The sequence below is a fragment of the Podarcis cretensis genome, assembly GCF_951804945.1.
Source record: "Podarcis cretensis genome assembly, chromosome: 2".
NCBI lineage: Eukaryota > Metazoa > Chordata > Lepidosauria > Squamata > Lacertidae > Podarcis > Podarcis cretensis.
Window position 1 is genome coordinate 66,188,003 of NC_137171.1, and position 71,017 is coordinate 66,259,019.

The 71,017-nt window shown below is 42.4% G+C and overlaps 3 protein-coding genes and 1 long non-coding RNA gene across 8 annotated transcripts; 2 read left to right on the forward strand and 2 right to left on the reverse strand.

Annotated features, from left to right (window-relative positions):
• The first annotated feature begins 1,260 nt into the window (after nt 1-1,260).
• On the forward strand, nt 1,261-11,410 carry CNOT8 (CCR4-NOT transcription complex subunit 8). 4 transcript variants are annotated; one of them, XM_079968323.1, is made up of 8 exons: nt 1,262-1,447; nt 4,298-4,494; nt 5,152-5,334; nt 6,516-6,709; nt 7,722-7,883; nt 8,601-8,745; nt 10,008-10,118; nt 10,297-11,410. In XM_079968323.1, the coding sequence occupies exons 3-8, from the start codon at nt 5,218-5,220 to the stop codon at nt 10,444-10,446; spliced, it is 879 nt and encodes a 292-aa protein (XP_079824449.1). In that variant the 5' UTR covers nt 1,262-1,447; nt 4,298-4,494; nt 5,152-5,217; the 3' UTR covers nt 10,447-11,410. The 4 variants fall into 4 exon arrangements, with proteins under 4 accessions (XP_079824451.1, XP_079824449.1, XP_079824450.1 ...); XM_079968324.1 differs by lacking the exon at nt 1,262-1,447 and adding an exon at nt 1,540-1,681; XM_079968325.1 differs by lacking the exon at nt 4,298-4,494 and having other exon boundaries at nt 1,261-1,447.
• On the reverse strand, nt 8,674-10,049 carry LOC307211609. The gene is made up of 2 exons (XR_013836529.1): nt 9,936-10,049; nt 8,674-9,826 (listed from the first exon to the last, which is right to left on the reverse strand). It is a non-coding gene; the product is annotated as an uncharacterized lncRNA (long non-coding RNA).
• Nucleotides 11,411-12,178: 768 nt separating the features above from the next.
• On the reverse strand, nt 12,179-40,702 carry GEMIN5 (gem nuclear organelle associated protein 5; the record flags this gene model as incomplete). 2 transcript variants are annotated; one of them, XM_079968179.1, is made up of 28 exons in its annotated part: nt 12,179-12,587; nt 13,300-13,396; nt 14,330-14,843; nt 15,895-16,057; nt 17,089-17,346; nt 18,236-18,446; nt 20,293-20,412; nt 21,177-21,324; nt 21,599-21,736; nt 22,133-22,228; nt 22,688-22,816; nt 23,097-23,204; nt 24,933-25,160; nt 25,489-25,660; nt 26,345-26,484; nt 27,617-27,798; nt 28,103-28,176; nt 32,083-32,219; nt 33,270-33,352; nt 33,979-34,064; nt 34,405-34,617; nt 35,594-35,756; nt 36,017-36,149; nt 36,788-36,901; nt 37,061-37,212; nt 39,120-39,301; nt 39,471-39,625; nt 40,390-40,702. In XM_079968179.1, the coding sequence occupies 28 exons, from the start codon at nt 40,685-40,687 to the stop codon at nt 12,384-12,386; spliced, it is 4,698 nt and encodes a 1,565-aa protein (XP_079824305.1). In that variant the 3' UTR covers nt 12,179-12,383. The 2 variants fall into 2 exon arrangements, with proteins under 2 accessions (XP_079824305.1, XP_079824306.1); XM_079968180.1 differs by having other exon boundaries at nt 36,788-36,898; nt 40,390-40,687.
• A 33-nt stretch (nt 40,703-40,735) lies between these two features.
• MRPL22 (mitochondrial ribosomal protein L22) lies at nt 40,736-52,494 on the forward strand. Its single transcript, XM_079968313.1, has 7 exons — nt 40,736-40,819; nt 40,955-41,000; nt 44,958-45,093; nt 48,153-48,218; nt 49,215-49,292; nt 50,003-50,072; nt 52,218-52,494. The coding sequence occupies exons 1-7, from the start codon at nt 40,795-40,797 to the stop codon at nt 52,427-52,429; spliced, it is 633 nt and encodes a 210-aa protein (XP_079824439.1). The 5' UTR covers nt 40,736-40,794; the 3' UTR covers nt 52,430-52,494.
• The last annotated feature ends 18,523 nt before the right edge of the window (nt 52,495-71,017 follow it).

The window sequence follows — 71,017 nt, forward strand, 5'->3', positions numbered from 1 at the left end:
GTGATAGGAATTTTGAGGTCTAGATATATGGTAATGTTCATAACTGCACGTACATAGATCAAGCACAGGAAGACTGACCTGAAGCCATTTTTGATTCCTAAACTGAGCAAATGTTTCTCTGCATGGTCAAAGTGGAAAAACCTCCCCATTGTCTTTTCCTTCACAAATCCTGTCTTAGGGGTATGTTGATGTGTTTGAATAGGGTGTGAGCCTGTGACACGCCCAGGAACTAAGATTTATCACTATTTATCACTACAAAAGAATGGCCAGGCTCCTCAGGCAATCCAATCAAGTAACCTGCCAGACAGGAAAACAAACAAGGATAAGAGAAAAACAATATTGAAATTTCTGTTTTAAGACCACCTTTTCTGTGATGTATCTGAGGGGTGGTCTTAGGTTACACCCCTTCTGTGATGTATGTATCATGTTTCTGGGGGTGGTCTTGGTCTACAGGATGGGAATTTCAAAAGTCTTTATAAGCCATTGCACAGCATTTTTGTGGGTCCTCCTCCTTTCGTGCGCGTGAGGGGAGCACCCTGTTGCAACAGATCAATAAAGATCAAGCTTACTAGCTGCTTTGCTTCTCAATATTCTCTGGTTGGCCTCTGTTATTTTCTCCTACCAATAGGGAACCTATGTAAGGACTCTATATGGGTTCTTGGATACCCCATAAGGGAAAAGGGCATATTTTTATTTACAACACTTGGAAGCAAAGTCCTTACGCTTTCAAAATGCCTTGTGGTTAAAAACTGTAATGCAATTACTTGGGAATGACTCCCAGTGACCTGAAATGGATTTACTTCAAAGTCCAGAACCAGGTCTCAAGTGCGCTTAACATTACTGTCATGGCGTATTAGCATACATTCTCACTCGGGAATAAATCTTATGGGAATGAATCCCACGGGGTTCAAGGAGGCTTATTATTATTCCCAAACCAGGCTGCTTTTCGGATTGCTGCCTCAATTGCTGAAGCAGAGCTTGCCAGAATCAAAACAAAACAGCTCGATCGCTTTCATAGCCGCCTCTCCTCCTTTCTGGGCGGCCTCTGCCGCCGTTGAATCCTGCTCCATAACGCATAAAACGAAAAACTCAGCCATCCCTTTCGACAGGACACGCGTTGCTCATTGGGTTTACCCAACGCCTCCCAGGCGCAGTTGGAACACAGCGGGGAGGAGGAGCCGCTGCAGGCAGTGTTCACGTGCAAAAGGGCGCTCTCTTTCCTCTTTCCGGCGTCTCTTACGGAAAGCCGGATGCTTCCTGCCCCAGAAAGGCTCGCTTAGAGCGCATGCGTGTAGGGAGCAAAACAGAGCGATAGAGAGAAAAAGACGCCCAGCTCAGCAAACCATCGAGCGATGGAAAATCGGTAGCCTAGAAGGGACCCCACCAGAGGAAGACCAAGGCGGCGGAAAGGAGCAACGGCCCGGCGCTCGCTTTCCCCGCGCTCCTGGTGAGGCGTTGAGCTCGCATTTAGGCCTTAGGCCAGGCGGGGGGAGGGTGGGGGCCGAGAGGGCGGGGAGGGGGAGGGGGAGGGAGGAGCCTCTGGAGGGTCTCGGGCGGGAAAGCTCCTTTGTTTGCTGACCGGATTTCCTGGTTGTGGGTGGTGTTTTTTTTAAACCCTCGGTTCTCGCTTGCGTAGCTCCCAAGGTGGGGAAGGCAGAGCAGGGGCTCCAGCACCTCAGAGGTTTGTGGCGCCGTCGTTTCCTCCTCCTCCTTCCGCGCAAGGCACGTAGAAGCGAGGGCCTAAACTTCCGCGCGGAGAGGTTTTTCTTGCATCGCAGGGGGCGGGCGAAGAAACACACACGCGCGCAAGTTGTCCTGCAAAGGCTTCTTTCGTGAGAAAGAATATTCCCTCTCTGTTGGAAGGGATCAGGGACGAGAGAGGCTTCTGCTGCGAAGTCACATAGTCCAGGTCGGTCTAGACAAAAGACTCTCTAGCGTGTAAGAATATTGTGCTCTTTATTAAGCCGATTTGTTTCTTCGTCCATGTTTCCTTACCTTTCTAACCCCGGCCTCCTTCCCTGTTACGGAGATCGAAGGAGGCCTCGCATTTAAGCAGAAAATTGGTATTTTTTTGCTCCAGTCTGTATTCCCGCTCGGGGGGGTGGGACAGTAGCAGAAAAGTACTGGTGAACGAATGGAGGAGGGTGTTGGATGCGGGTGATGCTTGGAGGGGTGGAAGCTTCCAGGGCAAGGAGAGAACCAAAGAGGGAGAGCAGAGGCTGCAAGAAAATACAGATATTTCTTAACTTCTGGGGTGGAGCATAGGAAGCTAATTCTAGCAAAGAAATGTTTGGGTGGATTGCCTTGTTAAAGGGGTTTGAGGGATGATTCAGAGCATAATTTGGAAATCCTGCTTTTTTGGATTTGTATAACTCACTGAAAGCAGAATGTGAAGTAGATTGATCAGTAAACAGTATTACCTGCTGTTTGGGTGAGGCGGAACAGTCTGATTAAAATGATGTACTGTACAGTATTGTATTGCCTATTTTAGATGTAACACTGGAGTGTTGTGGTGAAGCGTAATTAACAAATATACTAATATACTTGGAACTAGTGGACATAGTTTAAGAATTTTGTGATTGTTACATGAGGTTTTCTTTAAAGACTGTTGGGTTAAAAATGATTATACATAATGAAAGTTCTTAATATCTAAGATATAACTTGGTTTCATAGAATATTTTGGAAACAGCACAGTTTGAAGCATCTGTAAGATTGTTCTTCTCAAACTTGTGAGGCAAAAACAATCCTGTTGATTTTTATGCATTTTTAGTACTGTTACTGCTACTCTGCAAAGCAAATATAAATAAGGAAATGCAAGAAGAATGTTCAGAATAATGGCATGGTTTTTAGGGCAGATAATTTTACTGAAGGTTACTTGGGTTTAGAAAAAGATGCTGGCAGATTCATATAAAATAGTGAAAAGAATGTTCACTTGGTTGTGTTTAGGGACACTCAGAGCAGCAGGCTTAAAACAAAATCCTTGTTTCACAACAAGCAATTCTGAGAAGCCTAAAGTTTTCATAGTCAAAAGGTTAGACAAAGTAGTGTGAAATAAAGCACCATAAGAGAGGAAGCCAAGTTACTACTAGACCTTGAGACTGGAAGTACCGTATTTTTCATCCCATAGGACGCTCCTTCCCATAGGACGCACCTAGTTTTTTGGGGGGGAAATAAAGGGAAAAAAATTCTGTTTATTTCCCCCCCAAAACCAGGTCGGGGAACAGCGGGATGGCGGTGCTCGCCTCCCCACTGTCCCCCGAGCTTGTGGGGCTGGCCGATATCTGCCTGAAGCGTGGGGCGCTCTGCTTCAGCGTGCCCTGCGCTCCGTGCAGCAGGCTGCTATCCGCAGTGTGGGGAGCCCTGCGGGAACTCCCGAGGGCTCCCCAGGCTTGCAGATAGCTTCCTGAAGCCTGGAGAGCGAGAGGGGTCGGTGCGCACTGACCCCTCTTGCTCTCCAAGCTTCAGTGAAAGCCTATATTCGCCCCATAGGACGCACACAGATTTCCCCTTCATTTTTGGAGGGGAAAAAGTGCGTCCTATAGGGCGAAAAATACGGTAAATATTGTCACCAATCTTGTGGTAGTGAATTCCATAGTTTGACATTCTGTTACTGTATTACAAGAGAGGGAAAAATGTGTTTTTATTTCTGATTTCTCTATACCGTGTTTAGTTTTTATAAACCTGTATTATGTTTCATCTTTCTTTTTCTAAATGGAAATATTTTTTTCCTGGTTAGTTATTACCAGTTCAGCCTCCATTGGTATATATATGAAATTGATATTTTTTGCACCAAAGTTCATCATACTACTTTTAACATCTTCATTTGCCTCCTTCTTCTTTGGTGATCACTTGTAGCTGAGTAGGATTGTCTTCCATGAATATGGTCTTAACAGTGAGTCCATAAGTGACTGTGGAGGCCAATTCTTATGTTGTTGTTTCACTCCATTCAGAAAGATCCTTTTGAAATGCTTTGTGATCTGTTTTGGTGTTCACTACTGTAAAAGAAATTGGTGCCACCCACAAACTTGGCCACATTAAATAACCCTGTTCTGTGAACCCAGCATAAATATTCTTCTCCCAAGTTCTTTGCCTTTTGCCTTTGCATGGGAAGAAATGAGTGATTTTCAATGGACTTTTTCAGGAGGCAGAAGCAGTAATGCATGCCTTGTGCATTTTGAATTTCTTTTTTTAAAACACCAGTCTTTTAGGAATGTGCATATCTTAACAGTCTTTTTGTACATTCTCTGGTCAAGATGCATATTTATTTACTAATTTTATATCCTATCCTTCGTTCCAGAGGAACCTGGGCAGCAAACAACAAGAGGCAAAACAGCAAAAATATCTTCAAAAATATCTTAACAACAGTTCTGATATGCACAAAATCAGACTGGAAAAGATCTCAACTTAAAAAGGCTGTTGAAAGAAGGTCTTCAGTAGTCACTGAAAAGACTACTGAAGACTTGTTTAATATTCAAGAGGAGGAAATTCCAAAGGGTAAGTGCCACAACACTTAAGGCCCAATTCCTGCATTGTGTGGAATGGATCTATTTAAATTGTAATATCCAAGATGCATTGGAAAATGTGTATGCTGTGGCAGAATTATGTACAATGCCTGCTCAAAAAGAACATCCTGTGGCCAATATATGGACCTTGAAGGAATATGTCCTGTTTCTGTCTCTAGTTGCTGCAGTCTACAAGGATCCAGGGCACAAGCCTTATGCATAGTCTCTGGGGTGTTGCTGGAGAAAGTGGATCTGTCTTCCAGTCAGTATAAGAATTACACAAACGCCTGTTTCGAAACAGCAAAACACAAATGTAGAAAATGCAATAGTTTTAGTGTTTCTACCCTTAAGGAAGATACAAAATACTGTAATAAACCACTGATAACCATGCTCACCAGACAGTGGCTACAGCTTTGCTATTGTTTCCCCTCAGAATCTGATCTGGGGGTTGGGGGGAGCCCCTAGAGCTGATTTTGAGGGTATGCAGGGAGAGAAAGGGGAAGTCTTGAGTGGAACTCTGCCATCTGTGACTTATTTCTAAGTAACCATGTATAGGATTGGACTCCCTGTCCCTGAAGTTTTTCTCTGTTTTTCTCTGAAATGAATAGCTTGCTGGAATAAGCACTTGTCATTTTTCCTACATATTTAGGGTGGTTTATCTTGACATCTTGGCGCTCCCACCCTGCTCTTGTGATTGTGGTGCAAATCCCTCAGGATGCCAGCGGCACTTGCAGAAAACAGTCAGGTGATCTGCGAAGTATGGGCAAATAATCTAGAAGAGGAAATGAGAAAAATTCGGGAAATAGTTCTTAGTTACAGCTACATCGCAATGGTAAATATGTCTTCCAGTATTCAGCTTTCTAAATATAGGATTTATATGTAGACAAATGAGTTATTATAGCTTAAATTAGTGTGTTCAGCTAATTGGTAGATGTGATATAACACCTGATGAAATTTAGGAGGATTTTCAGTGTCCTTAATGCAGATTGAGATATCAGATGAGCAAATGCCTAGCTTCATTGGTTTGGGCTGTAGGGGATGAAGCTATAAGCAAGTACAAAGTTCCTTTTGCAATGAGGTTAAACCTAAGAGAAGCTCCTTCCCAGCCAACTCATATGACAGCCTAGATTGATAAAAGACATGGTATGTGAAGATGCCTTTAGCGTGCACCATAGCCTAGTTATTAAAAGATTGTAGAGTTTATGTAGATTAAATAGTCTCTAGTTCACTGAGTGACCACAACCTAAGATAACGGGTTCTTCTGTTCCAGAATCTGAAAATATGTAGTGTTCATTCATGTGCAAAAGAGCCATGTCCCTTGCTCTTTAGCTTATGCAAATCCTATGTGAAACTGAAAAATTGTATTTCAGTCAGGAACAGTTCACATGTTCCGGAACATGGCTTAGAGTTGTGGGAGCAGGACTCTAATCAGTCTGAGGTTTGCTTTTTTACTTTTATTAAGCTAATTAGACTACTACAGTTTAAACTACTACAGTAGGTGAAGAAAACCTTTTGTTGTTGTTGTTGCATTCCTGTTGTCCTTCATTCCCTTGTCCCTCCCAGTCACCTTTTATCTCTACTCCTTCTGTTGAATTCAGGGGCAATGGCACATGAAGGATTCACTTTGCAGATAGTGCACAGATAGTGCCTGCAACAGGCTGGAAAAACAGCTGCCAAGGGCATCTGAATCACCATGTGCCTCTGTATCCAGGGGGAGGAGTGGCTATGCAGTTGTAGTGCTGCAGGCATTCTCTCACTTTATCTCCCATTTTAGAATGGCTGGGGGGCCCCAGATGTTTCACCAAAGAAGGGAAAGGGCCACAAAAAGAGAAACTGCAGTTGGCTATAGGCATTATTTTATGCATGCTTAATTAACTTTTTGTGACGCTGATGCCAGGAAGCCGGCAACTGCAGAATTCAGGAGATAGTCTGTGGTGTTTATTGCATTGGTGTGTGTTATATCTGTGAATAGAACTTACAAGGTTTGGGTTGGACTTCTCTTTGTTTTTCTAGGACACAGAGTTTCCTGGGGTGGTTGTTCGACCAATAGGTGAATTTCGCAGCTCTATAGACTATCAGTATCAGTTGCTCCGATGCAATGTTGATCTGCTGAAAATCATCCAGCTAGGCCTGACCTTCACAAATGAGAAAGGCGAATACCCTGCTGGGATCAACACATGGCAGTTTAATTTCAAGTTCAATCTTACGTAAGTCTTCAAAGTTGGGAGATGTGTGAATCAGTTTTTCTCTGAAAGGTTGTTCCCACATAGGAGGAAGAGCTGCTTGCCAGCTAGAAAAAATCCCATCTCAATATGAAGGGGTTATGTTTCAAATCAATGTGCCGGCACAGAATGATGGGTTTTTTGTCAAAATGTTATTAAAAATCACTTTTAAACCTAGGACTATTGCCAAATTGTTCGGGCTTTAAGTCTTTAGCAGGCCCTTCACCCTAATCAGGAAAAAGTATTTCTTGTAAGTATCATTATAACTTTTTAATTTACGAATTGCCTTTTACATGCTTCTCATGGTAGTTTGCAAATATGCCATACAAGCAGCACAAAAAACAATTCAAGGCAAATGTTTATTATTTTTAAACCTAAAGGAGATACTTTTTTATCCAGCTGGAAAATATTGTCAAAACATAAATGTCTTCCATTTTTTTTTTTACCCCCAGTATATGGCAGGAAGCTGGCATTTTTTATGGTAAATGTAGACATAGTGGCCCTGCATTTACTCAAATGTTCTGGGGCCTTTGTACTTACACACTCCCAATCTCCTATTTCTTTGTGGACTTTCCTCTCTCATTCCCCAGTGAGGAGTTTATTCTAGAGAGTCTGGAAGTGTGCTCTCACTTTGCACAGGGATAGCAGCTGTTCCTCATACAAGCCTGCCTGGGTTATGACTTTCTTGCTCCAAGACGCTTTTGGGAATTGACTTCTTTTAATAAAAGGGCTACTGTCGTGCTGTTTCTGTTGTAATTATTTCTATGTTTTACACTGATTTTATATATGTATATAGTTTTAATTCTATCAATATTTAATTGCTTTTAGATGATTGTTTTTCCCCTGTGTTTTTAGTGGTTCATGTTTTTATTTGTAATCTGTCTTGAGCCTCATTGGGAGAAAAGGAGGGTTATAAATAAATATTATAAAAGTTCCACTGATTCATTTAGGTACAGTGAAGACCTGATATAGAACATTTATTTGCCCTTTTCACTAGGGAAGATATGTATTCTCAAGATTCAATCGACCTTCTTGCAAGCTCTGGATTGCAGTTTCAGAAGCATGAAGAGGAAGGGATTGATACCTTGCATTTTGCTGAACTACTTATGACCTCTGGTGTAGTGCTCTGTGACAATGTCAAGTGGCTTTCATTTCACAGGTTTGTCAAATAGCATTTCACTTCTAACATTTAGCCACTTTTATGTTATGTTGTGAAAAATTTATGCTTGATTGTAGAGTTTTGCATATCCCATAAAGCTTACGTTGGGGGCCTTTGACAGAGAAGCTGGGAGCAAGTGCTTTCCACTCTCCCCTTCTGCTTAAGTCCCCTTAACTTGAACGGGTTATTGAGTGAGGTAATTATGAGAGATGGGAAAGGTGATGAAATTCTTTGTGCTAAAGTAAGACTCCACAGTGTAGGATTCTGCATCACTGTTCTGTGCCCTTTGTAAATAAATATAAGCTTATTAGTCGGCCCCCTGCAGAACAAAGCCTGCATTGTAGGGGGTTGACTAGATGACCCTCAGAGTCCTTCCAATCCTACAATTCTGTGAAGCATTGTCTTGTTTTTAGTTTTCAGAACTACCAGCACTCAAGTGCTTGCTGGTTGATTAAATTAATTACATGATTCACTATGAATTCCAAAAAGACCCTATTTGGGAAATGTTCTTTCCCTGCCAGAAATCTGCAGTAGTTGAGCGTTGAGCATGTACTGTTAATTAATGTTGATAATAATGATAACCTTGGCTTCAAGGTACCTTCTAGTAACTGTTTCTAGGATATCTCCTAGTAACAGCATTTTAGTAGTACCAGCCAGGTTTGAAAATAATGCATTTAAACCACTGGTTGATCTGTCTTTGCACAATTCCTTCCTCAGTGGCTATGACTTCGGTTATATGGTAAAACTTCTGACAGATTCAAGACTTCCAGAAGAAGAACATGAGTTCTTTCATATCTTGAACCTTTTCTTTCCATCTATATATGACGTTAAGTACCTCATGAAGAGCTGCAAAAACCTAAAGGTACAGTACTTGATTTTACTGTAATTGCAAAATTCGAGATACATTGGTTGCTGCTTTGTATAGATGTAAACAAAGTGAGCTGAAATATGGATTATTTGGTAGGTTTATGGCTTTAAAAATAATAAATAGTATAACAGTAGTAGAATTGGTTTGAATTGCAACTCTCTTACTGCTGGGCTGGGTACATGACCAGCATCTTCACAGTGTTCCATCACTTCCTTCCTATTAACCAGACTACCAAATCTCCCTGATAGCAGAGCAGATGAGCTTTGCCAAGATGAGGGGTGTGTGTGGGAATCTTCCTTGCATTGAGAGGGAGTGTGGGCTGGTGACTGCAATGGAGGGTTGAATAGAGCTGAAGAAGGGACAGAAAGAGAGACAGGGGGGTTGAGGACAGCTGAAAGCAGATAAAACCAAGCTGCCTTTATGCTTTCTTAGAGATGGGTATAGGGTGTGGAAAACAATGATGGAGAAAAAGAGCTGACACTGACTCAGCCTCAGCCACTGTTAATATGACCCACAGAAAAATGGTTCCCTGCTACTGGCCTACTATTTGATGACCAGTGTCGCATGCTCCTTGCAATAAACAACCATTGTGTGAGTGGCAACCTACTGTACCATGGTGTCATTCAATACAAATGGCAGAAGTGTGCACTCGATCCTTGCTCTGTGTGAGTAATCGTGCACATATGCCTCATTCACCAAGCTGTTTTCACACCAGTGTTATAGGGAGTCTTCCTGTGATCTGATGTGGTACTCTGAAAGAAGTTTGCGACTGGTCTCTGGCGACCTAGAATTTTTTTGTTTTACATTTTGTGAACTGCACTTTTATTACTGTTCACTTAAATTTATGACTCATGGGTTGATCAAATTGAGTTTGGAGGCAAATGTCCAAATGCCAATCCTGAGGCGTGTACTAAGATATGCCGATAGCAAAATTGAACTTGTTTGATAGCTCTGTGTTTGTATTGTAGTTTCTAAAGCTTGCTGGTATAGTAACTATAAATTCTTGTCCAAGGTTAACCTTATTAATAAATACAAGTCTAACCCTTGGCCTTCGATTTGAAATTCTTGTAAAATGCTGTGAGGTCTTTAAGCAGAGGCTTGACAACCATATGTCAGGAGTGCTCTGATGGTCTTTCCTGCTTGGCAGGGGGTTGGACTCGATGGCCCTTGTGGTCTCTTCCAACTCTATGATTCTGTAATTGTCATAGGCAGAGAAGAAGTGAGGTGGATTAGGTCTTATTTCTTCTCTCTTGCAGGGAGGCCTTCAGGAAGTTGCTGACCAGCTGGATTTACAGCGGATTGGACGGCAGCACCAAGCTGGATCAGACTCACTACTCACTGGGATGGCATTCTTCAGAATGAAAGAGGTAGGCGTGTCTTGTCTCCAACCAAATAGTGAGAGTGTGCAGTAGCTTGCCAGCAAATTCTAACCACCTTGGTATCTCCAGCTTTCCTTTGACTAGACAGAGTTTCCCTTTCCATGGTTTCTGCAGTTGGTTAGTCATATGAAACAACTTGTGACGTGTATTTTTTTCTGTTTTGCAGTTGTTCTTTGAGGACACAATTGATGATGCAAAGTACTGTGGGAGACTCTATGGCCTTGGTACGGGAGTGGCTCAGAAACAGAGTGAAGATGTAGAAGCAGCTCAAGAGAAAATGAGTATTCTGGCTATTATCAACAATTTGCAGCAGTGACAACAGAATGCTGTTCAACAGAACATGGGTCCATGGGGGCAAGCTTCCTCCTTTAAAGTGTTACATCTCAAACACATGGCAGAAGAACTAGCGTTTTTACAGAGGGCAAAAGGCATCTTTGCTATGAATCTTGGCTGATTCTAATCAGCAGTTTCATAATGGCTGGTAGAGTGTCATGCTCATAAGTAAAAACAGATACAAACTACAGTGTATATACCTCTGTTTTCTTTTAAAACTTGCTGAATTTGCAAGGCGCAGGTCATTTCAGAACTTTCAGCAGTGCTGCAGTTCTCTCATGCACTTGCAGATTTAGCTTTTGAAAGCTTATTTTAAACCTTTTTTGCTCTCTGTGAGGGTGATGTGTTCCTAAGCCCTCTGCTAGCTTTTATCTTTTGTGTAAGTAATTCTGTGAAAGTGATCCATTCAGCCCTGGTGGTGGAGACATAATGCATGAGATGCTTACATCTTAGTAGCAGCCGTAAGGGTTGTGCTGGCTTGTATTATAGCTAGCTTCTCCTTTTAGATTGCCGGGCCATGTGTCATATAGCAGTATGCTTCATCTTAACTACCATAGAATCAAAACTGCCTGCATGATTGAGACTACAATAACAATGTGGACCGAAAATTAATTCCAAGTTACCCTTCTACCAAGTTGTTGAATAAATGGATAAAATCACACGTACCTATCAATGAAGGCTAGTTCAGCTTTTAGATGTCCCTTTTATAGTACTTTAAAGAGCAACCCAAAATTGTTAAATGGTTACAGACTAAAAGTGCATTTAATAGCAATTTTCTTGAAAACCAAAATCTGTTTGAGGGAGAGACAAAATCCTGATAGTGTGGTATTTTTAACAAGCTTAATAACTCCCCATTATGTAAAAGTATTCACTGGTTGCAGTTAAATGCTCATGTATATATGATTGGTTCTTAATTTTGTAAAATAAAGAATTTTCTTAAGGCATGAGACTTTTTGACTTTTTCCACACTTCTTTTGAAATTGTGTTTTAAAAAGGTCTCCTAGATCAAAAGCTACAAAGCAAAGCTGGAAGCATGCCTTAATCTGCCAACTGATTTCTGTGAGATAAGTTACCCCCCCCCCCTTCAGTAGTTTTAGCCAATGAGTGCTATCAAGCGAGTTTTTTGGATCTTTGGGGGTCTTAAAAGGCTGCTGTTTTCCACCCCACCCTCAGCTAGTGGCTTCTGTCTCCTTAGATCTCCTAAGACTTGTGGCAAATATAATGTACAGTGGTACCTGAATGCCACAAACCCAGAAGTGTTCCAGTTTGCAAACATTTTTTTGGAAGCCAAACCTCCATTTCGGCTGTCGGCATTGTTTCCGGGGCCAATCCGGGGCCTTGGTTTGTGAATGTTTTGGAAGTCGAAGAGACTTTCATAACGGATTGAGTTTGAGAACCAAGGTACCACTGTACTTACAGAAAATGGTATACTGAGGGGAGGTCAAGAATATCTTGCCTTACCTTATACGCAAGATTAATTGATATGCATACAACAATTAGCACCATCCATGCATGTTTTTTTTTCTTTATTCCCCATCCTACTTTTGGTGTAAGATATCTTCACAAGGTTGCAATGATGAGCGGTCAACTGTGCTTTGTATAATCTATACTAGCATTTTTTAAAGGTGCCCTTGCAGGTCCCTTCGTGCAGTGGGCAGCATCCATCCTCAAATCTTTGCAAAATTTGCTTATGAAAGCAGTGATGAAAAAATAAATTTCATTTTTAGAACATATACTATTTATTGGTCAATTGTCGTGCACAGAAAGTTCATAGAAACTATGTACGTTAGAGAATGTACATTAGAGAATCCTTCCACAGAGTATTGCCTCAAAATAGAAAATAAGTTGACAGCACTAGAAAAAAAAATGGATACTTCTGGTAGGTTGGGTTTTCTTTCTGCACATTATTTCAAAAAGCTCTCACGGACTGGCATGACTATGTAGAAGTATCTTGTTCATCCATTCTAGAATGAGACATATTTCGTCCTTACAAATGTGAGTTCCTTTGTATTTTCTAAGTAGTTCTAATGACTTCTCCTGTAATTCTGGAACTACTTCATGGTGCTGGACACTCATGTGAAGCACAACAAGACAGCACTCAAGTACGTCGGGGAAGGGAGAAACCTGGAAAAAAAATAATTGTATTTTTACACACTGGAAACTCCTATGTATAACTCCAAGCTGAGGTGATATATCTTACCACATTTCCCAGCAGCATTATACGATCAATATAATGACATTGCCAGATTTAGTGCTATTCCAAAGACCACAATATTTTAAAGCTACACTGTGCTGCTGCAGTAAGCAGCTTTTCAGCTGCATGGGTATCTTCAGTGATGACTGCTGCATATTTCAGGTGAACATAACTCGCTTGCTCATAGGTTATCACACATGTATATTCTGGGGTCACATATTTTAGAATTCATTCACTTTTCCAACTTGAAGCTGTACAAGTCAGCTGTTTTGCCAACCAGTCATTGACATCATTGAAAGGGTAGCTTGAAACGAGTGCTATGCAGATTTTTAAACCAACTGATCTTGTAAAAAACAGGATTTTGCCCTCCAGCTGTTGCTGGACTACAACTCCCATTCTCCCTGGCGAAATTGAATCTTAACATCTGTAGGGCCACAGGTTAGCCACCTACTGCTGCAACAAAACAAGCATCTTCAAACATATCTTCAAGGAGACCCAAATCTCTTGATTTCCTTCTGTGAAGTTATAACAATAATAATTTATTATTTATACCCTGCCCATCTGGCTGAGTTTCCCACAAGCTTGTGCTGTTAAGTAATGCAGGGAAACAAGGATTTTGCTCCATGTTAAAGTCAGACTTACCTTTATACTATCTGGGAACTCTGCCAGTTTCTGTTTTGCTTCTGTTAGTTGTTTTGTCAAATCTAGCAGAGAAACTGGTTCATTCACTTGTTCCTTACTGTAAAGAAGTTTTAAGAGATCACAATTTCAAAAATACAAAAAAGTTAAATATTCCCAACCTGCCACTCACTTTAACTTAGAAATTAAAGTGTGATTATAAGGCTTGATTAGGGGACGCAGGTGGCGCTGTGGGTTAAAGCCTCAGCGCCTAGGACTTGCCGATCGAAAGGTCGGCGGTTCGAATCCCTGCGGCGGGGTGCGCTCCCACTGCTCGGTCCCAGCGCCTGCCAACCTAGCAGTTCGAAAGCACCTCCGGGTGCAAGTAGATAAATAGGGACCGCTTACCAGCGGGAAGGTAAACGGCGTTTCCGTGTGCGGCTCTGGCTCTGGCCAGAGCAGCGATGTCACGCTGGCCACGTGACGCGGAAGTGTCTCCGGACAGCGCTGGCCCCTGGCCTCTTAAGTGAGATGGGCGCACAACCCCAGAGTCTGTCAAGACTGGCCCGTACGGGCAGGGGTACCTTTACCTTTACCTTATAAGGCTTGATAACTTTGTGTCATTAAACATTATGAAACTGACTTCCGTATAATAAATACCACTATAGAAGGAATGCAGCAACTTGTCTGAAGCAAAAAAATCAGATCAGTTTTTTGTGAAGTGTGTCAAAGGTTTCTCTCAGGGATAGTGTATCAAATATTCACAGCCAAGGTCTCCCTGAAAAGCTCACACTGAGTGGAGAGACTATTAACACCTTTTCCATGTGTCATATCCAACTAAATCAATCCAAACATGGAACAACTTCTGCAAGTACAACAGAGCTTCTCTCATCTGGTAATCCCAACCACACCGTCAGAAGGTCTGAGGGTTTGCTTGGTTTTTTTTTTTTTTTACAACTATCACACAACAGAAATTTATGAATTGGGGCCTAGTTCAATGGGATTCCACAGCCAGCTTTGAGCACTACCATCATCACTAAAATGCACCACTTACTTGTGACTCTGGCTTGCTGGGGATTCAGCTAAATCCTGGCTGTTGGTGGCACTTTGGTGGAGGTTGTTTTTCTGATGTTGGTTGATCATGTCTGCCAAAGTCTGCTGAATTCTAGAGATCTCTCTCTTTGTACTTTGGATTGCAGCATATTCTTCTGAAAGGAGCACTCTACAGCCCCTCAGTTTTGCTTGTCTTTCCACTAAAAGGCTTGAGCTGGCTACTGAATCAGTCTCTGAGTGTGTGCAATTGTTATGTCCTCTTGAAAGCGGATCTTCAACTTCAGTTTCTTCAGGCAAAGAGACTCTTTCGATGTTACTCTGGCCAGGAGTGGACAGCTCAAAAGTGCAAGCCTCAGAGGTCAGCCCTGGTTGTTCCACGACACGCAAATCCACACGTTCCGGGTTCCACCAGAGATCGTATAGCTGCCCATAAGCTACAAATGCCTCCAGGCTTTTGCAGGCTGCCATACTTTGCAAATCTGTGCTGTCCAGCTTCTCTCTTAGATGAGCGCAACCTGTCAAAACGTAATATATGCACAGTTGGAAAGGAACATGGGTTCATTTACCATACCTTCTAGGCTGGCACAGTGAGGAAGGCATTCATGTGATGGGCTGCTTGCCCTGATTCACTCAGGAGGGACTACATGACAGGTGATTTAATGTAGAACTTCCTCCCCCTAGATACCCTCCAGTGTTTCATCTGTGACAAAGCTACAACTCAGTGGTATCCAAAAGAAGTAAAACACAGAAGACATCCCCGTCACTAAGCAGAAATACAAGAAGTGTCATTGGAAGTGGCCTTGTAGATGCCTCACTCTGCCAGCCTAATCAGGGTCAGATACAGAGTGGAATGTTAGTTATTTTTTAAAACAATGCCTTGGTTTACACAACAGAACTTCTCTAGAACACTGCGCTGATTATCCATAATCTGCATACTGTATAGAACAAGGAGGACGTAAGCAGTCTTCTCCCTTTCAACAGTTCAGTACAACTGCTTTGTTAATCTATTAATTATATTTCTCTGCTAAACTTACGGATTGTGGTGTACCAGGGCAAAAAGTCATGGGTTGTATCCAACTAAATCATTACGTGAGCATGATGAAAATTTCCTTCCCTCTCCTCCTTCATGTGCCCTCACAGGGGAAGTTCCGATGCCCCAACAGTAGATGTTCTGTGTATGCAATGATTGAGATGGATACAAACTCATAGTTCTAGCTTCTGATGCAACACAGCTATCCCTTTCCTGGTTTGCTTATCAACGTGCATCAAAGCTGGAGGAACATGGTTGCATGCAGAGTACGGTTTCTTAACCCAAGAACCGTGGCATCCCATTACATGCAAATGCAGCCTCTGCTCAATATTGCTTAAGTGACAAATTGAACTATGCCCTTTTAATGAATAAAAGGGAAGCCAGAGGTGCCAATGATGGGATCCAAGAAAGCAAAATTCTTATAGGAAGGTTACCAGAATACCATCCTTGGATAGGAACTTTGTAAGTTAGGGGGCTCGAAGTCTTGATCTGTTCCAATGGATTTACTGACGTAAATGTGGGATGAGTTTTTATACCTGTAGGGAGGAGGAGGTTGCAGATTTCTTGCATAAGTCTGAAGTTTCCAGCATCGTAGCTACGGGTCACAGCTGCAAGAGTGGCTTTCACTGTCTCCTCCCAGGAAGCAGTCTGATGGCTCAGAATTGCCAGTGTGAGATCGTGGGAAATATGGAACAAAACCTAGAGAGAGGGGGGTGGGGTGGGAGGGACCGCGAAAACACAAAAGGTTTCTGAAGATCCGACATGCAGAACCTCTGGCCTATGGGCCAAATCAGGCCCATCAGAGGTCTTAATCTGGTTTCCGCAAGTTGGTTCCTTCCCCTGAGTGATACGCATCTGCCCCAGACCCAGTGTCATGTGATGTCAGGTGTGGAACAGGCTCCAAAGGGACAACAAGGAGCCTTAAAATATGCCCCCAGTTGCTCCTTAGCAGTGAAGTTTGCATTTGGTGGCAACCTGGGAGCTCCAGAGTGTGAACTTTGACACTTTGGTTGACCGTGGGTCAGTCAATGTGGACCAAAAAAGGGTAACCACCCCTGCTGTAGAAAGTGGCTTGATGCTTTTAGCTGTGGTGATCACAGGGGCTTTTTTTAAAAGCACCGTTTTTACCAAAAAAAATATGGCTTTGAAGCAGGAAATGAAGCTCTCTCTGTCTAGCTGTCTCTCCACCCCATGAACTATCACGCAAGCCTGTCCACAGGAGACAGTATTTGAAGGCTTGCACCATTAACTTACGGGGCTGGCAACCAAAGAACCAGCCTAATATTCAGCAACATCCATGCCTGCCTACTCAGAAGCAAGTCCCACTTAATTCAACAGGATACTGAATGTCCAGTGGGACATCTAGTCCTTGGGAGATGAGAGTCTCTTCACTTGGCTCACTCCTTCAAGACGCCCCTGCCTAGCAAACAACGCCAAATGATGGAAAACACGCAAGTCAAGAAAACTGATGCAAGCTCTCTCTCAAAGCACACAATGCATACATAATGAAGCATAAAGTCGCCCTACCAGTACTTTTCCTAAATACAGAAGGAACAAAATGGATTGATTGAAATGGGGATTTACAGCACTAACTTCTTGACCCATTTTGGAAAAGCATGGCTAAGAACTATGATTAATCCTGCACTGTACTCATGGCAGTGAGATCACCTTTCCTCACCCTTCTCTCCAATTCAGAGAGACCATACAGGCAGAGCCCACATGCAAATTACCTGCCTGGGATGACTATGGCTAGTAGCGGGAGGATACTCAATAGTTCTCAGCTGTTCAAGCAGGTTCTTGGACTGCTCAGCAGTATCGACACCAAATATGCTCTGCCACACATCGGCCACCATTTCTGTGAAAGAGCAGCCTTGCTTCACTGTCCAGCTGTGGTAGCAAGGTAGGGATGGGCTTCGGTTTTCCACCAGATTCTTTTCAGCAAGGCACTTTTGGAGCAATTCGTTGACGCTGAACACCAGCCTTTGTCCCTGTAGATTAAAACCATAGTCAGGAGGAACAAGGCACCCAGGGACCGATTCATTTAAACAGAAAAGGAAAAGCAATCCAGAACGTTTCTCGTAAAACTTGATGCAATGTATTCAATGGGGTTATATGGCTGAAAGGTAGACGTCACATCACAAATACAAATGTCTCTTGGGAGAGTTAGGAATATTTTATCGGAAGCTTAAATAATGAAGGTATTTCCTATTAGCAGAATTTTCCTATGGCAGGAACTGAAATTCTGATTTTACAACAATAAGGAAAAAATAAGACCACTGTATTGAATGAAGAGTACTTCTTAGTAAGTATGTATTTGGACTGTAGCTTAAGGATTTCTGTTTGGCTCTAGTTGTATATATACACGTACAACAACTAAGCAGACCTGCATGAAGTGTCTAAAACTAATAAACACTTCAGAGGCAAGTGCTAATAGCTGTGAAAACAGCGTTTCTACTTGAAACAAGAAGTAGATTACCATGTTGAATGGTATAACTTGTCACATTTGAGATACTTCATCTCATAAGTTGTGTTATTGATAACTTTTCCATGAAAAAGCAGGCTTTAACTCTATTTGTAGTCATGGATTCTGTTTTCAAGCAATTAAGATGGTAGACTTTAATAATTGAATTACAAAGAGATATACTATTTAAACCAATTATTTTAAATGACACAATATACATTAAAAAGAGCACTTTTAAAATTCAGATTTTTTGAAAAAGAAATCACTTTTTCACATTTACCCTGAGTAGGAATGATCATTTGGGCTTGCAAAGCTAACCAGTATCTCCCTCTGAACAAAAATGCACAGGACTGAACAGGTGATACAACTCCAGAGTCATCCATGGTGCAACAGTAAAAGGAGTAACACACACTGACCAACAAACTCTCATGCTGCTGGAGGACATCTTGTGCCCCAACCCAATTCTTGGAAGACAGAAGTTCTTGGGCGCATTTGAAGGAGAACATCGTTGACAGATCTTTCTCTCCAGCTATCAGAGCCAGCTCAGCAGCAGCTTTAAGGGAGGTGGTATCGGCCTTTTTAGCCAGCACTTTGGCTGCATCATAGGGAGAGGCAGCTCCCAGGTAACTGAAAGGGAACCATCAACAAAAGAAACTCTTATTTCACCAGCAGACACTTCGTTTCAAGACAACTTAACCACCCAAGTCAAAAGTTAAGTCTAATCTAGTGCAAAGAATTGATGTTTTCGAATTATGGTGCTGGAGGAGACTCTTGAGAGTCCCATGGATTGCAAGAAGATCAAACCTCTCCATTCTTAAGGAAATCAGCCCTGAGAGCTCACTGGAAGAACAGATTGTGAAGCTGAGGCTCCAATACTTTGGCCACCTCATGAGAAGAGAAGACTCCTTGGAAAAGACCCTGATGTTGGGAAAGATTGAGGGCAAAAGGAGAAGGGGACGACAGACGACGAGATGGTTGGACAGTGTTCTCGAAGCTACAAACATGAGTTTGACCACACTGCGGGAGGCAGTGGAAGACAGGAGGGCCTGGCGTGCTCTGGTTCATGGGGTCACGAAGAGTCGGACATGACTAAACAACAAGTGCAAAAGTGCTGTGGTTCAACTGCTGACTGGAGTAGAATATCAATGCCATGTTAAAACACTGCTGAAAGAATTGGACTCGCTACCAAGCTAAGTTCAGCATGCTGGTTCTGGTTGCAAAGTGCTACAGCAGCTTTAGAATGCCTAAATGAATGTCTCTCCCTTTAGACACCCAACCAATCTCTGTACGCGGCAGTGAACTGGACCCAGTGTGGCAGCACCCACCCTCTGCAACACCCAGCAGGTGCCCTCTCTTATTATCTTTACAGCACTTGATGAAGACCTTCCTCTTCCAGAAAGGTTTATAACTGGAGATTCTTATCCCAGTCTACATCTGTACCAAATCTGAAATTGTTTTTATTTTTAAAACATATGGGAAGCAATTCACAAATGAAAAAAAATCATTTTCACTTTCTTGAAGTACCTGATTTTATATCAAGGCTGGTTCAGGGAGTACTGGGTGACTCAAAATGAGATCACTAAAATGATTGCTTACGCTTGTCCAATTCTGATGGTCAAAATCAGATTTAAGATACATATGTAAATCAAGCTGGTTGAACAAACAAACAATGTCTGGCACCACCAGTGCAACACCCTGCTAAGACCCAAGTTCGTTTATGGCATGAAAGGGGCAAATCTTTATCTCCCTTGACCTTGATGGGCCAACTATTGACAGGTGAGCAGGACTACACACCTATCAAAAGTTGGCCCACCCAGGGTGGGGGGAGATATTCCTCAAGCCCATCACTGATACATGGGGAATTCATTCCTGTTTTATGCAGCATTTCCTGGTGGGAACTGGCTTGCATGACACAACTGAGCAGGACTGATGTCCCTGCACAAAAGAAGCAATCAGAATAGAGGTATGTGTTTTAGTGCTCTTTGTTGAAACTTTGGGGCAATCCACACACTCCTAGAGGGAACGAAGCAGGATTCAACTCCTTATGCATCAGATCCATCCTGCTGTCTGCAGCTGGCATTTCTACCTTGCATATGATGTCAGGTGCAGGTGGCTGGAATTTTGGAAAAATGACCTTGTGGGCCCAGTACGTCAGGCAACCTGCAGGTTCCTCACCCCTGCCTAAGAAGCAGGTGAAGGGAAGCGATTCAATATTCACCATGGCCATTACTGCACATCACACTGAGGATGGCAAAGATCAGGTTGAAGTGAACAGCATTGAGCTGGCTGTCACATTCCAAAATCTGTGGATCACAGTTCTACAGTACTCTGCACCAATTAAATGATTGTGCCCTCCAACATCTCATGTTGGAAGGAAGGCTCTCCAAAACAACCAAATTATTTAGGAGATCCTGGCTCTTAGGTTCAAAACAGCTCTCATTTAAAGTAAGAAAAGTGTTGCTTGCACCAATACCATTTGGCTGCCATGGAATAATGGCCGTCCTTCTCCAGCACTGCTGCCCAGCTGGTGTACAAATCCTTCAGAACAGGATCTTCAGGACGCAACCTAGCCTTGGCAACTGCAGTGGCTTCCCTGGAGGAAATGAGAAAACCATTTAGATACACCACACTAATGCACAGGAAAAACGAGCACGCTTCTGTTTACTTCAAAAGGAAGTTGATCCTAACAATGATCATGAACTGATTCTACTTCATTCAGATGCCAAGGCATTCACTAAACCAGCAACAGTCTAACTTGAATGACTTGTAGCACTGTTGCATTATCTGTGAACTTTACAAGCTCACATACACATGCACAGCAGTAGAGAAATCACACGATTGCTCAAAAGTTGGCAAGTCTTTCATGTATGTGTGAATTACTGTCACTGGAAGGATTTTATCTGCGTAGTAACAGGCATATATGACCTATCTATGACCATTCATCTGCAATGGTTCATGTACAAGCGAGTACTCACTTGATCTTTTGGGGCTTGAACACATGTGTGAATTGGGCCAGGTTCTTTACCAGGTGGGATAGAATACAGTGTTATTTAAAATGAGAAAAGTAACTACATCAGCTCCTTACGCAGCTCTAACACAACCGTTTATTACACCCTTGCGCTAAACTTGATATCCATCTTTGCCCACTGCCACTTAAAAGGCTGCCAGCTATGGATTTATCTGGCAATACATTTTCCTTCGTTACATATCCAGAAATGCAACTGAAGGAATGGATCTGAGTGTTCACTATTCCCAGGACTTTTAATAACTAGGATTTAATGTATTTTAGTTTTTAAGCGGCCGGGGGGGGGGGGGGTTCTACATTGTAACCCATCAAAACAACAGGAGTATAGTAACCTGAAAAGGTTGTGTGATTTCAGCAGCTCCACAGCCTCATACACTTTATGAATGGAGAGGAGATGGGACGCGGCTTTAACGTACTGCTCTTGAAAAGAGAGCTGCTTTGCGAAGGCTTCTACAGTCCATGCCCAGGTCTGATAGCCAGCTGAAACAGTGACAGCAAAATTATAATACAACAATGAAGTGAACACATACAAGAAAGGACTTCCTACAAGAACGGAAAAACATTCTTGTCTTGTAGTGTAAAGATAACGCAGGATTCTTAACTGTGGGGGAGGAAACCACTTTAGAATTATTCTGTTCTTCGGAGTCCAGCTACTAAGCCCTCAGAGTAGCCTGGTTTTGCTGTGTCTGGATTAAGCCTGCTTGGTAGCAAAGTAGCAGGTGCTTCTTTCGGGGTGAGGGATATCAAAACATACCCATTGGCGAAATGGCCACCAGCTGGTCTGTCAGCTCTCCCCTTTCTGCAGCGGACTGAAGAGCACTTTTCAGATCTCCTTTCCACAGCATGAGCTGCTGAAATAATTCCGGGTGTCCATTCTCCAAGTGGCTTTTTCCTGTGGGAAACAAAACGTGTTCCCTGGTTAGCACCACAGAAGGAGAACGGAAAAATGCGTAAAGCAAAACAACGATAAAATATTCAAGTCACCACTGGAACACAATGTCTATACCAGCTTTCTACTATGAGCTCTTCAGTTTAATGGTGAAATTTTGAGACAATGCTGCCACCTCAGCCCCTTAAACACCCACCCTACCCACACCATCCTTATTTTCTGTAGTTGGAATGAATATTAGGCAATTTGTCATACAAGCGTACAAGAGAATGTAGAGGAGCAACTTATTTCAAGGTTAAAGCTTGATGGATTCACTAGGTACTAAACAGCCACACAAATATCACCCCCCCCCCAAAAAAAAGAAGGTGGGAAAACCTGAGTTAGGATTCAAGGACTAACCTTCTGCTTCTATCATTCTGTACAGGGCAGGTCTGTCTGTGAATAGCCCCAAATGGATAGGATCCTTTGAACAAGAGGATATATCTTCATTCTGAGCTATAAGAAAGAAAACAAAATCACCTTCTGTTTCACATATACGTTTATGTTCCTCATGACAGGGTAAAATATTTTGAGCAGTTTTACAGTTCTCGATTACTTATAAAGCACTATTAATATACAAAGAACTCAGTGAAGTTTGCGGCCCGGCCTAAAACCATAATTACTTTAAGAACTTGCCCCCCCCCCCCCCCCGCCCAAGAACAGATTCCAGATGACCACTCAGATTGAGGCTCTCCCATACACACATTCTTCTTATGTTCAGTTTGATGTCTTTTTGTTCGCAAGTAGATTTTCTGCTTAATCTCTGGAATGGCAATTTACTGTTTCATATGTATTCATCTATTAAAGACACCCTGGCCTACTTTGCATATTTTCAACCCATGTTATTTAACAGTACACAAATTTCAGCTGAGCACAGTCAAGCGTAGTCATCATTACTGAATTTGCTGCCCATACCTTTGGAGTGCAAGAAAGCTGCTAGTCTCATACAGTCCTGGTGCAGGTCTTCTTTTGACCTATGGTCCATAGATGTGCTGAGAGGTAGGATGGAGCGAGGCTTTTTCCTCTTCATAGAAGAATCTGATCCTGAGAAGAGAGTTGCCATAATATCGTTCTAGGCTACAAGTGGGAATCTCTAGCCACAGGCTTGTATCATTATTTAAGAGCTAAAGTAGCCTTCCCCAACCTAGTGCTCGCCAGGTATTTTGGACTCCTATAAGCCCCAAGCAGCATGGCTGACGGTCAGGTGCGCTAAACCACAATTAGTAATACAAGCAAATGTATTTCCTTTTTAAAGCAAAGAAGGCTTAACATGTCCCCACCCTATGTAGCCTCCCTAGATTTCTCCTACAGGATGCATACCTACCTGGTTTAAACTGATCCTTCCTCACAAGCGGGGTCTTGTGGATCACAGGTGGTTTTGGAATATCGGTCACACAGGCAAGCGGTGAACACACTGGAGAATCCTTATGAACTACAGTGAATAACAAAACTACATTTGCATAATGTCTAGCATAAAAATGGCCAACTTTATACATGCTATAGAAACAGAAACTTGAAAAAATAAATAAAAGCTGGGCAAAATAGAACTGATGTTCACATGCTTCTTATTTCCTATGAAATATTTCATGGCCTCTGGCTTTCAACGCTGGTTGAAAAACAGGTAAAGTGTAGGGGGCCACTAGGGGCGCATTGGAAGATGGCCGACAATACCATCTCTCCGGCTCACACGAGGTAATTAAGAGGCTAATATGGGAGTAATTAGCCTCCCAGGTTTTCCCAGGGGTATTGGGAAAACCCTGCCTCGTCTGCGGTTGCCTATAAATCACCCCCGAGTTCGAAAGAAGGAAGGGGTGAGGGCACTAGACGGAAAGCCCTTGTGTGAGTTTTTTTTGCTCTCCCGGACGCTACTTCTGATCGTGACCTGGTTGCAGGAGCTCTAGATAAACAATTAGGAAGAGCAAATGCACATGTTTCGAGTGAAGAAAGGGAGTATTGATTGCTAACTGAATTGACCTCTGTAAAGCTGAGCGACGGGTTGGACTGAACAGGAAAATATATCAAAGAAGACTACATCAAAGATGTCGGTATGTTGGAACGTGGTGGAAAGGAGGGGGGGAAACTTTTCTTTTTTTCTCTATGTGATTGCCTAACAACCCCCCCTAAGAAGAACCGTTGCAATTACCGATAACAAGTGAGATCGAATAATGACCTGTGTGGAAATGAATTATTAACCAAAGGCTTTGCTTTGTGGAAGATCTGGAAAGGAAATGGAAGGCTTTTGGGATGACACAGTTCTAAAAGAGAACTGCCATGACAAGACAGGCTCTGTTGCAGGATTGACGGTCAAGAGGGGGAGGAAGCCACGGTTTTGTTATCATATTTGACTCTGCGTTTGATCTGGCAGAACCCCCTGAAAAGATTGATGTCGGAGCAACAGGTCTGAGAAAGCTAATGAGCAGATGCTGAGACTGTATTTTATGGAAATGTCGAAATGGCGTCTGCTGTCTGAATATGACTTTTGGATTAATGTGAAAATCCACACAGGACTATAACAACGTTCGTTTCAACTTGCTTGTGGAGACTTTGAGGTTATAAAGAAAGGAAAAAAATACGATAATAACAAGAAAATTGAAAGATGATTTGTAAAGGTAAATAACAAAGAGATGAATGGACAGAACTGTGAACATCAAAGCAGCAGAAAATAAGAGATGATTGGACCCTTTCTGAGCTCGAAGCATGGGTACCCCCAACAAAAATTTAAAATTCGGTTTTGTAATTTGGAACTAATGTGATTTGATTGGTTTGTTAATAAAAATCATTTTTTTTAAAAAGAAAAACAGGTAAAGTGTAAGAGAGCTGAGAAGTGTAGGCCAACTTCCAGTTCAGTTTAGTTTACCTCAAAGATAACACAGTCTGATTTCAGAGCTACATAAACTAAGAGCCCAGAGATCTTACTTGTGCCAGATGTCAAGGGTTCATCCTACTTTGTTTTCGGTATTCAAATTTCAAATAAAATGAATAAAGATGACAGCCATTCTCATAACCACTTAAAAGTTAATCTCCGCTCTTTGAACCAGTATGAAAATGATTATATCCACAGTTCCATTTGCAGACCAGAGAGGGACCTTCTGCTCTTTAAACAAGATCTGGGGAATCTTTGGACAGATGGTGTAAGAAAACATACAAACAAAGTAGATACCTTCCATGGAAATCCTCTCAACTGTATCCTGCTCCTGTTGCTCCTTTTCTCCCTCTTGGTCTGACAGGCCATTCTCCTCTAAGAAAGACTCTTTCGCGTTCTCACCACCATTCACCCAGTCACTTACATCCGGTATTGAAGGCACCTTCCCCAAGGGCTTCTTCTTCTTCTTGGCTTTTGGTTTGAGCTGAGTGTTTCTCTTTTTCTCCAATTCAATGTTCTTCTTACCTACAAAATAACAGAAATGTCCTGAAAATAAAAGCTGTGTGCGTTCAAAATGCGCATGGGAGAATAGCCACACACCCTCACCCAAGGAGGGTGAACCAGACGAATTGCACTGATGAGTTGTGCTCACCATCATTCTTTGGCGCTCTGTCTATGCTGCCAGGTGAGCTCTCATCTTCATCACACTTCATGAGGCCTCAATTCCTGCTGACTTAGGAACACTCCCTAGGGCTACGTTTGAGAAACACTGAACTAAATGAAGCAAATGCATCTACTTCCCCTCACCTCCTTCCTAGTCCCCCTGGTGTCAACACATCAGCAATCTACTGACCTTGGGGAGGGCGGCTGTGCTCTTGCTTTGTAGCTACCCATTTATGAACACAGAAGTCATCTGCTCCAGTATAAATGGAGTCCGCTTCCACAGGTGACCACTGCACACAAAGCAGCCGGCCCCGGTGTCCCCTGTAGTTGTGCAAAGGCTCTTCCTTCAGAACATTCCAAACCTGTAAACATAACCTCACATTAAGAAAAGAAGTCAAAACATTTCCTGTTTTCAGTAAGAAGGCTAATGCAACTGGGTCATCTCAAAGGAGGAGCATCTGAGTCTCCAGACCCCTCCACTTTGGAGTACAGCAGGCAGCACTTCCAACAGAGTCTGTGCAAAGAATGCCTACTATCTGTATAGGCATTCTCTTCACCCACATCCCATTTTTCTTAATTTGCCATTTTTTGCTCATGGCATATTTGTACAAGATCAGTTTCCTCTCTCTCTGTGTGTACACACACCCAATGTACACTTCCTGAATTCTATATACACACACACCAAAGTACACTTAGGAAGAAACTTATGTTGTTTTTTCTTATTACTTATGTTTTGCAAGAAAGGCAAAATACAAGAATGCACCCGCCTATAAAAGTGCTGATTTCACCTACAAAATATCCTAAAGCAGGACCCTTTCATGGCAGCTGCCTCCAGTTATTTACACAAGTGCCTCCTTAACACCTAACAAAGCACACACATATTGCGTACTCTGTACAAAATGTAGCAAAAGAAGCCACTATTCAAGATACAACTCTGCCTGATTAAAAAGAAGAGCAAAATAGGCATCCCTAAATCCCTTATCTATTTAATTAGCGGCGGCAGAGGGAAGAACTGTACAAAAATCACAACCCTTTCACAATCATACCTGGGCAGTGCCATCATAGCAAGCAGATACGAGCCGCCCGTCATGATGTGGGCTCCAAGACAAGCTAGTAATCTTAGCTGTGTGCCCCGCCAAAGTACGGAAAGGTTCAGTTATTGTCACAGGTCTCTCTGGAGAGTTTTCTAAAGACAAAATACATGGTGTTGGAAGCAGCTGGACAAATGTTCCTAAACGCATGTCAGAGAATAAAAATTGTTTCTAAAGGTGCCAATGTTATTTGGTCAGAGACCCTCGGCAGCACAAGCACAAGGGAACAGTAGCCCATGTCCACACTCTAGAAATCTTCTGTCACAATGGCTAATGCCATACACACCAATGTGCTGTTAAGTAATCTGTTCCCAAGGATAGTTTTCTTGCACAGTTCTCTCAAGACAGCAACAATATTAATGCTTGAATTTCTGAAGAGTTTGACTTCAGTGGATTTAACACAACAATACTGGGGGGGAAATGCAACCATCACAACGTAAGGGAAGCAAAGCGTACTGTCAAAGCCAGGCATAGGCAAACTCGGCCCTCCAGATGTTTTGGGACTACAACTTCCAGCATCCCTAGCTAACAGGACCAGTGGTCAGGGATGATGGGAGTTGTAGTCTCAAAACCTCTGGAGGGCCAAGTTTGCCTATTCCTGGTCAAAGCTAATGGTGACTCAATAACAATATACTCCTTGCATCCTATTTGCTCAGCAAATTTGAATCTACCAAGATTAATGGTTTCATCTGAGCGGGTATTACCAGTCCAGGATCACAATTTTGGTTGGGCATAACATAATTTCTGTCAAATCTCTGACTGCACAATCAGCTCCTGAACATGCTAGTTTTGTGTTACTGTCATCATTTCAGTTCTCCGTTACCCCATTAGTTCCAGCGCCCCCCCCCCAAACCCAAGACAACATGCTAACATTAAGGCTATTTTTATCATATAGTTTACAGTTTTTTCAGAAATCTCCCATGAATGCCAAACTTCACTGAGAAAATAGTTTCACAGGAACACAGGTTTTTGCTGTACCACACAAAAAAACGAGGTTTCCAGACTTAGCTGCTGTTATCTCTTGACACTTCCATAAAAGCAGATCTGTGCAATGACGCACATACACACAGAGCATTGCTCAAACAAACGGAGAAGGAAGAATCCTTTAGTGTTTGAAGCCACGAAGGAACCAACATTGCCCAGGAAGAGGAGAAATAGCAGCACTGCCAGTTTGCTGTCTGAACAGAGTGACTGATGGCAGGTTCTAAAAGCATGAGCAAGAGTTACCTATGACACTCTTGATATTGTGTACATAAATGACAGCATTGTTTGAGCCAGAAGCTATCATGTAACTCAGTTCTGGCTGTGCCCCATGATCGTGATGCCAGCGAATAGCATTGATGAGCTTGTGGTGCTGCTGGATGGTGCACAAGAGTTTCAAGTCAGGAGCCCGAAGTATTTCAATAGAACTGCAATATTAAAAATAAAGGAGGGGGAGAAAGGAAGAGATGATCAATTAACAAGTTGAATAATGTGGCAAACAAAAATGTTTGCCACCTGCCTTCCCAAAACAATATATGCAACTCCTCAGGCTAGCAAAAAAATAAATAAAAATTAAACAGCTTAGTATGTCCAAGTAAGCCACTTCTATTTTTGTCATGTTTAAAATTAAGTTAGATTTGGAAGGTTGTTAAGTACACCCTGTGCTGACCTTGAACCCACAATGCCTACTGCATATATAAAGTTAGCATGAACTTAAATGTCAGTACATACCCATCTTCATTACCAATAGCCAAGATGCTGCCATCTGGTTTCCAGCTGATCTCTGTGTGTGCTGGTAGTTTGTGCTAAAATAAAATAGACAAAGAAGTAGAGAGCCACATCAATAGTCCCAACACTCTTTTTATATAACCAGCAAAAAATAAAATACATGAGAACTGATGATGATGATTATTATTATTAGAATTCATATACCGCCCTAAACGCAGAAGTCTCAGGGCGGTTCAAACAATAAAAGCAATGTATGAAACCACAAAATACACAATCAAAATGAAAACAACCCAATAACCCCCCCAAACAAAAACCACACCCCACATTTTGAAAGGGCATAGGATGTCAATCAAATCAACTAAAGGTCTGGTTAAAAGGGAACATTTTTGCCTGGCATCTAAAGGTGGATAATGAAGGTGCCAGGTGAACTTCCCTGGGGACAGCATTCCACAGACGGGGGGCCACTGCAGAGAAGGCCCGTTCTCGTGTTGCCACCCTCCTGACCTCTCGAGGAGGAGGCACACAAAGAAGTGGCCTCAGAAGAAGCTGATCTCAGGGACCAGGTAAGTTCATATCTAAAGAGGCGGTCCATGAGGTACTGCGGCCCTGAGCCATTTAAGGCTTAATTGGTCAAAGCCAGCACTTTTAATTGGGCCTGGAAACTAATTGGTAGCCAGTGCAATCGGACCAGGATCGGCGTAATATGCTCAAACCATCTGGCTCTGGTGAGCAACCTGGTGCCGAATTCTGCACTAGCTGAAGTTTCCAAACTGTCTTCAGAAGCAGCCCTACTATAACACATTGCAGTAATCTAACCTTGAAGTTACCAGAGCATAGACAACAGTAGTTAGGCTATCCCTGTCCTAACAGCTGGGCCATCAACCAAAGCTGATGGAAGGCACTCCGGGCCACTAAGACCACCTGAGCCTTGAGCGACAGCAAAGAATCCAGCAGGACCCCCAAACTACGAACCTGCTCCTTCAGAGGAAATGTAACCCCAACAAGAGCAGGTGATCTCCCACCTATCTGATCTAGAGAACCACCCACTAACAGTGCCTCAGCTTTATCTGGATTGAGTGTCAGTTTGTTGGGTCTCATCCAGTCCATTACTGAGACAAGACACCAGGTCCAGCACTTCCACTGCCTCACCTGCAGATGTAAAGGAGAAATAGAGCCAAGTGTCATCAGCATACTGCTGACAACGTACTCTAAACCTCCAGATAACCCCACCCAGCGGTTTCATGTAGATGTTAAACAATGTAGGGGATAGGATTGAGCCCTGCAGAACCCCACATTGGAGGTTCCATGGGGCTGAAAAGCGTTCCCCAAGCAACACCCTCTGGGAATGACCATCCAAGTAGGAATGGAACCACCACAAAGCAGTGCCACCCACTCCTAGTTTGGACAGTTGCTCCAGAAGGATACCATGGGTCGATGGTATCGAAAGCTGCTAAGAGGTTGAGAAGAATTAACAGGGACGTGTTCCCGTTGTCTCTCTCTCAACAGAGGTTATCATACAGGGCAACCCAAGCTGTTTCTGTACCAATATCAGGCCTAAACCCCAACTGAAATGGATCCAGAAAATCAGTTTCTTCCAAAATTGCCTGGGTCAAGGGGGCACAGAGGAGATGGGAATCCATAAAATTCCTGCACAAATTTTCACAAGTGAACAATTTCAGTCAGCCAACATGGCCTGCCACAAGATACACCAGCGCAGAAAAGCCATTTGTGGCCATATAACTACTGCCTTCCTACAATCTCCTGAAACCATTTGATTATGTTTTTCCATTTGTAGTTGGATTTAACTGATCTGGACTGTTCTTCCCATAAGGGAACTATAATCACAAACAACCCTCTGAGCAATTAAGGAGTTCCAAGCCATACATCTTGCTGCAAAAGTGTGGAAACTATAAAGCAACTGCAACTTCTCCCTGAATGTAGAATGCTATGACAAAAGTAAACAGGAAAATTCAGGAGACACGCCATTGTCTGACAAGCCAAAAGGGGGGGGGGGAATTCAAAACCTCTCTGTTCTACCCCTGTTCTGTGGCCTCTCATCTCCTTGCCTTACTTCCTTAATTCGGCAGAATGGCGTTAAGGACATTTGCTCACGCCAAGAAGGAGGCGCACACTATAGCTTTGAAACTAAATTATGAGTGTTTATAGACTATGAAAAGCTTCAGACCAGCACCAGCCAACACATGGCTGGCCCAGAAGCCAAAGGCATGTCAATTGTTCATCCAGGCTTTCCTGTGCAAATAGGTTACAGAAGAGTAAGAACAATGGATGGCAGCCTCACCACAAGAGACGATGCAATGCCCCAACATGCAGAAAGAGAGCCCCAGCAAGGGACAGATGTGCTGAGGTTTGGGGAGGTCTTTAAAACATCTGCTCAAGTTCATAATTGAAGGTTTGGAATGTCAAGTGTGCTAAATCTACAACAGATTTGCAATTGTGGGATGGATGGAAATCAGTAGCAGCCTGCAGCTTAAGAACTGGAAGTGTGAAATTCAGCCCCTTCGCCAGCAGCCTCTTACTTTGCTCTTGCAGTAATCCTCTCAGGGTTACTAAGTCATAGCACTGTAGTGCCAGCTGATGGCATTCTCCTCTCAGTCACTCATCCGTCTATTTGTATGTAGCTTTCTTCCACCAGATTGTGCCCCAAATGGTCCGCAATGTATCAAATAAATGGCAAAAACGTGTTTTTTTTTTAAAAAAAAACCCTATATATAGTGAAAAACAACACCTCAAAGTTTTATCAGTCATACATCTTATTTGTATGCTGGTTTTCCACACACAAAAAAACCATGCTCAAAGCGGCTTACAACAAAACAACTGATCCATGCAATGCTATATAAAATACAAATAAACTAATAATAAATTGAATAGCTGAAAGCTGGAAAGGAAAGAGAAAAACAACACAAAAAGAGCCTGCTGGATCAGTCCAGTAGCCCATTTAGTCCAGCATCATCTTCTCACAGTGGCCAACCAGATGCCTATGGGAAGCCTGCAAACAGGACCTGAGCTTAACAGGGCTCTCGTCTCCAGCAGTTTCCCAGCTACTGGTATTCAGAGACATACTGCCTCAGAGACATACATAGTCATCAAGGGCAGCAGCCATCAATAGCCATGAATTTGTTTAATTCTCTTTTAAAGTCATCCAAGTTCATGGTCATCACTAGCTCTTGTGGGAATAAATCCCATAGCTTAAAATTTAGAATAAAGCCTGACAAAAAAAAAAGTAGTACAGAAGACCAAAAAGATGTCTTCCAGAAAGTGTCCCTACAATTAACCTAGACAGTTTTGACTTCAATTGTGGCTGCCTTCCTCCCAGCACCTCTTCTTTGATTTCATTCTTCATTGCTCAACAAGGAAGGAAAAGATGGTTCTCTTTCCTCAGAGCCCCATACACACTCATGGCGATGACACTGTGTGCACACTCTCTCCTCCGTCAAACTCCCATTCCAGATTCTTAGCAGTCCGTTGATCCTTTTACTCCCTTTCCTTCCCACTGCCTTCCTCTAATAGTACACAATTCCCATTCCCCCTCATGCCTACGCTATTTCTCTGCTGTTCTAATTTAATCATGGTTTCACTTTTCTTCAGTTCCATGTTTCAAACCCCAATCCTTTTCTTAGGTCTTTGCTTTTCAGATCACATTGTTCCACCTCCTGAACTTGAGCGTACTAGGTCTTCAGAGGCCTTGCCATTCCCTTGTCCTTCCTTTGGCCTCTTTGCCTCTGGACTCCCTCAGCTTCCCAACCCCCTGGAGGCTCTTCCTGGCCCACAGTTTTAATTCCAGCTGAACTGACAACTCTCTTTTCCTTTAGAAACTGTACTGCAAATTGTTCGGTTCCCTGAGCAGCAGCACACCTAACTCAGCCCATCAGTATCAAAGGCTGCACTGCCACGAGCACAACACAGAACAGATGGAGAAGACTTAACAGGTGAATTTCACCTATGGCCCGTAAATTCTTACTCACTTTGACTGAATTAGTTTCTCTGATTAGTTTGTTGATGTCATGGGCTTCATCACCAAGTTTCCAAGGATTGTGCTGAAAGACAATCCCCTCTCCTGCACAACTATACAAAGTTGCTGAAGGTCTGTCACCATCCCCTCCTGCAAGAGAGAAACAAAGAAATTAAACCTGTTAGTCTTTTTAAAAGCAGACACCTTCAATACAACTGGCAGAAAGAAGTGTGCTAACCAGCTTAGCAAAACATATCAGACGGGATTCAACTAACTCAATCCTGCTAGCAAAACCCCATGCAATGATTTACATTAATGCAACAGGGCTCTTCTCCCCATGACAACAAAATCACTGAAGAATTAAGCCAGATGCACTACTGCCCCACCCTTAAACGTCAATTGTTTTTCTTTGTACAGTGGTGCCTCGCAAGACGAAAAGAATCCGTTCCGCGATTCTCTTCGTCTAGCGGTTTTTCGTCTTGCGAAGCAAGCCCATTGACAGCTTAGCGGATTAGCACTATTAGCGGTCTAGCGGCTTTTAGCGATCAGCTGTTAAGCAGCTTATCAGCGGAACAGCTGATAAGCGGCTTAGCGGCTTAGGAAAGGGGGGGGGAGCGGAAAAAACCCACGGGAACTCGCAAGATTTTTTCGTCTTGCGAAGCAACCCCATAGAGAAATTTGTTTAGCGAAGCGCCTCCAAAACGGAAAACCCTTTCGTCTAGTGGGTTTTCCGTCTTGCGAGGCGTTCGTCTTGTGGGGCACCACTGTACACAGTAATGTTGGAGAATGCAGGGACAGGCATACAGTACATAGAATGTATCAGAAGTAATAAAACAAGGGACTTAAGGGTCATCTAGTCCAACCCCACCATGCAGGAATCTCAGCTAAAGCATCCACGGCACATGGCCATCCAACCTTTGCTTAAAAACCTCCAAGGAAGGAGAGTCCGCCGCCTCTCGTGGGAGTCGGTTCCACTAACAGTTCTTCGTGTCAAAAAGCCCCCCCCCCCGAATGCTTAGTCGTAATTTCCTTTCTTGTAATTTGAATCCATTGCCTCAAATCCTACCCTCCAGAGCAGGAGGAATCAAGTATTGTACTATGCTTTGATTCTTAACACTGGAGACTATAGACACCCCACTGTCTGCTAGTTAGCTTCTTAAAGGCTATTTCAGCGATCCTAGATGGATTCCCCAGACTCACCAAAGGACAATGGAAGGACGGGAGGTCCCCAGGCTAACGTGTACACCGTTTTCTTGTGGAAGGTGCTGGAGATCTGTGGGGGCCTAAAGGAGAATTTGGGTGTCATATTTAACAGAAAGCTCACCGAGCATGCATTATCTAGTGTAAAATGCAAAGCATAATTGAAAAAGACTGCAAACAGAAATCAAAGTGTGAAAATGGCTAAGCAAGTTAGGAAGCAAAAGTTAGAACGGTAGAACTTTTCAAGATACTTTTGCATTCCTCCACGGCAAATTTTAGGAGACTGTTGGTGCTCTGTTTTGCATATGCAATTTTTTATGCCGAGTCTCAATTCAGAGAATAGTAAATCACTGTGAGCTTTCCAATGTCAGTTTTGCTCAGATTTTAACCTTATGAATCACTTTAAATGAAGTAAATCAGCTTAACAAAAAAGGTTTACATTTTATATTCAAAACAAATTCAAAGCTTTATTCAGAAAATTATGTTTACGGGAATATCTGTAAATATTTTCGGCATGACATTTCAGGAGCACACAGTTCCTTTTCTTGCATTAGAATGTGAATTTTGTAGACTTCTATCCTATCCACCTTCTATAATCTCCTTTAAAAATACTCCCCCCCCACCTTTATAACATTTCTTCAATTTTTTTTTTAGTTTGGTTATAATCTGCCGACTCACACAGACCAACAAAAGCCAAGTCATTTCTTACTTGTTGGAGTAGGTGTCATAGATGCCGACTTTCCCATCATCTGTTCCAAAAGCTAAACAGCCTTCTTTCTTTGGGTGCCAGGCCAACTGCAAACAGAAAGAGCCACAAGGCTTTTAACATTTTGTGGATGTCTGGGATTCATTTCTATCCATACAAAGTGCTGCTTTCCACATTCGTCAGGTTATCAAAAGGCGAAAATTTTAATTGGAAAGCCAATCATTTTAAATCAGATTTGCCATTTTAGAAAATGTATTTATTTTTACTATTACAAATCTGCCAGGTATTGGACTCTGCTACTCTAGGTGCTTCCATACATTCCTGGTACAGCAAGCATTAGTCGTACCCCATTTAGGTTGCTACCAATATCAATCTCGGAATCAGAATAACTTTTTTAAAAAACAGAGAAGCATCAAAGCACACACTTACAGCTGTGACCTTGGATTTAATGCCCTGCCAAAAGGTTTTCACATCATAGTGATTGTTGATAGACGTGGTGTTCCACACCCGAAGCATGCCATCCCCAACTCCTACAGCAAGGCAGCCTGTATCCACGGGGGAAACGGCCAAACAGTACACAAAACCCCCAAGAGAAGGCAACGTCCAGCAGCAATTTAAAGTTGCCAGGTCCCAGCACTTCACCTAAAGAGAGAGATGGGGGGGGGGGGGAGTTAAAGGTTTGGGGGGGGGGAATTAACAAAACATTTCTCCAGAAGCATGCCGTTTACAAAAGGGGAGCAGTGCTGATGAGCAGATATCTGCTCCAAAGATGACTAAGTGGCCCTATATGGAATTTTAAGAACTTGCAGACCAAAATCATTTCCCTGTCTCCACAAAATACAAGAAAGAAAAGAAAAAAAAGGCCAGGCTGGGTCTGATTATTTCCCGGCTGAAAACTTAAAAGATTACAGGACTTTCAATCAATTTTCGCTTCTATAAAATTGACATTATCAAGGAAACTAATTCTCAGAAGACGGAAAACAATCTCCAAAACCACAGGTAACACAAAAGTCAGATAGCTGTTTGCACCGATAGCTGAGCTGTTAACAACTGAAGGCTGAAGAAGGCAAAGACCAGAGCAAATCATGGAAGGTCCAGAGACAATGATATTGAGACAATAAAGCTGGAAAGTGAGTCAAGGTGAATTATCGAACAGTTAACCCTCAAATGCCCTTGACAGACACCATATTAATTCATTCAGACCCTCCCCTTCCGGAGTTATTTGCCATACGTGGATACAGTGGTACCTCGGGTTATATACGCTTCAGGTTACAGACTCTGCTAACCCAGAAATAGTACCTTGGGTTAAGAACTTTGCTTCAGGATGAGAACAGAAATCGTGCGGCAGCGGCGGCACAGCAACAGCGGGAGGCCCCATTAGCTAAAGTGGTAATTCAGGTTAAGAACAGTTTCAGGTTAAGAATGGACCTCCGGAATGAATTAAGCACATAACCAGAGGTACCACTGTAATTATTTTGGAGAGATGTTGTGTGCTTTTACATAATGCTAGAATAGGTGCTTGCTAGGAACAGATTCATGGCTACTGACAGCAACTTAGCAGGGTAACCCACCAAAACAATAAAACTCTGGAGTATTTTAAAAGACTTGTGGTTCTTACATCCCTGTCCATTGATATGGAGAGAAGTAGCTGCCTAGCCTCTACTTGCAAGGAACACAAATTGAACGCTATTCTGGAGTGGTTTTGTCCTTCGGATGAAGCTCCCAGAAGTTCCCATTTCCGCTTCCCATGTTGAGTCAAATCCCACTGCAGCAGCTCACCTCTGTGAAGAAAATAATAGCAAGACATGCAAAAAACAACAACTAGACATGGTAATGGTAATATACATGAAATCCTTCCATTAAGAATGGGAAAGACTGCATCATACCAAGTTTCACACATCACATTCTATATATGACTCAGGCTGCCGAGAAAGGAGGACGTTTCCAGAAATGGGGAGGCTACAGAATGCCAAGGAATTATTCCCAAATCCCATGCTTGCATTGAGTTTTCTATTACTGTTGCATTGCATTTAGTACTCACCCAAAGCAGCTGGATAAGATGTGTGTGGGCTGACTTGGGGGCCAATGTAGTGTTAACCAGAGGCGTTCTTTCACAGGTGTTTCAACACCTCCACCTCTTCTTTTCAAAAAAGGCAATTTCAGAGTCATTACCACTGCAGAAACAGAAGGAATGGTTACAGCATGCTTATCCACAAGTGCTGCCAGGCTCCACTGATATCAGGACAAGGGAGAGAACAGCACGAAACAACTGTCTTCCAAAATGAAAAGGTGACTCTTCACATGTATTTGAAGTGACCTTATGAATAACCAGGAACTTTATGAAATGTCCTTGCCTCAGTTCTTAGAATCCAACCTAACTCCTGGCCCTTGATTATCTGGAGTACAAGGCACCAAAACCTATGACTAGCTAAGCCAGACTTCATAGGTTTCAATTTCTTGCACACTTAGAAGGAAGAAAATCCATAGAATGCTTATTTCTGACTGAATATGCAAAGGATTGCATTTTCGATTTAAGAGTCTCCTTCACTTCAACCAAAGCACTGCTCTGTCTTCATGTTTCACTCAGTCTTGGATGACAACAGTGCCAGAAATTACATGGCATCCGAAGAGGTTTTGTCATACTTGCTTAGGGAAGCAAAACATTGCATGTCAGGGATGCTAAATGCAGTTACAACATGTCAGTACTATGCTGTGAACTGTCAAAATGGTGATGCACAAAGCAAGCAAACTGAGAAACATGCACAAAGCATGCCTTGCCAAAGAAAAACAAATCAATTTTTTATACACTTACCTCTGCTTCTGGTGCAGCTCCACACACGGATAGTCTGATCTTTGCTTCCTGATGCCAAGTAATAGCCTTTTGTTACAGCTGCCTCTTCTGTCACACCTCCAGCAGAAGTGTCTTCTTCCAAGAGTACCATGAAATCAAGTTAAACAGTACTACTTTATTTTTGAATGAAAGATCTTCTACATAGTCTTCAGGCGCCCTTAGAGCACCCAATACATACAGGGTCATGATCACAAGAACAAACACTACCCCTTTGCCCCATGTACAGGAACATACCTTGGAAGTCATCTTGTCGACCACATATACCTTCCTCCCCAAGCTCAGGGCACCAAGCCAGAGAGTGTATTTCATCATCATGACCTCTCAGTCGATGAACAACCTCTCCCTTTCTGCTGATGTCGATCACAACCACTATTCCATCTTTATAGCTTAAAAGAAAGGGCATACGTTAGGGGAGGGATGCCTGAATTCTCAAGCTATCAATAATGTTTTACCGAGTTAGGTCAGTACAAGATGCAACCCATAAATATTTTGTGCAGTCTACTGTCCCTCCTCCACACACACATTCCTCCTCTCCCATTATACAAGGAAAGAAAGAGAAACATATGTCTAGAACAGGGGTGGGGAACTGGATACAGCCAGTGGAATGAATACTTGATTTCCCCACTGTTCATGGACAAAATACTGTCAACCACCCAACATAATAATGATGCCAGGCAAATGACAGTTGTCAACATTCAAAGGAGATCACTGTAACCAGCAAGTGCCTTCAAAGGGGCTTGATGTACCCAAAGATCAGGTGATCAGCCATTACCCTTCGAAGTCCACTCAGAGGATACAGATACTCTGTTGGTGGTGACCTCTTTAGCCTGGCAAAGGGGCATCACCACCCAATCCAAACCTCCTCCCACAGACTGGTACAAAGACTTTGGAACCATTGGTTCCCAATAAGGGAGGATGCAAATATAAAAAATTATAGAACATGAAGCTCATGGATAGTTCATGAAGAACTACAAACACACACTGCTACCCAATTCATGAATGTTTACAGTACTTGCAACTTAAGTCCCATTGTGATTAACTGGATTTGCTACAAAGTGAAGTGTGAATGGGGTTGCTACCTTAAGTTTTCCTGGCCTGTCAGAATGCTAAAATCAACCATTAATTTAACAAAATTTATATACAGCACTGCTTGCCTGCAGTAAAAACTCCAAGTGGTTTACAAGAAAATTACTTTGAGTTATTTGAAGCAATGCTTACTATCCTGGCCCAGAAGAGGATGCTTGCCTTATGATGGAGTGAATAAAAATCTCTAGAAGTGTTATGTGACACAAAATCTGAACAAACCCTGCCATAATACAGATGACCAACTTGCAAAGTGGTATAGTTTTCTGCCATGTTTTTGCTTTTCATCTATATTGAGGAAAATGAGGTGAGAACTGTACCACCCTGCAGTTAAAGGTAAAGGTAAAGGTACCCCTGCCCGTACGGGCCAGTCTTGACAGACTCTGGGGTTGTGCGCCCATCTCACTTAAGAGGCCAGGGGCCAGCGCTGTCTGGAGACACTTCCGGGTCACGTGGCCAGCGTGACATCGCTGCTCTGGCGAGCCAGAGCCACACACGGAAACGCCGTTTACCTTCCCGCTGGTAAGCGGTCCCTATTTATCTACTTGCACCCGGAGGTGCTTTCGAACTGCTAGGTTGGCAGGCGCTGGGACCGAGCAGCGGGAGCGCACCCCGCCGCAGGGATTCGAACCGCCGACCTTTCGATCGGCAAGCCCTAGGCGCTGAGGCTTTAACCCACAGCGCCACCTGCGTCCACTTAGTAAACTGGCAGGATGTATTAACTCTGAAAAGTTTCATTGTAGTTTACAGAATCCAAAAACAGATGCAAAATATATAAGGATATCTAGAACGTGACATGTGAAAATTATTTTCTCTCAAATCATTTTTTCTTTCTCTACCAATGCCCCCCCACATGTTATAGGCATCTTCTAAAAGCAAAAGTCATTGCAAAAAAAGGCAACCACAGATTCATGAATTAGGGAATGCCAAGAACAGAGTTGAGTCCTTAAGTTCAGGCACTGATGATCAAACTACCGTAGTTTCATCTACGTTCTCCTGGTGAAAACTGAGTGAAACATGTAATCACTCAAGTCAGTGAGAATTTCATTTATTCTGTATTCCTCTTTCTGCAGGGCCAAGTAAATAATCCAACAGCACAATTCTGTATGTCTACTAAGAAGTAAGTGCCAATGAGTTGCTCCCGGATAAAATGAGATTTTTTAATATAGAGCTGCACAGTAAATCATGTATACAGCCTTAGTATACTTACCCAATGGCTACTAAATTCTCATGGTGCAGAGAACAGGTGAGACAGAATATAGTTCTGGGCTCGGGGAAGAACTGCTGGCTGTCATTTCGATTATGCCAGTAGCAAATTACTATTCCCTTCTCATCACCAGACACAACCAAGTCTTTCATTTTCGGCGACCAATGCACTGCAGAAATTGTATTCTTGGGGACGGGGGAGAGAATTGAGAAAGAAGATTAACATGGATGCTTTTTGGAAAGCTATATTGTATACACTGTTCTGTAGAGTAGACATCAGCAGCAGTTTCCCTGGAGAATGCCGCCTGATTCTCCATTTGTCAAATGACAGTGGCACCGCAGTCAACTGCTTTACCTGATGCAACGTATGTTCAGTCATGACAGTCAATGTTTGTGTATCCCAGATTTTCACGGTTCCATCATCAGAGCTGCTGGCGCAGAAGCTGTTCTGACCAGGATAGGAACAAAACGAGAAACCAGAAACTCTTTCGGTGTGGCCGACTAGCTCCCCTGTGATGAGAAAACATTATGGCTGTAAAATAAAGCAATGTTTGGTTTCAAGCATTTTTGGGGGAGGGGAAGGGGAAACAAAGCTTATTATTAACACAGGCCTATTGTCTACACACTTTTAGCATAACTTCCAAATTATGTTTAAAGCTTCTGCACTCTTTCTTCTCTCTTAATTTTTATTTAAAAATTATTTGTGAAAAGTTACAACCTATCTCCTGCTAAGGGAGGCACAATTATGCAATTGCTCTAGTACGATTATTCTTAACCTTTTGGTTTCGGATTCCTAGAGAGTTCATGGACCGCAACTTAAAAACCCTTGCTCTAGTAGCTATTCAATGAGTCTTTTCATACAGTGCGTCTTACCCTTCCCCACATCGGTTTGACTAATTCTATATTCCATTCACTGTTAATCTCATTCTCGAATTGCCCCCCTCCCTTACAAATCAAAATGCCGCCCCCCCCCCAGTTGGGAACCACGGCTTTAGTTTCAGGCAGGATCTTTCCCCCAGGGGCTGAACCAGAGACCTTCCACACTTGCAAAGGAAGGCGCATGCGGTCCTAAGTGTGTTTAGGGCTGCTGCACTGTAGAGAGACACCCGCTGGCGAGGGATCCCAAGTATCTGGTATACTGCCAAGGAGGCTCTACTTCAGCCGCTCCCCCAGAATTGAAAGCCCGCCCTGAGAACTCGGGCGCGGAAGGAAACGTCCGAAGTTTGAAGGGAGCCCCGCGCAGGACGCAGGCAGCGGAGGTGCCGGCTCCGTACCGTGGAAGGAGGGCGCGGAGGGGCGGATCTCCAGGAGGCACACGCTGTTGCGAGCCGCGAAGCCGAAGAGGCGCCCGTCCTCCGATGTGTCGCTGCAGCGGCTGCAGTACCAGTTGGGCGAGGCCGTCAGCACCCGCTCGGCTGCCCCAGGGCGCCACGCCGCCGCCATCCTGTCTCCTCCTTCCCAGGCGGCTTCCCCCTCACGTTTTCTTTTTCGCTGCTCGCAGCGGCCGTCGCCCCGCGCCGCCGCAAAGCGCCGCCCAGCTGCGGCTCCTTCCCCGCGTGTGCCGCAAAGCATTTCGCGCCGAGCTACGGCGGCTGTTTGAGGACATTCCGGAGGGGAGGGAGGGGGGAAGCGCCCTTCTCTGCTGTCGTAAAATAGGCAGACGGGTTGTGGCTGCGAAGATGGCGGCGCCCGCGATGCTCGGGGGTGAGTTTGGCGGTGGGGAGGGAGGAAGAGGAAAAAGACGATGGAATGTGCCCAGGGGGGCTGAGCATTTCTCCACCACCCCACAAAACAAAACCTCCAGCTTCCTGCCCTTAATGGTTCGTTTCTCGTTTTCAGGGGCCGCCCGATTGTGGAGCTTCTTCAACTCCGCCCGGACCGGGAGGTGAGTCTGCCCTGCGAAAGGATCTGGGAGCCGGTCGATATTGTGGCTGCGGAGGAGACAGCTGTATCTCTCTCTCTCAGGCCTCTGACGCACGAAAACAGCTAATGCAAAGCTGTCGTGTTCTTCTTTTAAAGGCACTTTTTGTGCATTTGGTGTTGTGGAATTATGGCGCCCACTGCAGCACTTTGGTCGTAGTCAGTATCCAGGAGTTCGAGGGCATGACCAGCAGCAGTAGCCACTTAACAAACCACTTAACAAACAAATCTTCCAAAGGTTTCTGTACTCCGATGCTTAACAGCCTTGTATAGGGATTGTGGGTTAGGCCCTGCTGTTGCCATCAGCTGGAGAAGAAAGGGTTAGGCTGTTTGTGCCTCCAAGGCCCAACCTGCCTCTAGAATCATGGAATCAGAATTGTAGAGATGGAAGGAACCCTGAGGGTCAACTAGTCCAATCCTCATCAATGCAGAAACAGTGGTACCTCGGGTTACATACGCTTCAGGTTACAGACTCCGCTAACTCAGAAATAGCACCTCAGGTTAAGAACTTTGCTTCAGGATGAGAACAGAAATCGTGTGGCGGCGGCGCGCCGGCAGTGCGAGGCCCCATTAGCTAAAGTGGTGTCTCAGGTTAAGAACAGTTTCAGGTTAAAAATGGACCTCCGGAACGAAGTACGTAACCGGAGGTACCACTGTATATCAACTAAATCATCCATGACAGGTGACCATCCAACCTCCGTGTGTCTGCTTTCTTAAATCAGTGCAGGAACAGAAAACATCTTCCATCAGCAGCTACTAGGCTGCCTGGCTGAGGAATTTGCAGCCTTGAAGTGACAGTATATAAATGCAATCAATCAATAGAGAGTATCCACCTGATGGTGAAATGAAACACCCTCAGATTGTGCTTGAGTACAGATAATATTTAAGTGAATGAAGGTATGTGTAGAACGTCTTTACTCTTAGGGTGACGCCTTGGACGTCATGTCTTGGTAACCTCTAGAATGGACTGCTTTGAAGAGGGTCCAACAATTTCATTTAGTTCACAGTACAGCTGCCAAATTGCCAGAAAGGACCAGGCACTATAAGTCAATTGCTCTGCTTCCTGATCAGTTTCTGGGCTCAGTTTAAATCCCTTCACAATTTTGGACCAGAATATCTAAAGGATTGTGTCTCCCCACGTGCGGTTAAGATATGCATTAGAGGTTTTTCTTCAAGTTGACGTGCAGCAGGTGATTACTCTGGAAAGCTCCCCCCCCCCCATCATCACTGAACACAGGAGCCTTTGATAGGGTACAAAAATGTTTATGAAACTTCACTCCTTGTCCCTCAGCTGCAGAGTTACTAGGAAAGAAAAGTGGAGGCCAGCATTTCATTAGGTGACCAGGAGGGAGCACACTTCTACCGCACAATGAGAAGCCATTCTCATTCAGTAGGGTATTACAGAGGAACAGTAGGGCTCTGATCTTCGTTAATGAAGAATCACAAGGGAAAGATTTGGGAAGAATAAAAACACATGCACAGTTTTTATTTTATTTTATTTCAGTGGGATTACACTTATCTGCATGGTTAATGAATCACACCTTTATATAAGATGGCTTTAATGAGTATAATCCAAAGCCAGTATTTTGCATCCTAGTGGCAAAAATAAGCAATAGTTTCCATTTGTTTCCTTTGGAGAAGTTAATTATAGAGTTGAAATTCTTCTGGAATAATTCTGCTACTGGTCCAACCAATAGGATCTAACAAACTTGGGCTGTGCTGGGAGACAGCTTGTGCCTGCTTTTAATTTTACAGCCTGACTCTTGGTATTTGAATACCATTGTGAAGACACAAAATACAAATGTGCATGTGCATATTTTTACAGATGGAAAAACTGAACATTTCAGGAAACTTGATATGTATTATATATATATATATATATATATATATATATATATATATATATTACGGACATTAACATGATTTGATAGTACTACCTGAGACCCAAGGTGGATAAATGCTTTTTTAATTATGAAAATAATTTAAAAGATATGTATCTGTAAATACGAATAGCAATAGGTATTTCCTGTGTTCTCTCTATAGGGGTGTCTTGAGCACTAGAAGGTGCCATCACCTAACAGTTTCTTGCACATGGGGAATTTGTTTCTGCTGAAATGTGACTGGATATGGAGACAGTGGACAGAAACTAAAGAAAAAATAAATATTCCAGTGCCCAAGTTGTGTTTCTCAGACAGAAATTCTCCTATGCTATATGGCACCTTGCTTCTGAAATTGAGGAGGCTATAAAAAGAATTTTGCAATATTGCAGAAGCTTCTGTGCTTCAGAAACGAGTGGATTTGTTTTGCTTCTTTCAAATACCATTGATACTGCAGAAGCCTTATTTATTTCTATGGGTCACAGCTGTGCGAATGGATCACATGGAACTACTGGTTGCATCTCACAGCCTGTGAATTGCATCCTACACTGCATGTGGGGAGTTCTGCTCACACAACAGAACTTCCCTTTCTGCTGCTCTCCCCAGGCACCCTTAAAATCGGCTTTGGGGGGTCTTCCAACCCTCTGGAGCAGATTTTAAGGGTGTGTGTGCGGGGAAAGGAGGGAAATGTTCAATTGTGCAAGTGGAATTCTACCACACTAGTGGAGCAGCAGTGTTGGATATGGCCCCATGTGAGCATTTTATTCAGCCTAGGGACCTTTCCCTCTTTCTGCAAGTGGCAAGAACTGATGCAGCCCTGCAAAGAACAACTGGGCCTGAATTCTTGCATCGTCATTTCTGGGCATCAATAAGTTCTTACAGTGTTCCAGAGGGAAACTTAAAGGGCCTTAGTCTTAAGAAGATGCCATGCACACTTTGTATCATTAACAAATTCTAGGTCTGTGTCATTATCTGAACAAAATTATAAATAACTTGCACATATTCTACATGGCACCTGTACGTGCCAAATAAGGTAAACTCCATATGCATTGGAAATTTGCCTTCTCATAATACCTTTCATGCTATGCATGCCTGGCAGCTTTAGTGTCCCTGCCACAACTAACCAGTGTATAATCTTTTTCAAGGAAGTAAGCAAAGCTGAATTATAAAAACTGCTAATCACTGAAATTCTTTCCTTTCCCCCCAGAAAGACCCAGCTTTCTTATTTTCTTGTCTCCAATCCCAGTCCAGAAGTTAAATCATTTAGTTGGAATAATAAGAGAAGTAGTGGGAGACATATGCCCAAATTAAAACGTTTAGTGTGTGGTTTCTGTTAGTTACTTCAAGCTCAGCTTTTCCCATATAGTGTATCTAACTGAATCAATACCACTTCATTTAGTAATTGATATTGAATATATTATTAGGAGCATATGCCCATAATGTATAAATAGGATAGCATTATGGATGCTGCCTATTGGGCTATCTTTGCCCCCTTTCCTTGCATTAGGCCTAAAGGTAAAGGTAAAGGTACCCCTGCCCGTACGGGCCAGTCTTGACAGACTCTGGGGTTGTGCGCCCATCTCACTTAAGAGGCCAGGGGCCAGCGCTGTCCGGAGACACTTCCGGGTCACGTGGCCAGCGTGACATTGCTGCTCTGGCGAGCCAGAGCCGCACACGGAAACGCCGTTTACCTTCCCGCTGGTAAGCGGTCCCTATTTATCTACTTGCACCCGGAGGTGCTTTCGAACTGCTAGGTTGGCAGGCGCTGGGACCGAGCAGCGGGAGCGCACCCCGCCGCAGGGATTCGAACTGCCGACCTTTCGATCGGCAAGTCCTAGGCGCTGAGGCTTTAACCCACAGTGCCACCTAGGCCTACTGCCCCTCAAACCAGCAGGGCAATTGAGCCATCTTGGAGTATGTTGCTCATTGGTTAGGAGAGACAATGAAAGAGCACATTCTGAGAAGTTGCAATGAAAAGCATCTAGCAATCAACATCTTAAGTGATTATTATAATCTTGGTGGAATGACAAATTCTTGTCTCACAGGTTACTAGCACCTTGCAGTGTTCCTCTTCTGTCAAATATCCATACAAGTGCATCTCTTGGGGATATTGGAAGATGGGAAAAGAAGAATAGGATGGTTTATCCTCCACAGCAACCAGGAGAACCTCGAAGACCTGCAGTAAGACTTACATCTATATTTTACAGAATTGTAGAGCAATGAACAGGGGTTCATTTTGTCTATTTTTGCAAGGCTGTAATTTCCGAGAACAAGGCTAGCACCACATTTGTATCAAACACACAGGCTTAAATGTTGGAAGCAATGACCCCCATTAAAAAAAAATTGTTAATTTTTTTTGGAAGAAAAAAAAAATCACAAAAAAAGGAAGCAGTGACTCCCAGACTTACCATATCCCAGGGGCTCTTTGGCACAATTAATGACTTAAATAAAACATGATTTGTTCAGGATCCTTACTCAGTTTTCATCCACAAGCCTCTTTGAGTTCTGTCAGGGAAAAAGACAGGGTATTATTATTATTATTATTAATTCCAGCCTTCCGATTTTGATTTTGTCCTCCGTAATAGCCAGTCAGCATTTTCTTGCTATTTAGCATGTCAGTCCTCACTGGCTGGTTTTTTAAAAAGATTTTTTCCAAGTTTTTTTTTTTTTAATGTAAGGTCAAAAGTACAAACGATGTAACTTTGCCTAGTAACTGTGGTTATGTTTTTCTGGTTTGTTTGTACTTTAGAATTTATATTAACAAAAAGCTCAGTGGCTGTTATTGTGTGTGTGTGTGTGTGTGTGTTGTTGTTGTTGTTTTGTTTCACTAAAGATGTACTTCTGCAGACCTTGTGGTTTTCCTGAACATGGTGAAACCTCCTTCCATGTTGGCTACATAAGGATCCAGTCTCAGGAAATTGAGTTTGCTGTTAGTATCTAGGATATGTGTGCTTGGCTAGATGGCCAAGCACATCATGCTAAGTTTTTAAAGTATCATTTATTTTATTCTCCCCTCTGGTAAACAAAATAGATGCTAGATCCTGAATAGACATCATAGGATAAGGCATATGTATCCCTAATTCTGTAGAAATTGAGTCTCATTCTGTCTGCTGTGTACAGCTAATGGGTTTATTCTGGCCTGAATTTCACTGTGATCGCATCCTTATTTCTCCTGCCTTGGGTTGTAGTTAGGAAACTGTAGCCATAGTGGTACCCTTGTCAGCTTCCATTGTGTGCGGAACTAGATAAACTAAATATTAAAAGGCTGGTCACTGCAGGAAAGAGATGCTATTTTTAAAAAAGCTTGAAATCACTAGCTGGTAGCATGATATATGGGGCACTCGGGAGACTTGTATGAAAACTCTTTCAAGTTTTTCCATCAGGTATAGTAATCTTGGTCTTGCATTTTTTACAGCTTTTCTTTACCTTTAAATAATGAATTTACTGTCAGATGGTTTGGCTTGCTGCTGAGCACAGCTAAAATGAAAAATGGTTTCACTGCAGACAAATACAGTATTTATTTTTAAGTTCCTCATTTTTGTCTTCTGTGCGCATTTATCGGCTCTGCGAGCAATAGGATTTGAAGTATACACACTATATTTTTGAGCAACAAAGCACACATGAAATTTCACTTCTCAAATGATTAATGTATCTGGGTGAATTTTGCTTCTCTTTTACAAAGCTTTTTAAAATATATATATAAAAATGCATTCCCATTCTGTAGCTGGTACTGGACCTTATGTGTGTTAGCAAAATAATAGTTGTGAAGGGATTATTATAAGCAGCTTTTTAATCAGTTGTATATTGAAAACTTAACCTGCACTGACCTATTTTGTTAGGGTTGCCATACAACAATAAATTGTTGAGCTTTTTTTTTGGGGGGGGGAATTATTGAGCTTCTTGAGCATGGGTTGCCATACACCTGGATTTTCCTGGACATTTCAGCAATTACTGCCAGGACACTGTTTCCGATGGGCGAATTCTGGCAGTGTCCGGGAAATTCCAGACATATGACAACCCTATGTTATGTGCATTAATTTCATGAAATGTATCTCACCTATGAAGACTGACTGAGGCACAGCTGAGAATTAGTATGGAAGTTGAACAGCTTTGTGTTGAGCAGTGCTAGAAAAATCTGTGTCAAAGGCCTGTTGGCTAATTTTTGCACCTGGAAAATGGAAAGGATGAATTCATTTCAACATGGAGTGAACTGTGTGTGGAGCATGGATCCTTTCCTTCCATTGCCAGCTGCAAAGACCAACAGGTGTTTGCAGGTAGGAGAGGGAGAGACAAGCAGACCCATTCAGCACTGTGGTGGGAGAAGAGTACTGGAAGATAGTGGGGTCAGGGAAGACCCATGGCAGTGCATAGCTAGACAAAGCAAGCAGCTGGTCAGCTGTTCCCTATGTTATCTGTAAGTCTGTATTAAATTTCACTGCTTCAGTATACAGTGGTACCTTGGTTTACAACCATAATCCGTTCCGGAGGTCCATTTGTAAACCAAAACAAGTTGTAACCCAAGGCGCGCTTTTGCCAATGGGGACTCCAAAAAAAACCCAACCAGGTTGCAATCCAAATTTTTTTGTTTGTAAACCAAAAACATTGTTTGTAATCCAAAAAAAAGGGCCGTAATAAAAAAAAAATGCAAACTGGGACGTTCACTTCCAGGTTTGAATTGGTCATAATCCAAAATGGTCGTAAACTAGGCTGTTCGCAAATCAAGGTACCACTATAGCTTAGAGGTAGAGTGCATATTTTGCATGCAAAAGGTCCCAAATTCAATTCCTGGCAACCTCCAGTTAAAAATAAAAGATATTTTCTAGCAAGCTCAGAAAATATATCTTCCTGAGAACCTGGAGAGATGCTGCCAAGTAGGGTAGGTGAGACAGCAGTATGATGCACAATTTCTGATACCTTTTTAATTTGCACCATGTCATTGCATAGCACTGTTTAAAGGTAGGAACAAGTCAGCCAGACTATAGTTGGTGACCATAAAGCTGCCCACGTGAAATACTAAGCGTTATTTATTATGTAGTAAGAGACAAATGACACAACATAGTTGGAATTAGTTTTCACTGCTTCCATTCTTGCCTGTTGCCATGTAAAGTCTGTCTGACATAATTTTTGGCAGGTGGAGGAGGAAATGTTTTCTGTTTTCAAAGTAGTAGAGGAACTGGGAGTGGTGGGGAGAAAACAAAAGACATTGTTGTCCCCAGAACATAAACATCTCTTTTATATAGGAAATATACCACTGTCGAAGACACATTAAATACAGTAAGGACAAGATGTGGTACCTGGCAAAACTGGTAAGAGGATTGATTTTTGTAGGCTTAATCTTGTTAGGATTATGAGATTTCTTTTCTTGGTGATGGCTGTATTTTCGTGCCCTCTTTACACATGGTTGCATTTGATTTTTAAAAAAAACCCTCTTTCCTTGTAAAATCCCTGGATAAAATGTTACGTAAGTTTACTTAAAGAAGCAGAGGATGCTTTGTGCTACTGTGCAAGAAGATCCTGCTCTGCCATTTTGTCCCATTTGGGGGTGGGCGGGGAATATACCAGGAGGAGATTTAGATAATATAAACTTTTGGTGGGATTCATGGAGTGTAGCAAATACTGAAAAATGAAGAATTGCTTAAATTTCCTCTGGAAAAGCAAAAAGCATTGCAGGATCATTTGCAGAGGTCAAGTCAGATCACCTTTATCTGTTGACTATGGCTTTCCCATGTTACAGTTTCCATGTGGAAACCTTTTGAAACTCTCTCCATGATTTATGTGTGGAAAACATTCTTAGTGACAGCTTATGCCAGGTGAAGGCAAGCCACATAGTGGGGGCTGATCATACAGCAATTGCATAGGTTGCTGTGTCAAGCAGCTGCACATGAAAATAGTTTTAAATAGCCTTTTCCTTTCTGCAAAACCCCAGCCAGCATGGCCAACGGTCAGGTATAATAGGAGTTGCAGTCCTTCAGCACTTGGCACGCCACAGTTTAGCCATATGTGCACGATAGATTTGAAAGCCTTATTCATCAGAAGCTTTCTATTTATTTATTTTGCAGTGCATTTGAGATTAGGATTTTTTCTTCTTGGTATCGATTTGGTATTCCTTAATGCTCTTTGTCAGAGTCTTTGTGTGTTTTAGTTTTTTGTACCATAGCACTTATATAAAACTGTAAAGCAACTCAGTGTTGCATTGTTCTTCTACACTGAAACTGATGCTTATAATGCGGTTTGTTTCACTATATATGAATTATATACTGTATTGAGATTTCCCCCCATCTCTGTGTTGCTTTTCATTTCAGATACGAGGCATGTCCATAGATCAGGCACTAGCTCAGTTGGAATTCAATGACAAAAAGGGAGCAAAAGTGATAAAAGAGGTATGTTACAAGTTTCTTCAGAATTTAATTTACCATTCTCTATTAAATCCATATATTTCTATCTTTTAGATGATATTTCTGGGCTAGTTCATATTGTTTATAACTGGTTTATTCTTTTATAAGCCTTGGATTGTATGCTGCATTTTTGAACAAGTTGGTGAACTGCTTAGAGAACTTTGTTAAATGCAACACACACACACACACACACACACACACACACACGGATGTGTGTGGCTGAGAGCTTGCATAGTATCTTGCAGAAGTCTCTCATCCTCACTCAGTGTTGTGCTAGCTGATGTGGGTATATCTAATTTTTCTGGCAGGATTTTTATGCCTGAAATGGCATTTCCACTTTTGTGCTGGCAAAAGTGTAATTATATTGTTTGGCACCTGTGGCAGGGAAACCTCTGACTCCGGATGCAGTGGTACAGAATGTAGAGAGATTTGGGGAACTAGACTGTTTGCAGTCCTACTTCTGTGTGGGAAAAGAAAGTTTTCAGTTTGGCTGGGCTTAAAATCTGCCCCAGGACATGTTGCCATGAGGTTGGGAAGCTAAGAACCAAAGTACCCTAAGGCAAGGAAGTTGAAGAAATGCATTGTTTCCTTTTTTTAATTTAAAGGTGAGTAGGTATTACTCACTGTGCATATGAAAACTCCAGGATTAAAAATTTACATAATCTTAATTTGTAATTTTTCCTTTTTTACAATAGGTCCTTCTAGAAGCCCAAGAAATGGCGGTGAGGAAGCATAATGTAGAATTTAGATCCAACTTACACATTGGTAAATAGTTTATTTTTATAGAAGACATATTCTAAAGGGCCATCCCTTTCTCTGCCCTGCAACCACCTTTGCCCCTAGAAAAGCCCCTCTGGAAGGTTCGCAGGCCATTCTGAACAATTAGGGATGGGTTACATAAGGTTTGGAGGTTGGTGAAAGCTCAGAGTCCTGAAAGTGAACTTGATAAGGTAAGGAAAGTCCGTCCCCTCCGGCACTTCCTGTGTCCATCTAACTTTGCTCAACAGGGCCCAACCAGAGCTTTGTGTATCCAATGTGTTCCATAGTTTGGCATCTCTGAGTAATAATAATAATAAATAATAGCCTTGGCATGAGAAAATTTTTCTACTGGAAGGTCACATTAAAAAATGTTGAATTAAATGTTGGGTTTTAAAAAATGTAATCCATGCTAAGGATGATTGATTGATTCCCACTCCAATCAAATATTTTGGTTCAAATATTATTGTTTATTGGAAAAACTTCCATTTATACAGCAAGTAAAATACACATGGCATACCCACCCCCAATTTTGCTTACCAAACACAACCTAACTGATCCCAGGTGATTAAGGGCATCAGAAAATGTTGTGATCTTTTATTCCTGCCCCCCTCACAAAGAAAAATCCCACAAAAATTCGATGAAAACTTCAAAATGGAGGGTTTTGTATGTCTCTCAGTGTCCTGCAGTTTCTTGGTTTATTAAGTACTGAAATGTCATGAGAGTTATTACATAAAAATCAGTGGGATATGTCTAAGAGGAGGATGTCAGATTCATTGTGTTGATTTTGAGTATCTGTGTGCTTAGATAGGGGGAAGGTTTAATCAACATAACATGTAAAGCCTACTGATTACCTGTATACACAAGACTTCACAAGTTATACTGAGTACTTTCAACTTCAATGGGAGTTCTTGGCCTACTAGCCATTTTTTGTAGAGTACAGATTCCTTGGAGCAAATATATTTCATTTCTCAAATTCTGGCAAGGAGTAGACTTGCCTGATGACATCTTCCAATAGATTAAAGATAGGCTTCTAATTTCCTAGCACTGTTGGGGATAGCAGCAATTTTACAATCAGCATACTTTACTGATAGCTGCATAAAAAGTAGTGTAGACCTTTGAAAAGTTATTCAACCTGCATGTGGATTAAGTATAACTTCAGTTCTTGCAGCTGTGGTTGTTTGACATTACTTGCCCTAGCATTTGTATACATGAAAAGTGCATTATTCCATATAGGTCTTAAACACAATAATCCATTTTTCATCATCAGCCCATTTCTGTTGGTTTGTAATTCATTTTGCTGTGGCAGGTTAGCCAGCAGTTCACACTTCACTTCCCAGCAACTGGCCATCTTTCAACCTTTAATTGAGGTAAAAAGGTTCTAAATTAAGTGCATTTAGATCTGGCATTTAGGTATAGCCCTCTGAGTTCTCCATATCAAATGGACCCTTTTAACTTACCTTTATAATGCTGCTGCCATAGGAAGCTCATTTCTCTTTTAAACATATGATGACAAAAAGCAGTATAGAAATGGCTTCTAGCAAAGGGGGAAATAAAATGTCACTTCGTAATGATTCATAACGCCTCGAGTGGACGTTCTAGGGCAAAGTGACTGACCAACTTAGTGAATTATGCTTTCCTAGGGGAAGGCTTAAAATGGGTGGGGTGGGTTTTGGCTGCACAAAAACCTTTGATAGATGAAACTCACTGTTATAGATGAAATACTTAGTGAAATACTTAGTGAAAAATGAGTAACAGTAGTAGTTTTCATTAATTTGTTTAATGTTTTTGCTGCTGGTTGACACAGGTCCTGTTTTTTCACCCATTTTTTAAAAATATATATTTTCTTGTGTACTAATTTCTTCTATGCCATGTTGTTACCACACTTCTTTAATAAAGTTAGTGGCCTGCCTAAATGGAGGTTGGGGCATTCTGAAGGTAAAGGATTTGCATATAGCTTTATTGTAGACCCAGATAAATAAACAGGACCGGTACATTTTTCTGTGGTTTGTTTTGTAATTTTTGACGTGGCACATTAAAAAGAGAAATCCAGGTCTGTCAAGGCGTTGAGTGAGCCAGATTTTTTTTTAAAATAGAATTTATGTTATGGCCTGCATTCTCCCTTTCTTTTAATGTCTATTTTATGTCTTCTAGCTGAATCCTTCTCTGGAAAAGGGCACTACCTGAAAAGGATCCGTTACCATGGCAAAGGCTTTTTTGGCATTATGGACAAAGTCAAGTGCCATTACTTTGTGAAATTAGTCGAAGGCCCACCTCCACCTCCAGAGAAACCAAAGACTGCTTTAGATCACGCAAAGGAGTATGTGCAGCAGCTTCGTAACAGAACTATTACTAACACATTGTAATATTCCCCACTGCGTTGTTCCCTTTTTTGTGATAACCATGTAAATAAAGTACATTTTAAAAATCAGTTTCTAATTAGGCTCAGGTGTCTCCTATAGACACAAAAATGTGTACGGTGACTAGGAAAGAATACCAAGCACTAGGCAAGTACAGTGCCTCAGATCTGGATGATACTTGAGAAAAGTGGTAGGGAGTGGTCCCAAATGAGGAAGCTACAATCTGATTTTTCAGTTTGGATCTTTCCCAGTAGCACTTTCACTGGGAGTATTGCCTTTCTTGATCTTTTAGTCTGCAAGTGTGCTTTAGCACATGCTGAGAATGCAAAAAAGATTTAATGGGATATCCAATCTAAAGGGGGCTTGCATTGACAGAAGTGCTTTTAGCTACTGGAATGATAGTAAATGGATTCTGCCCTAGTTCAATTAATGGTGTTTTGGGTTTGTAGCTATTTTAGATTTCCGCCCTGTAGTTGAAACACTGTTAAAGCATTATAGATCTACTTCATTAAAGTGTCCCAACCTGAACATGGGGCATATGCTTAACGCTAGTTACAAATTTGTGAGGGGTGAATGTCTCAAATTACAATATATTCTGAAGGCACATGATTCAGCTACCATGCTGTAGTCAAGGAGCTTTGGTTATTGTCAGCACCTGGATGAGAGACTTGCCTAGGAACTGTATGTACACACGATTTGAATTCCATCAGGAAATGCAGGGAATAAAACAAAAACAAAAACACCAACTGTTCATGTTCAACTAGCAGGCAAAGCTCTGTGAGTGCAACTGCCTTTTCTTCATTCTTTTCTTTTGCATAATAATTCATTAAAGAATATGGAATGGGCAGTCAGTTTTGTTCACTGACAAGAATTGGCAGAGAATATGCATTTGGTTTGATGATTGCTTTTGATATCTTCTCATGCATCGCAGAAGGGGGGGGGATGTTTCTGAGCAGCTGCACAGTAAACAAGTAATGAGGAGAAATTTCAGTTTAGTACAATGTAACTGCAGATAATGCTACTGTTCATTTTCTGGGGGTACATAAAGAAATATGGAAAACTTGCAGCCTTTCTTAGTTGCCCTCTTGGCACTCAGTTGCACTAAGAAGTCCCTGATATATGCAGAAGCCAGTTAATCTCAGGAAATGACATGCTTAGCAGTAATAGAGCATGTGCACCTAGATTACAAAAGGAAATTGTCAGTGATTATACAGTTCTTTATTTTTGATGGGAAGCAACTTACTCTCTATGCATTTTGTGCTCTTAGCTGCGTATTACAGAGCAGCCTTCTCTTCCAGCTCCAAAGTAGGATAATGATGCATTTTGTTTCAGGCCAGGGGTGAGGAGGCTTAGGGACCGAATGCAACCCACCAAGCCTGCCTATCGGGCCCCTGTGACTCTCCCTAGGCTACACTTCCGCAGCCGCACCTGTCCGTCTAGGTCCCACTTCCTACCAGCCCTATTTTTGAGTGTTTGCCTGGCTGGAATCTATCCTGGAACTCTGACAACTCCTCTTGCTTATCTGGATGGAAGATAGAGCAGGGCGGGTGTAAAACTAACCTAATACACAAAAGTTATAATTGTTGCTCTTCCTACTTTTGCCTCTGGCTTCACCCACCACTGCCATGGGCTCCAACCACGCTGACGAGAATGTGGGTTTCAGTCTGAAAAAGTTTTCCCACTCCTGTTTTAGATGGTGAGGTAATCTAATCTACTTTTAGCTTTTTGTTTAATTGTAACCAGCTGGCTTAAAGAAAACGTATAGCTGTATGAGCTGAAATTTGTGTGACCTATATATTATTGAGTGACCTTTATTAGTCTAGAGCAAGCTTGAAATCCTCAAAAGTTGGCTCAGGTAACTTGATTTTTGAGGATTTAAAACTTCCTCCCTCAAACAGAGACAGCTCTAGGGGAGTCGCACCAGGTACAGAGCTTCTGGGGCACCAGAGCAGGCGCCACCACTATTACTCCAATAGATGGCTCAGAGGTGGGTGGCCTCCGGATTTTGGCGTTTCACCAGGCGCCCCTGAAATTTGAGATGTCAAGGTCCACCAAAGGCAACATGTGGAAGGGGCTTCAGGGAGAGTAAGCAAAGATAGTTTCACAGTGTTCCCATGGAACCTTCCGGACCTTTAGCTAGAATCCTCCACAGAAAGCCTTTATATCCAGTGCTAGAACCACACTCTTCTCCCCACCTCCTTCCTTCCAGCTACCATAAGCTAAATACTGGTTTCCAACAAAGTTGTAGATTGCTCTATGTTGCCTTCATTTTTCATAAACAACCCAGCTTCTCAAAGTCTGAGGGGAAAGAAGTTATTCCTTCGCTCCTCTCCAAGTGCCTGCTAGACCACTGAAAAAATTCCTCCCTTTTGTAAATAGCTCTCCTTTATTATTAAAGTGGGGTGTCTGTAGGAGTTTTGCTGCTGCCTAAACATGAGGCAGAAAAAATAGAATCTTTGGTAGTTTTTTGATTTGCTAATCGTTGGTAGGCTGATTTCAGCTGATGGCTTCCAAGGAAGCTGACAAGACAATGCAATAATTTAAAAATGGCAAAACACAAGCAATAAAACAAATGGTGGAAGTAAAATTTATCCATGGAAAGGTAGAGATCTCTTTACACGGTGCCAGAAAGCAAAATCATTGCCAGCCAAGTGTCTCTCTGGAGAACAATCTACAACTGAGGTACCATCACTGAAAAGGTCCCATCTCTGAAATAGGGCTTCTGATGTAGATCTTGACAAACTGGTGGGCTTATATGGGCTAGGTGATTATATGGATGCGTAGGGCTTTAAAAGTCAATACCAACATTTTGAATGTGGAAACAAATTTAGAATTTGTCAATATTTTTTAGTACTGGCAAGCTCTGTTCAAAATAGCCAGTGGTGGTTAGCAACCTGGCTGTTGTGTTTTGAACCAACCTAGGTTTCTAAATAGCTTTTAAGGTCCACTCCTCCCCTCTGTTCCAATATACTGAAGCAACCTAGTTAAAATGTTTACTAGATCATGGATACCTGTAGCAAGACTTCTGTCCATGAGGCAATTTGTGCCATGGATATTATTTGGTAATATAAGTGAAGCACTGGATCTAACAGCATCTGCAAACAGCATACTTGATTCTAGGGAGAGTTCATTGCTCAAGAGCAGGTTGAAGACAATCTCTAAAGGCCATAATCAACGGTACCTTCATCTTGACTGGGCTGAGCTTATTAGCTATCATCTAGTCAGTTACAGACTGCCGGGACCTGATCTACATTCCAGTGACTCACCTGGTTCAGCTGAGACCTGTTATCCTTGCAGAAAAATAGGTAAAAACAAGCTCTCCACCTCTTCAAAATATCCCCAGCAGCAGAAGGCAGTAAGCGCACATAAGGCATCATGTTGCTTGCTTGTTTGCTTGCGTTGTTACTGGGAAAACAAATACTTTTCAAAAACCTTCAAGACTACAGTGAGAGGAGAAGTGTGCTGTGGTGCTGATTTTGCACTCCGCCAATACAACCAGCCACTAGGACTCTGCATTCTCTCACCTGTTTTCCTGCAAAAGGATTCTATACAGTGGGGTGCGGGAGGGAGGCTAGCCTGCTGCCTTCTAGATGTTGAACTCCCAGTTCCCATCATCCCCAACCATTGGCCATGCTGGCTAGGGCTGATGGGAGTTGGAGGCCAACAACCTCTGGAGGGCCGCAGATTAACCACTGCTGCTTTGGGGACCTGCCCTTTTTCATACAAAAAGGATTGGGCAGGATTGAGGAGTTTGGTGTTTGAGGATTTGTGCCCTCTGATGCATATCCTTAAGAATCCAAAGCTTCCCATCACCTCCACCAAAATATCACGTTGGTGTCAAAGAGCCTTCCGAGCAGTAAAGCGAAGATGGGAATAATTGGCTGCATCCTTAGAGCCCAAATCCTTCCTCTCCCCAAAAAGCAATTTCTCCTTTCCTGCCCAAGGCTAATCGTGGTGGAAAGTACCACCCATGGATTTTCACAGATCCCTTCCTTCCTGCATTCTTATTCTAATAATCACCCATAAACTAGGCTATGTTCTATTTAAAGCAATTTTGCCAGAAAGCAAAGGCAATTTGTTCGTATTTTCTGTGCACGTGTGGCAAAAACTCCCTAATGAGTACAGCTCCGGCAAGGAATTGCTTGTCAATCAATATCCATAATTTTCTTTGATCATCCAGTTTTTCAAAGTCATTTTCAGAAGGTTCAGCTATTTTTCTTTGATATTGACATACATTGAGCTTATCTTCAATAGTGGTCAATATTTTTTATAATGTTCTTGCCACATGGGGAGGTTCTATCTGGATGAGGCATGTATATTTCACTTTTTCATCGTCAGGGCTGCTGATTCCATCTGAGAGATGCTTAAGCATGCAATATCTTTCCTCCGAATGTGATTAGTTTATATTTAACAAGCACATCTCTGCCCCAAATTGTATTCTTACATTTTTAAAAATGGAAAAATGTGAAGTGCCAACCTTCCTCGTGTCATTTTGCATTGCCATACCTCAGAGAGATTTCGGCATGATGAGACTTCAGAGGAAGAGGATCACATTCCATCAAATTACCCAGCCCATTTAGCCTAAGGCGTTTATTAGCATCCTCTAGTCAAGGGAAGAAAGTTGTCTAAAGTGCTTCTTCTGCAACTAAAAAGCACAGTTTTAGTCACTGGTCAGGCAGATAAGCTTTGATTAACCAGTACTGTAGTTCCATTCAACATTGAAAAGCTGTTTATATCACACAATGTGATTGTTTTCTAAATTATATGAGCTTGCCACATGGGTGTAGCCAGGATTTATTTTTTGTGAGGGAGGGCAGGCTACGCCCATGCCTTTCCAGAATATGTGTTTGCCTGCATATACATGGTGTGAAAAAGGTATTCGTAATGGTAATACAAAAAGCAACCTGCGAATGAGGATGAGGTTCAGATAAATGGAATACCACTTGGGTGGTAAAGCTTTCATAAATCTTGCATGTGGTAGAATGAGAACCTCATAGCTTTTGGAGGCATCTCTTATTAGATATTTTTGTTTTGCCTATTATTTCAAATTTTCCTATTTCTAAATAAAAGCATGTATAATCATATATATATATAGAGAGAGAGAGGCTTACACAAGTAAAATAAGGCAACAAAAATAAAAAAAACATTAAAAGAGTGAATAAAAACTAGCAGGAATAAAATTACCAGTCTTAACTATCAAAAGCCTCAGAAAAAAGGTCTTTCCTAAAAAGATAGCAAAGTTGCTAGTAGGTAAGCCTTCCTGGGTAGAGTATTCTGTACTGCTGTACTGTTTTAACGTTTGATTGGGAGCCACCCAGAGTGGCTGGGGAGACTCAGCCAGATGGGTGGGGTATGTATAAATAAATAAATAAATAAATAAATAAATAAATAAATAAATAAAAATTTATTTCATCATGGAGAAAGTCCTCTCTATGACTGCCACCCTAACTCACTTCTAACAGCGGAAGCCTCAGTTTATTATCTCAGCATATGAGCAGGCTGATGTGGAGGCAGGCATTCCTTCAGATACCCTGTTCCTAATCCATTGTTATAGAATCAAGGAATCAGAGAATTGTAGAGTTGGAAGGGGCCCTGAGGACAATCTAGTTCAACAAAAGAATATACAGCTGTTCCCATACAGCTTGGCGTTCTTAGCCTCACACTCTAACCAACGGAACTATGGAGCATGGTTTTAACTATGGAAAGGCAGCATACAAAATGAAATGACGAGGATGATAAATTGTGCACAAAAGTTTACCAGTGGCTAAAGTTTAAGAACCTGTGAAATGTATTCCAATCTCAAAGCCAATGCAAATAGATCGTGGATGGGATAAAAAGCTTAAAATAACCAAGTGGTATAAAAGCAAGTTTGCCATCTTGCCTTGAGTTGAAATGTTGAAAAATGCAAAGCTTGGATTCTCAGTGGTGCAAACATAAACGTGATTATGAGGTTTTAAGATCACACCCCAAGTGCATCTGTGAGATGTGTTCCCATCTATTGGTCTTGGTCCAAAGCCTTGCAGCTGCATTTAGGGAAATCATAATCAACGTCTTGTATAATCATAATCAACGTCTTGTACACATGACCGGTCTACCCTCCTGATGAATACGCTCCTGTGTATCATGTTCAAACCTGAACTACGGAACATATGGCTCTTAACCTACAATGGCAAAGCATAGCTTGTTAAGCAGGAGGGTCAGTGGGGAAGACTTTAAACTGGCAAGGGAACAAGCTATCTTGAATCTTGTTGTAGATATTTTATTCCCTTGTGATATACTTTAGCTGATAACACAGAGATAGGTTTCCTGATGTTCTAATTTCTCAGTCATTAACATGCCTGTATTTGAGTTGTGTATCTGAGTCCTAATTATGGAAGAAAATCCTCTACTAAGAATGGTAGCAGACCTTTAGCAGAGGGTGATCATTAATAGTGTGACCTCCAATAAAGGAGTTATTTTAAGATGGATCCTACTGGGGTCAGTGTTTTGGGTCTCTACTGCCTACTAATTGTATTAATCAGATGCAGAGAACAACGTAGATTCAGCATTATGTATATCTGCTGATCATACAAAAATTGAAGAGCAAGCATGCATGAAGGCAGACTAGGCTTTGAGAAGAGACAGATTAAAGCTGTAAACTGTGCTTGGTATAATGAAGTTTAATGGAAGGAAAAGCGAAACTTCAATGAAACTTCCTTTCGAGTCTGATTCCAACTCTGACATTCTTAAATGCTCCAGTAAAAAAAAATCAGGGTCCTTTACAATGCAATGTTATGCAAGTCTGTTTAGAAGTCCCACTGATTTCAGAAGGATAATCCCAAGTAAACTGATACAGAATTGTAGTGTGCACAACTATATGGAAGTTCCCTCGCTGCAAGAAGCCAAGTTACAGGGAACCAGGCAGAGGGCCTTCTCGGTAGTGGTACCCACCCTGTGGGATGTCCTCCCACCAGATGCCAAAGAGAAAAACAACTTTCAGATTTTTAGAAGACATCTGAAGGCAGCCATGTTTAGGGAAGCTTTTAATGTTTAATAGAGTATTGTATTTTAATATTTTGTTGGAAGCCGCCCAGAGTGGCTGGGGAAACCCAGCCAGATGGGCAGGGTATAAATAATAAATTCTTCTTCTTCTTCTTCTTCTTCTTCTTCTTCTTCTTCTTCTTCTTCTTCTTCTTCTTCCTCTTCCTCTTCCTCTTCCTCTTCCTCTTCTTCCTCTTCTTCCAACAAACTAAATAGTGCTTACTTCTGCATAGCTATTACAAGATTACACTGTTAACCACTTACCAACAAAAAACATAAATCCATTGATTTCAGCGGGTCTACTCAGTGTAGGCCCCTAGAAGCTATGATCTATGCCATGCAGGGCCTCCCAAGACGGACAGGTCATAGCCGAGAGTTTAGACTAAACGTGATCCACGTGGAGAAGGGACTGGCAAACCACTCCAGTATTATGCCAAAATAACTCCATGGACATAAAAAAGGAGAAGCTTTGTGAAGAAAGTGAGAGTTTCCAAGGCATGCTCTGGTTCATGGGGTCACGGAGAGTCGAAGATGACTAAGACATTGAAACAACTCAGTGTAGGACTTAGTTGGATCTCATCTCAATTTTCAATTCTTAACTGGTAATCATTGTTACTTATCACCTTAATATACATTTTATCCTCAGAACAGCCCAGTGAGGTAGCTTGGGCACAAAACCTTTTGAGTCAGTGGACACATTTGAAAATTTGAAAAAGTGTTGTGGTTGCCAGTCATAACTTGGTTGCCACAGGGGCATAGCATATTACAAAATGGCTGCTGTGAGGCATGGTATAAAACAAATTGGCTGCCACAAAGAGGTGGTTTTAGCAGACTTTGCAGCTTGGGTAAATTGGATTGAAAAGATCACTTAGAGTTTCTGGGGTTCAAAGGCTTTACTCATGCAGAAGCTGTTTATAGGATGGGTAGAGACGAGAGAGAGGAACAGCAGACATCTTGTCTGGAGAGAATAACAAAATGGCTCAACATTTAGGGATGAAGTTAACAGACAGAAAAGCTACAAGCGGGGTGACTAGATCACTAGACCAACAGTGCCCTCTTGTGGGTTAAAGTAACATATGCATAGACTACAAACTCAGGAGAAGGAAATGTATTTACTTTTCTCCAACAGGTGACACGTCTAAAATAGCAGAAAAAGAGGAGAATAAAATGGAGTGAGCATGTAGCCCATCAGTAGGAAAAAGGCACTTGCATAAGCCACCACCATGCTCACACCCAAAGTGCTCTTTGCACCTTTCCTCTGTTCAGACTAGATGGGAAGGTGGCCATTCAGTCATGCATCCAGTGAAATGTGGTCATGTTTATGGGCATAGCTGTCAACCGTCCCTTATTTGGCGGGAAAGTCCCTTATCCCAGCGCCGTGTACCGCTGCTGTCCCTTATTGATGATGTCCCTTAAATTTCCCAGGTTTCAAAGGAAGCAGCTCCTCTCCCTCACTCCCTGCCAGCCAGGGAGGAGGGAGGCTCCAACTGTGTTGCTTGGCTGCGTTGCTCACCCAATAAGGAGTCTAAGAACGACTGGGGGGTGGAGCTTGCATGCCTTGTGCCTGCTCAGCGTTTCCCAGCGGTGACGGTGGTTTTCCTTGCTGCAGCCCCTTTGCCGGGTTGCTGCGCTGTGGGAACCACAGCTTGAGGCTTCGTTTGGCTGCTGGCTGGGCTTTCTGCCTTTGGCTTGGAGGGGCTCAGAAGTCAAACATACCTGTGCTTGGAAAATCCCTTATTTTGGCTGCTGATCCCTTATTTTTGAGGCTGCTGGTCTCTTATTTTCAAATCTGTAAGTTGACAGCTGTGTTTATGGGGTGTATGAGTCCATGCAAACAGGAACCAAGGAGGAAGAAAAAACAGTCTCTCATGTACTGTGGATTTTTGAGGGCATATTAAGAACATATAACAAGAGCCTGCTGAACCAGGCCAATGGCCCATCAAGTCCAGCTTCCTGTTCTCACACTGGCCTTCCATTGGTGACCTTCTGTGACCTTCCATGGGTGCCCTAGAAGGTACTGATGGGCCACAACATACTGGCATTTTAGTTTGCTTTCCTGGTGGTTCCATTGCTTCTCATCATTGCAACTCAAATTAGCTAGATATGAGTGGCACGCTGGGATTGACTCCTGTTCAAGTTTAGTGAGCCTGTCTAATTAAGGGCCAACGTGCAGAGTAGCTGAAAACTGGGCTTGGCTACAGAGAGAGCCTAATGCACATTATAGTACAACACATGGCCAGATTTATTTTCAGTTGCTAATGATACTGATTGTATTTCCCACACACTTCGTCATGGGCTGAAAATCAATTTGGCCCCACAAAAGAGCAATCAGATAACTACTTGGCTGTGCAGCAAGCTCTAATGCACAGTGAATTCTCTCAGCAGCCAGGGCTGGTTTTTTTCGTTTAATGCACTGGCCTTAAGAGTTGTCTTTGGCTTCCTTGATTACAGCTCGTATCTGTGACTGACAGTAGTAAGATCCAAGGATATAAAGCATTAGTGTCTGGAAAGGAAAAGCAAAAGTTCAGCCATAGAGAGAGAAAGAGGTCATATCTCCACAACTACTCTAGTGGGTGGTTACCAGATGTTCAACAGTTTCAGCACTGATTATTGTAGATCAAGTGTAAATTCTTTCCCCCACTAGGTATTAATACACAGCCGTTCATGTACATAGAATGTAATAATCACTGGCTTGTTGAGCACAATTTTGTGAAGGGCCAAATTGTGGTAGATCACATGCTTTGCATGCAGAAGGTCACTTGTTCCATCTGGCACCTCCAGGTAGGGTTGGGAAAGATCTTGATTCAAAAATCTGGGGAGGCACTGCCAGATTCTACCAAGCTACAGTGATCAATGGTTTGACATGATAGAAAGCAGCTCCCTGTGTTCCTAGTACAGTAATGGGAGCTAGTACATCTACAGAAAAGAGGCCTTACGCAAATCATGCGGTAGTGTGTTTATTTACACATGTACGCAAAGTCAGTTATTTAGGCTATAATATATTTGGGTCCCAAACCATTTAGGGCTTTAAACATCAAAATAAGCACCTTGAATTGGTCCTGCAAAGCAATTGGCAACCAGCAAAGCTGGTTTATTTATTTATAAATACTACATATATTTATTATAATTACTATAATACTTCTACTCTTTCAGCCCCTCATGGGCCGGCAACATTTGCTTCTCTCTTCATATTAGAGAATTAAGGTTAATACAATTCAAATATCCACAATGAACAACAGAAATCAAGCATGGCAACTGTAACCACACACTCTCTGAGCCTCAGAAATATATCCTCCTGTAATGTTGGCTCGCGCAAGAACAAAATCCTGATGGCTGAGCCACATTAATCCAGCTGCACTTCAACCACATGTAATTTAAAATAATTACTAATTAAACAGAAATAAAAGTGAGCCTATAATAACAACAATAATAATCAGTGCAGCTTTTGGTCATTACCCAAGTCACTGCTTGGAGACTTTCCTGGGGAAAATAATTTAAAAGAAAGGGAACAACAACAACAACAAAATGTAAATCTTTGGAGCTGGTGCCAGAGACTGATTTGTTGAACATTAACACTCAAATAAGAACCAGAATATCTCAAGGGCATGAGCTGCATCAACAGGACTGATTTTATATTCTGTGGACAACATCAACAATCTCTTCTTGTTTCAAGAATTCAAGCCCAGATACAAAGGGCAGGCTGCCATTGACTGGAGCAGGCACTGGACAGCTGTGCTTTCTCCTCGATGGTCTGCCATCCACCTCAGAGACTCTCACTGAGGAAAATAATCTCTGTCTAAGCACCTCTTTGCTGATTTACCCCAGACCTGATGCGTCAGTCAGTGGGACTGGAAATGGTGCCACCAGCTTGAGTTTCTGTTTGTCGCCACATTTGTACACTACACAAAAAGTCTGTGTTTATATTAATATTTCTAGGCTGCTTTTCAACCTGAGGGCCTGCCAAGTGGCTTACAAAGTAAACAATTTAAAATCAACTTGAAACAAAATAGAATCCATGGCGGGGGTGGGGGTGGGTGGGCAGCGGTGGGGGGTGGCGAGGAAGTAAAATTGAAGCATACAACACAAGATAGAATGTTAAAAAAGAAGAAGACGATAAAGAACTAGGGGACAAATAATTCCAAACCAAAAGCACCATGAACTAAAACGGTCTTTAGAAACCATTGAAAGGCATGTAGTGTGGGAGAAATATGAATTTCTAAAGAGAGAGAGTTCCGTAACTTGGACTGTAGCTGGGTTGGGACTTAATGGCCTGTATGATAACCATGGGTCTATCTCAAATGGTCACCAGCCCAAGTAGGGCATACAATTCATGTAGTCTTTGCCCCAAGTGATATGAGAGGTGGCCTGAAGGTTGGCGTGTGCGTGTAGTGCATCCTGTTGTCGTGCTCTGACCAACTTCTGTTGAGGTTTGGATTGGCGGCGGCAATTCCGCTCTGCAAGGGCAGTAGACCTGTTCAGATGGGCTGCCCCCAGAGACTGGTGGATTGCTGAACGCTCTGGGAGATTTCCCAGAAAGCTGATGGTCTTGCTGAAGCCCTGGTCTCGTCTTGTGAGGAAATGGGCAGTGCACACCTGCACCTTCAGTGGCAGCTGGTAGCAGATGCCGGGGGGGGGGGAGACCTCCTAGCAGAGGAGCCTCTGCTGCTAACCACAAGGGAGAGGAATGAGGTGGTACAGAGGTCAGCGCAAGCAGGAATGCTGCATTGTCTCCACTTGTGTGTTCACACCACACCAACCTCATTCCCACCTTGCCCTTCCCAGTAAGCAGTAGTTATTCACTTGCTGGGAGGTTAGGTAAGCGCCTCCATTCCCCCCCCCCCACCTGCTACTTTCTGACCGCTTTGAATTGAAGTGGACTCCCAAACTTCATACCTGTTTCTTCATGGGAACCTTCACCCAGAACCAACCATTTATCCCATTTCTAGACTCAGGAGCCCTAGAGAAGTCCACTCATTCTCTTCCCTTGATCTTTATTGCTAACCAGTTGAAAGCATTTTTATTTCGGGTTGTGTTTCAGCTGGTTATCTGTTAAATATCTGATGGCATGTTGCTAAGCATGCTTTTACATCTGTTTATTTTGTGCTTTCATTTTAGCTATTTGGCTATTTCAGTGATTTCGATACATGGTTGCCTGAGACTGAACAGAGCGGGACTTACGTTTAAGTATACACTGCGCATCTTGCAGCACATACTGTATCTTGTTTCATTCTATATATTTTTGAATGCTTTAACTTAAATTAGTTCATATTTTATCCATTTTGAATATTAATATTTTTAGAAAGCCAACTCATAAGTGGCTATGCGTATAAATATGCATGCACACATATATTTCAATGACACTGCTAAAAACGAGATAAAAAGCATTGAAAGTATTTCTGTACCTGTGTGATTAGTCCCCGAGTGTAACATTTTCTCATTAATTATTTGCTTCAGAAGATGGCAAATGCAATCCCTTCTTTCAGTAAACTGCCTGCATAAATAAAGATTGAATTAAATGAAAAATAGAATGGACTGCATGATCTACGACACTGGCTGTTAGAGGACTGCTCTTCATAATTTACTGGTTAAGGTGTCCACACACCTTGTGCCTCTCTCTGCTTTTTCTTCTTCTCTACAGTAATTCCCAATAGGGCATTAAGATGAATGCTGTAGTTAGTAAATTCCCCCCTGTGCATTTTACAAGCTCAAGGTTATGGGTTAGGACAAGGGCTGTCATGCCATAAATCAAGCATAATAGAACAGCTTGAGAGCATGAGCCATAGTGCTTCATGCTGAGCTAGATTTCTCAAAACGGAGGAGGCATTAACAAGCCCAGTTCCAATGCTCTGATTTTTCTAATTGTAATGTATTGTGAAATGCAGCGTTTGCAGCTTAACATCGTGTGAGGTCTAGAACCTTTCATCTTGGTTTACCAATGGACAACTGGGGGCAGAAAATCAGTGCTGTTTTTATATTAGCATGCCTTGATTCTCTGAACAGAAATGAGTAACTTTTGTATTATGCCGATAATGTTCCCTCCTTGCCTCTTGGCCAGGGGTAGGCAACCTAAGGCCCGGGGGCCGGATGCTGCCCAGTCGCCTTCTCAATCCGGCCTGAGGACGGTCCAGGAATCAGCGTGTTTTTACATGAGTAGAATGTGCACTTTTATTTAAAATGCATCTCTGGGTTAGTTGTGGGGCATAGGAATTCATTCATCCCCTCCCCCAATATAGTCCGGCCAACCACATAGTCTGAGGGACAGTGGACCGGCCCATGGCTGAAAAAGGTTGCTGACCCCTGCTCTAAATAATAAATAAATAATTTGTTATTTATACCCCGCCCTTCCCTGTTCAGAAAACTGGGCTCAGGGCGGCTAACAACAAATTTAAAACACTTCATTGATGCAACAAAAAAACAGCTTAAAATACAGCATAAAATGTGAATAACAATAAATTCAGAATTCAAAAATCAGTTTAGGGGGAAAATCCATCCAAGAAACATTAGATGATCACCAGGGATAGCTGGCTAAATTAGTCCTATTTGGGCCAGCGAGGAGACCAGGGGAGAATTAGCTGTGGGATCCCAGAGCGGGTAATCTTCATAAAAAGGGGAAGGGCCCTAGGGGTAGCGTACTTATTCAAACATCCTTCCTACCTTGCCTTGTAACAGGAAAATCATCACCATACATTTAAAGCACCTGGCTTTCTAACTTTCTATCCTTATGGAAACCTTTTCACATCAAAGAAGGAACGTCTTTCAAAGAAGAAACTCCTGAAGATCTGACATGGAAGTATGTTAGAGAGGATTTGGGAGCCAAATCATGAGGAGGCTTTGGGGTCTGGCAGCTGTGCATTGCAGAGGAAGATGTTTAAGGCTGCTTGGTTACCATCACCAACCCCTTTATATAAGACCTCTGACAAGCTCCAGAGGTTCCTGGGAACACAGTTTGAAAACTACTGTGATGGGAGACATCAATAACGTCTATGATTTGCCCATGCTAATTTCCACCATGTAGTTCCAGAGACAATAGTGAGAGGAGAGAGGCCTGGAGTATATACATCATATCCAATCACATTTCTGTCATGTTCCTTTCCTCTCTGAGAAAGAAAACTGCCAACAGACCAAAATCTGGTGATCCCATTTACTTATGCCTAAAGGATGACCTGGGTTTTATCCTGGGTTTTCTCTGGCTATTGCAACCCTCTGCCTCCCTCCAGTCTGCACCTTGAATGGATTTGTAGCCTCTCGTCCATAGTTTTAAACTTGGCTGGTCATGCGGATCTAAATTATGGTCTAAGCATGCAGAGAGAAAAAAGAAAAGGAAAAGAAGAAATGAATAAAAGGGGGAGAAAGGGAGCTTGACTTCACCAGTCTGGTTTACTTTTCAATGAATTACACTGAAAATTGGAAATTGCTGCCTGTTTCCAGCAGCAACGAGATGAGCTATTTTTTCTCTGTACCGTTTTTTGGAGCATATCAGTGTCACATCAGGTCCCATATTTCTTTATTCTGTGGGGGTAGTTGGATTTGAACAGATTACTTTGCTTGTCTCTTCCCATCTGTTCTTCTGCCAGATATTTGCGTCTTAGGGGCCTTCTGCGCATAGACTGGGGATATTTCCCCCCTCTTTTCAGTGTGGAGAGATTTATATTTTAATGAGTATTTGTTTTATCTATCACATGCTAGACTTATTCATTTGATAGCTGTAATCTCTCCGCAACTTAGCCAGCTTTTGCATCTTGTCTTGATGGAGAGCACAGGGATTTTCATCCTTCTTTCGGTGGAGGGTTTTAATCAGATTGTTAGCAGAGATCAGTGTGATGTGGCTCTGAGTGCCCTGCCAGCCGTGGTGGGTCACTGTGCAAATGCTTTCAAATTAGGCGCATAGCATTTGTAGGATTGTCACTTCATCATTCTTGGAGAAAGTGTCTTAACAGATTGTGATGCTATCTGTTGCTTCTCTTTGCTATGGTTGAGGCGTTTTCACAAGTAGGACTTAAATCCACCTGTGTAATACTGTACAAATACAAAGCACTGGCAACAACATACATCCCCTTTCTCTTTCCTACCTTCTATGCCAGCATTTCCCAATCTGTGGGCTGCAACCTACAAGAGAATCTCAGAGCCTCTGCAAGTGGGTAACCCAAAATAATGGCTTGCAATCTTTAACTGGTGTGACAAATCCCTTTTACAAACTGGCATATTATAATTAACAGAACAATGAATAACTTTGTAAGTACTATAACTATTTCAACAAATTTCATTTTTAATAGGGGTGTTAGGGACATTATTTGCTTGGATGCCTCATGTTAAAGGTAAAGGACCCCTGACAGTTAAGTCCAGTCACGAATGACTCTGGGGTTGCGACGCTCATCTCGCTTTACTGGCTGAGGGAGCCGACATTTGTCCGCAGACAGTTTTTCCGCCTCATGTAGTGGCTATAAAATAGGCAATCTTGAAGTTAAAATGTACAAAACCAATGGCTGCTGAAGACTTAAATCCAAATTCATGGGACAATAAAATGTTAAGCCATCATACCAAGTGAATTTGGACTTCTGGATCACCATACCAAAAAGACTGGGAACCGGTGTTCTATATAATTGTATGGCTCGAGTAACGGGAAATAGATGGAAAATCACTCCTATTTAATGTTTTCTGTGAAAACATTCTTGGGGCTCTTTCAGGCAGCCTGTTTATTGAGCATTCACCCAGATTTGTATGCAGGGAGATTAGAGGATGGTGGCTATTTGAGGAGGATTCCTTCTGATTTGTTTGCAGGGAGATGAGACAACACTGCTTCAAGAGCAAGTCTTATCCAGCACTTTCCCCCATCACTTTCCTTATTGCAAAAGTAAGAGGCTTCAGTGTGTTGAGGGCCAGCAAGATTAATTCATCATTAGAGACCTTTCTCTGGGTAGACGTAAATGACAGCAGCCCATGGAAAGCAAATGGAAGCAATCTCACCCATGGAAAGCAAATGGAAGAACTTTGCCACGGTTGCAGCTGTTTCCAGGGAGAAGCCTATTTACTTGGAGGCTGTGTGTAACGAGAGTGAGGGCACCCCCCTTAGACAATTGTTTGTGGGTCGGCTTGCTCCTAGATAAGAAATGGGAGAAGTCGGGGTGGGTGAAGGCAAATTTGATTCAATCTGATTTCCAAGTCAGTGCTAGAGGTGTGTTTGCGGGACAGCACAAGTTTAGTTCACAAATGTATGTGATTGATGGTAAATCTGGGTTTGTTTGTTTTTTGCTATGCCATATTTTTATTGATCTGTTGTATTTATTTACTGGACTTTTTTACTTGTAGTGGCTGTGTTTTCATTGCATTTTCTTTCATATTAATTTGTTAACCACTTGGGGGCTAAAAAGCAAGATATGAATGAATAAATGAATGGATGAATATATATATCTATATATCTGGAGGGCCGCAGGGAGAGGTTCCCCGTCCCTGCCCTCTTGGAACTGACAAGCACATAACTGAGAGGTCCTTGAGAACTGCCTAGCTCTGTTCCCATTTGACTCGCATAATCCATCCTTCCTCAACCGGGAAAGGAAATGGCATTATCTTCCTAATTGAAGACTGTCCTCCAGCTCCCCAGTGCTGTCAGCAGCAAAACAGCCTGATGTACTACTTCCTTCCTGTGACAGAGATGAAGTGGTTATTAAGTGCAATAGAAACCATTCAGGCCCCTTTTCACTCTTATGTTTAGGTCTCAACATTCCTTGGAACCAAACCAGGCAGAATTACATGAAGAAGTCAAAAATCCTAGAGCATTTGGTAACCTTTTTCTTTAAATCAGCATACAGCTACCCTTTCATGCTTGGCCATGGAAGTCTTTGCCTCTTCCACATTCTCACACCATCATCCTGGGAGGCAAGTCTTTAGAATCTATTGCTTTTAAGTTAGGATGAAAGCTACAGGGTACCTGAATGGGAGCTTCTCCTGCTTCCAGAAACCAAAGCGGGCACTGTATCTTGGATTATGTGGACAATCCCACATTAGTTCTGCTGCCGGTTCCCCCAACCCTGCAAACAGATGGAGGGTGGGGGACTGACTGAACATCCAGATATATGCATGAACCATGGTGACTTGGTACACTGCATATTTACACTCCAGTCCATGAAGCAGAGGACTCATAATAGCTCCATCCTGGACCTGTTATTTTAATAGCCAACTCCATGGTTGTGGACATGGAATATTTTATAAACTGGGCTAGATGCATGTTCCAAAGGCGTTCTTTATAAGAAAAAGGATATTTCACCTTGCCTTCCTTCCTCCCACTAAAATATGAAATGCTGCCAAATGCATAGTTAACTACACCCCCATTTGGGTTTACTAGTACAGTGGTACCTTGAAAGTCGAATGGAATCCATTCTGGAAGTCCATTCAACTTCTGAAATGTTCGGAAACCAAGCTCCTGCAGCCAATCGGAAGCTGCAGAAGTCATGTCAGACGTTCGGGTTCCAAAGAAGGTTCGCAAACTAGAACTCTCATTTCCGGGTTTGCGGCGTTCGGGATCCAAAACCTTCGACTCACAAGGCGTTTGGGATCCAAGGTATGACTGTATGTAAATTGTATTGGGTCACACCATCAATCTTATATTTGGCTCTGGGCTTAGGTTTTCAGCATATTATGTATGCGACAGCTTCATGTATGCGACAACGGCCACGAGAGTTCTGGTAGCACAAGGATGGAAGACTGAAGAAACTCCAACTAAAGAATCATGGCAAGAAAAATTGATGGACTATGCAGATCTGGCAAAACTGACATATAAGCTATGGGACAAGGATAACTGTGACTTTAATGATGAATGGGAACCCTTTACAAAGTATCTGAAGATGCAACAAAGCGAACTGGACTCCTTGGCAGGTTTTGAATAAACATTCACAAACTTTTTATTGATAATAATCAGCTAAATAGTTTGAGGATCTATACAACTTTGTAACATGCAGAAAACAGCATTCTTAGAGAAACCAAAGACTGGAACTGAGGGAAGTCGGGGTGGGTGGGTTGGGGGGGTGGGTTTTGGGGGGGAAGGGAGGAAAAATGGGGGGGGGAATAAGGATGATATGTTTTTGGATAATATGTCTTGTTTTAATTTTGAATAATAAAAAAGGTTTTGAGCATATTATTATTATTATTATTATTATTATTATTATTTACCACTTATGTCAATCTACAGTTGAAATACAGAATAATATTGAAACACCATTTAATTAAACTATACATTAAAACAAGCAGTTTAAAAACAGTGGAACGGACTCCCTCGAAAGGTGGTGGATTCTCCTTCATTTTAGTTTATAAAGCAGACGTTGGGTAGCCATCTGCCATGGATGCTTTAGTTGGGATTCCTACATTTCAAGATGACCCTTGGGATCCCGCTCAGTTCTACAATTCTATGATAACAATTGGAACAGTTGAAATAATCCAATCACAATTTCAGCTGAGGGGAATGCTTGCCCAAACATGTGTATCTTGTTCAAAACCCTTTATTGGTACTGATCAAAACCCTTTGATACTCAGCGATACAAAGCACTGAGAACTGCTGAAATGGGGTAGTGGGAAATGCAAAAC

Bases quoted from the DNA above. Each gene is read 5' to 3' on its own strand.
- CNOT8 (XM_079968325.1), top strand. From the start codon at position 5,218: ATGCCAGCGGCACTTGCAGAAAACAGTCAGGTGATCTGCGAAGTATGG. The intron at 6,710-7,721 runs GTAAGTCTTCAA...CCTTTTCACTAG, and splicing joins AATTTCAAGTTCAATCTTAC to GGAAGATATGTATTCTCAAG. The intron at 8,746-10,007 runs GTACAGTACTTG...TCTCTCTTGCAG, and splicing joins AGAGCTGCAAAAACCTAAAG to GGAGGCCTTCAGGAAGTTGC.
- MRPL22 (XM_079968313.1), top strand. From the start codon at position 40,795: ATGGCGGCGCCCGCGATGCTCGGGG. The intron at 48,219-49,214 runs GTAAGAGGATTG...TTTTCATTTCAG, and splicing joins TGTGGTACCTGGCAAAACTG to ATACGAGGCATGTCCATAGA. The intron at 49,293-50,002 runs GTATGTTACAAG...TTTTTACAATAG, and splicing joins GAGCAAAAGTGATAAAAGAG to GTCCTTCTAGAAGCCCAAGA.